The following is a 72,089-nucleotide window of genomic DNA, read 5'->3' on the forward strand; positions in this document are numbered from 1 at the left end:
TAATTCCAATAATTTGAAAGGGCCGAAAATTCCAAATAAAATGGTTAGAACAAAATGCATGATCCCATTTAATTAATTTCCCACATTGGAAAATATAGTACATTATTCCACATAACTCACAATAATTAAAACTCACATCGTTAACTCAAACACATAGAAATTAAATTCCTTGAATGAAATTCCAAATCGACAACCACATTAAAGAAAACAAAAGTTGAAATTTTCGGGGTGCTACACAGCTCATAGCAACATAGAGAAGAATCAACGTCCTGATCTATGTGGATCAAGCTTTATCCCTTGCTGGTGTGAGCCAGGGGGACTGCTGAAGCAAGGGAACGCATAGATGGGCGGGGCTTCTCAGGTTTTTCTTAAGAATTTTAGTGTAAATTTTGTAAATAAACTTTTTATTTTTTTTTTCTGTTTACCACAGTTGGAGAACACCGAGTCCAGGAGGCGAACAAAGAAAGATGAAGGAGTGGAGCCAACCACTGTCCAAGACGAATCACTTCCCACTTCACTAATCGATTCGGGTGCCAACTGTGAGGAAAATGAGGACATCACCTTCGTGAGTCCGCATGAATCAATAGCCACCACAGACAAGGAGGAAGTCCAGAAGGAACCCACCATGGTTTGTGACCAGGGAGCTGATATGGAGATAAGCTCACTATATGCCCACTTAGTGGACGAACGAACATTTGCCATATCTACCACTCTGGGAGAGGAAGCGGTGAATGTGAACCCAGAAGTACTTGCCATCTTACCCACCTTTTTGGTAGCTGGTGTTTAGAGTTCAATTGAATTTCTTCGTGAGTTCGACAAAATTTGCAGAGTGCAGAAAAAGGCCAAAGGGGTCAAGTGAGGAGGATTTCAAGCTGAGAACTATTCCACTCTCTTTGAAAGGCGAAGTAGATGCTTGGTTTAGAGGATTGGAATCCAATAGCATCAGCACATGATCAGATTTCAAAGGGGAATTCCTGAACCAATTCTTCCCAGCAACAAAAACAAATGCACTAAGAAGGGAAATCAGAGAAGCTACTCAAGGGTGTGGTGAAGGCCTGAAAAAATATTGGCACAGATACAGAGGTCTTCTGGATGCATGCCCTAAACACAATCTGCAGGAAGTGGAGGTCTATTCAAGGTTCTATGATGGGATGAACACGAAGAGTAAGGACTTAGTGAACTCATCAAGCGGGGGAAATTTCTACAAACTCAGGTTGAGTAAGACCAAGATTGTCATGGAAAGGCTCCTAAATGCAAAAAGGGAGTACGACGATACGTTAGTCATAGCCCAACCAGAGAAAGTGAAGAGTGCTCCCACAGCAGACGATGACAATCTACTGAAGAGCTAAATTGACAAGCTAGATGAAACACTCCAGTCAGTGATTGAGTCAAGCCAACCTCAAATCTTCCCACTGAAAAAAAGTCTACCTCCGTACTTCTTGGGAACGAGATGTCACGGAACATTCCATAGGAACCAAAGAATGAGCCTCAAGAGACGGAAGGAGAAATCATCAAGCGTTGTGAGGGACTAGACACTGCGTTGTTCTGTCTCCAGACAAGAAAAGTGCATGTGCTTTGTGAAAAGGTGGAGAAATTCACAACTGCGGTGGAAGGAGAAAATGCACCGACGGAGAGACCACCTCCAGTGATTGAAAAGTCCGAGGGGTGTTGCTACGAAGAAGAAGGGCTAGAGCCGAAGAAAGGGGGAACTAAAGGGAACGCTGCAAGATTTATCTAATGGATGCAGCTACAACCATGGTCAAAATCAAAATGGAAAAGTCTCCTGACACTAGATTACGCCCCAAGGAAAAGAAGAAAATTCAGGAGACTTACAAGAATCACAAGAAAAGGCGGGGTGCAATGGAGGTGATGTGTCCCTAGGAAATCGGTGGAATGTAAGAAGGAAAGTGCGATTAGGATCGCCAAATGATGATTTTTCCTATGACAGGTTGTAAATCTCTGAACTGATCAAGTTGGGAAGGAGTTCATCCCCAGTTGATCCAGTTAAATGCTTGGAAAGAAACGTAACTTGAGGATGGATTACTGTAAGGAGAGGAGGAAGCTGCCGGGGCAGAAAGTACTACTCCTCACGTCTTGGTGGACATCGAAGCAAGATGAAGACATTTTCAGCTCCGCCAATCCACCACAGAGGAATCACAAAGTTTGAAGGGAGTATCTTAATCTGTAACTTAGTCTTACTTCTTCACTTTGAAAAGTTTAGAAAAAATATATATAATTGGAAGTATGTGAAGCGGGAGAAACCCCACTAAGTATACCTAGCCTGATCAAGTAAATAAGTGTTCGTTGAAAATTCTTGGAGATCTACTTACTCAACCAATACTCATTAGGAGCAAGGCACTTGATCGAGTAGATTTCAAGAATCACCACGACTAGGGAAAAAATCCCAAACAAAGTCTTATTTTCAGAAAATAAATAAAAAAATAACATGTTTTAAGAAAAAATTTGGACGTATCTGGAAGGAGTTCTATTTTAATGATAAATCTTTAATTCTCGAAAGAGAATCTCCGACTAGTACTCCACAAAATATCTTATTTTGTTTATTTTACTTTTGGGTCATAAATTAGCTAAATAAGTAAGAGGGAGGAAATGGATGAGTAAATTTGCCTTTAACCGAGAGGAGTATAATGCGGAATTGTAACTTTAAAATTTTAACTTTCAAATTTGAACTTTGGCGCAGGAAGGCGAACAGGCGCTGATGTCATAAGCGACCGTTCCTTCTCCCGTCTTTTACTCTAATTTCTGCGCACCTCCCGTCAATTCTCTCACATCCCTTCAGTTTCCACAACTTCTCCACCAAGAATCGAAAGTCCCCTCTTTCAATTCTCAGGCAATGTAACATCCCAAAAATGACTCTAAACGAATTCATTATTCAGGTTAAGAAATTGACGACTCAGAGCTTTGACAAATAAATCAATATTGGAAATAATGATAGTTGATAAAATACAGTTGATCATTTTTATAAGGATAAAGGGTGATGAGAATTACGTATTAAAAATAATATATGAGTTATATTATAAATATGATAAGGTTTGTGTTAAAACTGTCGATATCGAATTATCGGTGGTTGATTTGATAACTAAAAAGGCTCAAATGATTTATGATGATGATAAAAGTTAGTATTATTAATTTAACTATTCGAAGTATAATGTGGGTAGGAGCAAGAAGAAAATGTGAATTAATTTCTGTTTAGTACATAACTATAGAAGAGCATGTTGGTCTTTCCATGTCAATTAAACTATTTCTTCCTATTTCTTTGGTAGGGAACGAATTATTTTCTTTAACATATGGGTTCATGTGAATGCAAAATTGAGAAGAATGATAAAGAAAATTCTAGAGAAAAAATATAACAAATGGCTTAATATAAAGGGGCCAAGTGGCTAAACAATCTCCATGTAATAAAATAATTAATGAATACTATTATAAATATCAAAAAAATACATTCTTCTTTCTCAATTTCTTTGGAAGACAAACGGTTCATCAAGAGAGGAAAAGAACCGTGAAGGTCACAATGAAGCTCTACCTCGATTTTTCGTCATTTCATTGATTCGAATGCGTAAACCTTTATAAACATTGTAAGTGCTATCTAACTATACTATTTTTATTCCTTCATTGAGTAAATAAGGTGTTGTAAATTCTGAAAAATTGGCTGTCCATTTGGTACTTGAGTGGGATGTGGATTTATGTTCGATTAATTAACGATTACGTAACATTGGGATGTCGTTGATTATAGTTTGAGCTTTGATTTGAATGGATTGAACCTTCATCTATGAAGTCTCATAGAGGGTAAAACCCTAAGTTAGGAATGTTGGGATTTTATTTTTGGTTTGTTAGAAATGGTTTGGGAATGTGATATGAACATGTATTTTTTTCATTAGTTTGAAAGGGATTAAGTCCTCTGCTTTTCTGTCCCATGTTTCGATTTCTTTAGCATATTTAGAACAGTAAAATCCTTGATTTACTAATATTAAAACTAACTCAAATGGGTCTGAGAGGTTTCCTGAATTTTATGGAAAATTTAGGAGTTCATTTTCTACATGTATAAATTTTTTGACAAATGTTGACAGAAACTGCTCAATTTTGGTAGTCTCTGGTAAAAGGAGAATATCTCTCAAACCATTAGGAATTTTTGAGTGAATCTTGTTTCATTGTAAAATAGACTTCATGGGGTATTTAAAAATGTTATATTAAGCCTCTAAATCCTTTTTAATGGATATATAACATTAATGAGAAATCAGTCCAGTGCAATTGTTATATAAGAAGTTAAATAATGAATCAATGAATTACTATACATCTGGGATATTAAATAAGGTTAAAGGAAAGGGTTTAGCTTATAGTAGTATTATTTTTCTATAAATTAATGTGGATTGCATGTGATTAGTAAGTAAAGCGAGAGGTTTCTCGGCGATAGCCGAAATGGAAGAAAAAGGGATCCGGAGTGACTGGAACATTAAGATGGAAAAGGGGCTTATGCTCATAAGCCTGTAAGGTAGCATGCCCAGGACTTAAATAGCCTAATTCTCTTATGTGCTTTAATGTGATTTTTATATGACATATAGCTTGGTAAATTATGATTAATTATGTGATAAAAGACTTATGAGGTAAAATATGAAAGTAAGATGAATTATTGAATGATTTGGCAATGAAGTATGAAAAAGGAAGAATATGATTGTGACTGTAAAGATGGTGAGATGCATACAAATAAGATTTACACGTAAAGTATGTCTGATCGATCTGTGATGACGTCTGATCTGTCTGTACGGATGTGTTATGTTGGAAATCGTTGATAATAAAGTATACTTGTATGTGCTTATGCCCCATGCTTGAGTGTATTCTGTGGGTACAATTGGCATGCCATAGGACAGCAGCGCTGCATTATGTGTGATCACTTGTCTTTTGGATAACCGAAGCGAGGATCGTCTGTTATCTGATGGGCTCCTATCTGATCTGTCTGATATGCACCCTTATGGGTGGTCTGATCATCTGACCGATATGCACCCTCATGGGTGATCTGATTAACTGTCTGCACACTAAATGGATGGTCTGTGCGGAGTTCTCTGAAGGACAAAATCCGCATCTGTGTCTGATTATCTGATTCTGATTCTGATTCTGATATGGTCCGTGTACCCTAGTCTGTCACTAAGCACATTAATGGGCCATATGTGAAAGTTATGTGAAAGTGTCGATCAAAATATTCGTGATGATATATGTGACAATACGTGTATGATAATATATAAGTTATAATATGAGATTAGGTGAAACATCTGTTATATTATACGTGAAAATGGATTATGTTACATGGTTCTGTTGAATTTTGATATAAATATTGAGAATCAGAGACTTGCAGACATAGTTTATGACATATGGGAATTCTTGTATTATTATACCCTTCTGATGACATAGTTGGAAATTTGAAGTTGTAAATGAAGATTTGTCTACTGGTACAGGTATGTTGATACGTGTAATGACGTCTGTGATTTGTCTATGTTAATTTGTGGATATCATGTGAAATATTTGATGCTTCATATGAATATTAATGTGTCACGACCGCACTTCCTAAGGATAGAAAGTACGGTGGGTTACGACTAATGGGGGAATTAAGAGGCGGGGAAGAAGGGGAAACAATCAAGGGCGACATGTAGATCAAAAGGTGACACTTTATTATCAACTTATAGTCTGAAATCACGAAGTAACATAGTTTGTATGAAAAATAGTTCAACAGATTAAGGAAACATAAGAGTTTTAAAACTTGGCATAACGGGAGCATTTGAGAGTTTGCTACTACTATGTATGAAGACACAATAGCATCCGGAACACTTATATGGTCTCTGTCCAATGCTCAACATCCTCTGCCGCCCGTCCCCGCTCAACCTGCAGGTAGGGAAAACACATGCAGGGGCTGAATATTTGATGCACTCAGTGAACTCATGCCCGAAATTTATTTTATCGATAAAATAAATGTCAAGCCATCATTGAGTGAGACTCGGGTTTTACTTAGAAGAAAAAAAAATACCGAGAAACACATAAATCGTTTCTGTAAATAAAATAGTATCCGCGCAGACAATGTCATCATCACCCTCCATTGTATACCATATCTGAACCATCAGGTGAAACGAGAATGTGGCCACAAACTCGATCACTGGACCGGCCGACCCAAGGGACGACTCGCGATCCCCATCAGTGCACTAGCCTAAGTAGGGCTTGCACCCTAGTTAGACCCGAATTCGTTAACCATCAAAGTGTAGTAGAACATTATTCTAGTAGACAATCAGATAGGCAATTCAAAACATAAATTATGGCATGACATAATATTTAAACCACCCTTATCTCACCATAAACATATCATTTGCAAATAAAGAGTTAAGTAATAAAGCCCACCACATCAAAAGCTTAGAATTTCCTTAAACAACTTCTCGATCCAACTTTAGCGGGCGTGCAAACCACCTTTTCGAAAAATAAATAAGGTATACATCAATCTCAGTAACGAAGACATTTAGAAGGCATGCACTCTAATTAAAGTCTTTTATCTCGTTTTCTCGGTTTTAATGCATTTTCGATTATTCGGCGGCCGCTTACACCAATACTTCCTCCGTTGGCTCCTCGTATTTTTTCCCACGTTGTCGGAACAAATTTCCAAAAATTATTTAAGCGCTTAATTAAATTATCGCAACTATTTCTCTTCGCAATTATTTTCGCACTTGGGATAAAATTATTCACCTTTCGAAATATTCTGGGATTTAATTAATTTTTCCCACGATTAAATTAATTATTTGCCCAACGTAATTATCGAACAACCCATCTTATTTCTCCATTTTAAAAGATGAGCCCAACTTAAATAAATCATCCAATCAATTTATTAAGCCCAAATTTTCTTAGAGCAAAGGCCCAATTTCAAATCAAAGCCCAATTTCTTTTTTTTTTAACTCCCCATACCCCCACGCCTATATCTCTCTCTTCTTCTTCCCATTTTCTTCTTTCTCTTTTCTTCCCCTAATTCTCTCTCTCTCGACGAAATGCAGTCGACGAAAAAAATAGAAGCGCCCTCTCAAATTCCTTCGTCTCTCTCCCGTCGTTGTTGTCCGTTGGCCGCTTGAACCGTCGCCGCTGCTGCTGTCGGAAAAATCGCTACGCCGCAGTCCTATCGCCGTCTTCTGTCTCACTCAACCCGCACCAGCACGTCAACTTCCGTTCGCCACCAACGTCGCCGCCGCTGTGTCGACGCCGCTACCGTCGTTGGCAGCCGCTGAACTGACGCCGGCCTCTGCGTCGTCACTGCTGCTGTTCCTCGGCGGAAGGATGCTGCTGCTGCTGCCGGTTCGTCCAGCTCGCCGCTGTGAGGCTGCTGCCATCGTCGCCGGGAGACGCCGCCGTCGGTCAGCCTACAAATCCTCCGATTCGACCCAAATCAACTCCGAACAGCCCCGAACTCCACCCGAACAACCCCAAAACCAATTCGAACTACCTCGATTAGCCCCGTTTCCCATTAAAGGTAAAATCTTGATTTGTTTAGATCCGATTGATGTTATTGTTTAAGTTGTTTGTGTGGGAGGTTGATGTAGGAAATATGTTATGAGCTACATGCAAAAAAATTTCATGCTTTGAAGATGGGTAGAGATTATACCTCAATGAATTGAACTTGGTTGTGGAGAAAACAAAGAATGACAACAACTTCTTCTTCCTCTTCCTCTCTCGGCTCTCTCTCCCTCTCTCTCTTTGTTCTTGTTGTAAAGTGTATTGTGAGGAGTTATGCATTAAATGTGTGACTTTGGGATGCGTATTGAATGAGGGAGGTGGAAGGTGGAAGAGTTGAAAGGTGAAGGGTCTCCATGGTGGAAGGAATCGGCGCAAGGGAAGGAGAAGTAAGGAGGAGAAAAAGATTTTGGCTTGCACCAACACATTTTTGGAATTGAATTGGGCTCAAAGTCATCTCCCACAACTTTAATTAAATTGTTTGGGGTCATTTAGTTGCATGGCCAAAATTTTTATAATTATTTATTTGTTGGACTTTTTTTTCGATGGTTATAGCCCCAAGCCATGTTTATAAAAACATTTGGACTCCAATTTTATTTGAGAAGCCCAAGTGTTTATATTTATTTTTGTTCGTTTTCTTTCATTTAGACAAATTATTATTTGCCTCGTAGTAGTTTGGTGTTGTTCCAAGTACTATAAAATCCATCTCATTTAATCCCGCCAAGCATAGCAACATCAACATCATTACTTCAACGGAACTTTCGAGCACGTCTCCTAGAAAACTCCATCAATTAATTAAAAGGGACGTCTCATCCTTGATTTATCAATTTTAAAAATAACTCGAATGAGTCTGAGAGGTTTCCTGAATTTTATGGAAAATTTAGGAGTTCATTTTCTACATGTATAAATTTTTGACAAATGTTGCCAGAAACTGCTCAATTTTGGTAGTCTCTGGTAAAAGGAGAATATCTCTCAAAACCATTAGGAATTTTTGAGTGAATCTTGTTTCATTGTAAAATAGACTTCATGGGGTATTTAAAAATGTTATATTAAGCCTCTAAATCCTTTTTAATGGATATAGAACATTAATGAGAAATCAGTCTAGTGCAATTGTTATATAAGAAGTTAAATAATGAATCAATGAATTACTATACATCTGGGATATTAAATAAGGTTAAAGGAAAGAGTTTAGCCTATAGTAGTATTCGTTTTCTATAAATTAATGTGGATTGCATGTGATTAGTAAGTAAAGCGAGAGATTTCTCGGCGATAGCCGAAATGGAAGAAAAAGGGATTCGGAAAAGGGGCTTATGCTCATAAGCCTGTCAGGTAGCATGCTCAGCACTTAAATGGCCTAATTCTCTTATGTGCTTTAATGTGATTATTATGTGACATATTCCTTGTTAAATTATGATTAATTATGTGATAAAAGACTTATGAAGTAAAATATGAAAGTAAAATGAATTATTGAATGATTTGGTAATGAAGTATGAAAAAGGAAGAATATGATTGTGACTGTAAAGATGGTGAGATGTATACAAATAAGATTTACATGTAAAATATGTCTATCGATCTGTGATGACGTCTGATCTGTCTGTACGAATGTGTTATGTTGGAAATCGTTGATAATAAAGTATACTTGTCTGTGCTTATGCCCCGTGCTTGAGTGTATTCTGTGGGTACAATTGGCATGCCATAGGACAGCAGCGCTGCATTATCTGTGATCACTCATCTTCTAGATAACCGAAGCGAGGATCGTCTGTTATCTGATGGGCCCCTATCTGATCTGTCTGATATGCACCCTCATGGGTGGTCTGATCATCTGTCTGATATGCACCCTCATGGGTGGTCTGATCATCTGTCCGATATGCACCCTTATGGGTGATCTGATTACCTGTCTGCACCCTAAATGGGTGGTCTGCGCAGAGTCCTCTCAAGGACAAAATCCGCGTCTGTATCTGATTATCTGATTCTGATTCTGATATGTTCCGTGTACCCTAGTCTGTTACTAAGCACATTAAGGGGCCATATGTGAAAGTTATGTGAAAGTGTCGATCAAAATATTCGTGATGATATATGTGACAATACGTGTATAATAATATATAAGTTATAATATGAGATTAGGTGAAACATCTGTTATATTATACGTGAAAATGGATTATGTTACATGGTTCTGTTGAATTTTAATATAAATATTGAGAATCAGAGACTTGTAGACATAGTTTATGACATATGGGAATTCTTGTATTATTATACCCTTATGATGACATAGCTGGAAATTTGAAGTTGTAAATGAAGATTTGTCTGGTGGTACATGTATGTTGATACATGTAATGACGTCTGTGATTTGTCTTTGTTAATGTGTGGATATCATGTTAAATATTTGATGCTTCATATGAATATTAATGACTGTTGATATGTTCTGGGATTGACATTGCCTACTGGTTGGATTCCGGGCATGTGTTCGTTATAGAGGAGATGCTGCCCAATTTATGTTAGAAATTAATAAGACAATAATAATATGATATATGTGGCAATGATTGGTAAATAAAATAATAAGAATTTTAAGTTGTATGAATATTGCTTGTAGAGAATTTTAAGTTGCAATACTTTATAGTACCGGAATTGTGACATCGCCTACTCGGCCGGCGGACGATCTGGTGGGGGGTGTTACAAGTTTGGTATCAGAGCCTAGGTTTAGGCGTTCCTAGGCTCTTGGTGGGTTGTAGTGTGTTTAGTAACATGCCACACAGGGTGTCGAGTCGTATTCGATATCAGTGACCTGATGAAGTGGCTGCAGTATGTCAGTATAGAAGTTTGTCAAACGAGTTTTTGATAAAGTATAAAGTCTAAACTTTACCAAAGTACGGGACAAGAATTCTCGTATGACCGAGAAAATAGTTATATGGGACTGGCCACTCCACATAACTCAAATCTCGGTAGTGTCATTGTTGGACAAGAAAATTTATGATGTCAAGTGAAATAAGTTTAGAAAGGTCGATAAGAAATGTGCTCTAATAAAAAGAAAGTAACGAGCTCATAGGCATTGTGGGAAAACATGATGTCAGCTAAAAGGTTATAAAGTGTAAAATGATAAGTAAGTAACTTATATGCTAATTATGATTTGAGAACTGATTTTGATATATGTTGAACATGATGGTGATGTGGATAATAAATGAATATGGTCATATAAGTTTTGTGCCCTTGCTTATGTGTTAACATCGGGTCCAGAAATTATTTATGATATATGATACATAGTGTCATTGGTGGAACTGTTATATGATATATGGTGTGATGGGGGGATTTGATTGACCCCATGCGGGTGCATTTTGCGTTGTACGTATACCTGTGTTTATCATTAAGCACACTTAGGCAAATAAGTGAAAATATGTGATAATGTCCATTATAATATATTTGATGATGTGTATATGATAATGTGTATTAGCCTACAGATAACATGTGTTGGTTATGGATAAGAATGGGATATATCCTTTGTATTTGATTTTGATAAATCGTATGGATATATGATGTTAAGTTTTATACGACGAAAGCGGGCTATCTGAATGTGAACATGTGAATTGATTGATACCTGATATGGATGAGTATGTGTGCTCTAAATGAGCTATGCGTACTTGAAGATGAAGGGTATGAATATGTGATGTGATATGAGTAGGATATGTATGTCCTGAACGGGGCACTTGTGTGCTCGAGATCCGTAACATCCCAAATTTTTGTGACTCTTTTTATAGATTTAAATGAAATTTCGATTATGAAACTTTTGTTTCTATGTGATTAAGTGAATTGCGTGAAATAATTGTCGTGAGTGATGTGGAACGAAGTGCTTGGTATTTTATATTTTCCAATGTGGGGAATAATTAATAGGATCATGCATGCATATTTTCTCGAGTCAATTCATTGGAATTTTCGGCCCTTTCTAATTATTGAAATAGAATTTCATTTCTTGGATTTAATTAATTGTTTTGGGATATTTATCCGCATTAAATCCAAACCAAATGATCCCTAAATTGTACTACATGAAATTCGAACTCTAGCCTATTATCCTTGGGAGTTTCGAAAATCCCCTATTTAAAATAGGAGGATGAATTATTTTTCTTTGATTTAATTGGTGCCTTGTGGCTCCTTTCTTTTGAATCAAATTCAATTAAATCATGCCACATTTTATTTCTTCACCAAAAATAAATAGAGAGTTGAAATATTTCCTTGGCTATTTAAGCCTAATAATTTTCGGCTCCTTCACTAAATTTTGGAGGATAATTTATTTGTTTCCTATTTTGTGGAATCTCTTTTATTCAATTAAATATCATCCTAATACATATGTCTAATTAATTGGGGATGTGAATATTTCCTTTTTGCTCTCATCCATATCACACGCCCATTATGCTTTTATTTTCCTTGTGGAAATTAATTTATTTGTTACCTATTTTATGGGAGTCTTTTCTTATAAAAAAATTCTAAATTTAAATCCTATTCCCATTTAATTGAGGATTTAAATATGGTTATCATTCCTTGCTAATTAAATCATCAAATTTTGAAATTAATCTCCTCTAAATACACGCCTACCTTGTGTTCTAATTGTGGGACTTTTTATTTATTCCCCCACAATTTATTTATTTTTATTTGGGTGTAAATTAAACCTAATACATAAAACAAACTAAACCCCAACCCTAGCCACTATTTTCACACGCCTCCCTCTCCCTCATTCTCTCCCACACGCCTCTCTCCTCTCCCACTCTTTCTCTCCAAAAATCCTCCATTCCATCATTGTTGTTGATCCGTTGAAGTTTATTTTCAAGAGTCTCCGGCGAATCGCTTCGTTCATTGTTTCTACCGATTCATTTTTGTCAAAGAAGGTATATTTGCTCACTTTTCCTCATTCTTTTCGTTTGAACCATGTTCTTAAATCCTACATGCATGTAGTGGGTGTAGGAATCATAGACAAGGGTGATTGTGTATACGTGAGCTCGAGGAACGAGAGTTGCCATAAGTTGGATTGTGATTTGTTAAGAGGACGAGGTGGGCTTTCTTTTTCAAACCTCTTTATTTTCCGAAAATACTATGTGGTGTTATAAGGGTGGTTTAACTGTTATGTCATGCCAAAATGTTTTTGTTTATGAGATTGTTGCCTGATGCCTAGTTCGTCTGAGCTTGCTCCGTTAGGCTATATGGTTGTGATGTGAAACGAATTCGGGTCTGAGTAGGGCCGCAAACCCTATCAGGCTGTGTACACTGGTGGGATCGTGAGTCGTCCTTGCTAGCCGGCCGGTCTCGTGGGCGAATAGTGTGGCCACACTTTTGTCGCACTGCGGATTGATGTTGTGATTGATGGATTGTTGAAAATGGGGAGATTATTTGACTGGCCAGTTTACGAAATGTTTTTGTGTTCTCGTGGTAATTTCTTAATTTCATATAAAAACTCGAGATCACTGGTATGGATGCCATAACTATATAAAATGTTTTCGGCATGAGCCCATTGAGTACAACAAGTACTCAGCCCTGCAATTTCTTTTAAAATTTTGCAGGTTGAGCAGGATGTTGCGAAGAATGTTGAGCTAGCCTTAGGATGCGTTGTGTCTTCATACATAGGCGTGATCCTTGACTCTCTTTAAACCTTATTTTCCGCTGCTATATTTTAAACTATGTCTCAAGACTTTAATCTTTTCGTACTGTGTTTGAACATGTATGGTTGTGTTAGGTTTTAACCAAGTAATTACGTTATCTTTTGAAAATGGTGTTTTCGTGAATTAAATTAAATGGTCTACTTTAGAAGTTAATTGGTTTTCTTTAAGTTATTTTCTCCGCTATTTCTTTTAAAAGTATTTATTATAAGCCTTTTCTAATTAATAGTAAAATTTTAACCTTAAACTTCTTTAAACTAAAATGTCTTTCTTCGTTTAAGTTAATTAGGATTTTCTTTTAAAAACGTTATCCATGCATATCGGTCACGATCGCCGCGTTTGTGGTACCCCTAGTATGGGCGGTCGTGACAGAGTGGTATCAGAGCTTTGTTCTTTCGCTCTGGTCCGCGAGTCTTCTTTCACTTTAAGTCTAAATTAGTGAACCCTTATTGACTAGAAGTGTCACGAAGGCTCAACATCCACGCATCACGCTCAACCAAGGAAAATGAGATATGTTTTAAGTTGTTGATGAAATATGAGAATGATGTATAAGATTGATGATATGATGAGGATGTTTGGGCAAAAGAATGCATGAGCATGTAATTACGTGATGATGTGATGTGATTGTCATGTTGAAATTCATGAATAAATGATGTGATGAAATAAAGAAGTTGAATGTGAGCATGGTTTGCATGATAATATAAACACGTGTATTATGTGAAAACAATATCGTGATAGTATGAATATATGGAATATGAGCATGAATTGACAATATGATTTAAGCACGTGTTGTATGTGCGAACATGATATTGGTATGGTATGAGTATGTGAGACATGAGCAAGATTGGTATGATGACCTAAGTATGTGTTAAATATGTGAAAGTGATGACGTAAGCATGTGAACATAGGAAGATGGAATGTTTTACATGAAGGATGAAGGTTGATGAGTTGTATTGAGTAAGTTGAAATTTTAGAGGAAAAAAGGGAGTAATTTAAAAATGTTGTTTCGAACATATATGTGAAGTGCATGAGTGTTTTGTTCGGAATACAAATGTGTTATCAGTTTTGAAAAATTTGCATGGTTTGATATGTAGAAAAAAAAAATAAAAAAATGGAAAAAGGATTTTGTGGTTGATGTTTTGCAATATTAATGACTAGTTGTTCTAGTGGAGTTTGATTGAGGAAAAATGTTTATGTTGTGGAAAGTTGTTGGAAATTTATTTGAAAGAAAAAAAAAAATCTTTGAACTTTAAAAGAAAACATGTTAGTTCTTTGTTTTGGGAAAATTAATTGATTAATGGAAAATGTTGTGTTTATGATTTGTTCCAAAAAAAAATTTACCTTTTCGATTGGAAAATTGAGCCATGGAAGTGTGATGTTATATATGTTATTAGGTGTGAAGTATGATGCGTTATTCTATGGAGTGTTTTATACGAGTGATGAAAGTTGATGCGAAAGTACGTTTAGTTTGAGTCAAAACTTTTACTTTAAAATTGAGATGTGGATTTTTTTTGGAAGGTGTGGAAGTGTAAAGAAATTTGGTTTCAAAAGTTTTGAATATAAATGTGAAGTCCGAAAGTGTTTTGCTATGGGATGTGAAAATGTTGTGTGTTTATCTTGAGGTATGAATGACGTAAATCGTGGCAGGTGATGATCTATGTGATGATGAATTGTGTTGTGAACTTAGAGTACCTAAAATATAAGCCTAGTTGACCGTGCGAATCGTAGTTCTAAGTTGAAAAATTAATTATTGCTTCTCTGAGCAATGAAACGTACGAGAATATGAAAGTTAAGGCAAACCCTTAAGTCAAGGTGCGAGACAAGAAGAGCTGAAGCTAAGTGATATTTTCATGCAACGACGAGCGGTCATACTCGCGATTTAAATTCGTATAGTGTGATCTTGCGTAAGTGGCAACATGATGGAGATGATCTTTATACCCTTCTAAAGAGCACGAGGATGACAACAATATCCTACGAGGATAATCATTATGACATGAAGAGAACTTAATGAAAATATGGACTCCAACTATCATTATTAGTGGCATTAACATGACGAATCTCAGCGTGGAATCCACAGTTCTTAGAGCGATGTTACCAGTCTCGGCTTGCGAAAGATGAACGAGGTGGTGCAACTCTAATAGCTATAACAAACTATTTTAATCAACAGTTCTTACTTGGATTCTAAGAAGTTATCCTTCAGAACATTTCAAATAGCCGTGAGCCCTTGTCTATTTAGCAACTTGTTTCATTCACCCTTGCAAGTGATGCATGTTATTTCTTTTCCTCCATTGAGTCTTAACTCACTTTCAATTCTTGGAAAGTGGTATTGCCTTTATAACTTGGGACAATTGAATTGATTGTAGTCTTCTTTCACTTATTATTTATACGAACAATATTTTGACTTTGTGAGCCTTTGCTATTGAACGTCATTCCTAAGGCTGCTTGCAGTCATGTCCTTCAATATAGGCACGTTTCGCAGACATGTTTTCTATGAGATATTCTTCTTTGAACTTTTGTTCAGCTTTTCATTTTGTAACCATGTCTATGTCAAGTTCTTTCTCATTGAGTGAAATTATTTTTGGTTCAGTTCCACTATATGTATTCTTTCCATAATATAACCTTTCTTTTTTTGTACAAAACGAAGTTAAGGCATACATTTTTACCTTGCCTTAACAAACTTAATCCACTTGATTTTTTTTGTTTTGTTCAAAAGCCCCTTTGACTTTGGTTGCCTTTCGGAAACCTATGAACCCATTGATGTGATTCTAACATTCTATATTATGATTTTCGTTGAACCATGAGCAGTACCGCCTTGTGACAACTGCATACAATTCTCAATCCTCATGCAACTGAACATTTTTTTTCCTCAACCCCTTAAGTCATCATCCATTGATGTGTTGACCTTTCAAATTTAGTCGAACAACTGAATTATTTTGTTTGGTAGCCTACTATGAGAACTGACATCAATTCGATTTCATCCCATATTCATGATATATCTTATGTTCTTTCAAGCTCCGTGGGGATGATCATAACCAATTGTTACAATTCGAAATCGGTTCATATCCAAGTTAAGACTGTTTGATTAAAGATTGCGTTCTTGATACATATTCTGAGTTCTTGATGCAACATTGCAAGGAGAGGAAAATTTCTTTTCGAGCCCTTGGCGACAAGCCGACTATCTTGTCTGGGATTTCTTTGAACCGACGAACCTCCATAATCCCTGCTTTGCAAGCAACTATGATGATAAGAAAAGGACCTCCGGCATATCTTGTGTACTGGAATGGAGAGGAAAAGAAGGATTTGAAAGTGGAACACGTGGCAATAGTGCGAGATTTTCCCGATGTGTTTCCCGAAGCTTTGCCAGGACCGCCACCCGACAGACAAGTGGAGTTCACTATTGACTTGGAACCAGGGTCAGCGTCAGTATCAAAGGCGCCATATCGAATGGCCCCTAAGGAGTTGGCCGAGTTGAAGATTCAGTTGCAAGAGTTGCTCTATTTGGGATTTTTTCGACCTAGTGTATCACCGTGGGGGTGCCTGTATTGTTCGTTAAGAAAAAGGATGGAACGATGAGAATATGCATCGACTATCGTGAGCTCAACAAGATGACCTTGAAGAATAAGTACCCACTGCCAAGGATTGATGACTTGTTTGATCAACTTCGAGGAGCGGGTGTATTCTCGAAAATGGATTTGAGATCAGGGTATCATCAACTGAAGGTCCGACGAGAGGATGTGCCTAAGACTGCTTTTCGCACTCGTTATGGACATTATGAATTCTTCGTGATGCCATTCGGGCTGACCAATGCCCCAGCCGTCTTCATGGACTTGATGAACCGAGTTTTCCACGAGTATCTCGACAAGTTCGTGTTAGTCTTCATCGACGATGTTTTAGTATACTCAAAGAATGAGGAGGAACATAGATGGCATTTACAAACAGTGTTGGAAACGTTGCGAAAGGAGAAGCTTTATGCCAAGTTTAGTAAGTGTGAGTTTTGGTTGACTCGAGTGAACTTTCTTGGTCATATTGTGACGGCAAATGGAATTCAAGTAGACCCAGCAAAGGTCGAGGCCGTGCAGAATTGGAAATCGCCGAAAACGCCGAGTGAAATCCGTAGTTTCTTGGGATTGGCAGGATACTATCGACGATTCATTGAAGGATTCTCCAAGATTGCGAGACCGATGACACAACTACTAAAGAAAGAAATCAAAGTGGTTTGGATGCCAGAGGGCGAGACGAGTTTCCAACTGTTGAAAGAGAAATTGACTACAGCACCAGTCCTAGCGGTACCAGAACCCGACAAGGACTTCGCCGTCTATACGGATGCGTCGAAAGTGGGACTAGGATACGTGTTAATGCAAGATGGAAAGGTAATAGCATATGTTTCCCGACAGTTGAGGCCGAATGAATTGAATTTTTCGACTCATGATTTAGAACTAGCGGCAGTGGTGCATGCACTGAAAATTTGGAGACACCATCTCTATGGAGTAAGATGCGAAATCTATACGGACCACAAGAGTCTCAAGTACTTCTTCGAGCAGAAAGAGCTAAACATGCGACAACGACGTTGGTTAGAGATTGTGAAAGACTATGACTGTGGTATTCACTATCATCCAGGCAAGGCGAACGTAGTTGCCGATGCTTTGAGTAGAAAGAACCAACCGCAATTGGCTTATGTCCTAACGCAAGAGCAAGCGTTGAATCACGAGTTCGACAAGATGAGATTGGAAATAGTGAAAGCGCCCGAGACAGTAAAAGCAAGATTGGCTACACTAGTGATTGAGCCAGATTTGAGAACCAAGCTCATAGAAGCCCAGCGACGTGATGAGAAGTTGGAAGAATTACGTGCAAAGGTGAGAGCCGAGAAGCTTGATCATTACCGTGAGGAGGCGGATAATGCTTTGACTTACGATGGGCGATTGTGTGTGCCGAGCGATGAGGCGCTAAAAGATGAGATTTTGAGTGAAGCGCACGACACGCCTTACACTGCTCACCCCGGAAGCACGAAGATGTATCAGGATTTGAAGCAACATTTTTGGTGGAATGGAATGAAAGGAGACGTAGCGTCATATGTGGAGCGATGTCTAGCATGCCAACAAGTGAAGGCCTTACACCAACGGCCATATGGGAAGTTGCAACCACTCGAAATTCCCGAATGGAAGTGGGAGCTTCTAGCTATGGATTTCGTGACGGGTTTGCCGAAGTCACAGAAGGGCAATACTGCGATTTGGGTGATCATCGATCGACTCACGAAAAGCGGGCACTTTTTACCAATTCGAATTACTTATGGCGCGGACAAGTTAGCAAAACTGTACGTGAATGAGATTGTGCGTTTGCATGGAGTGCCAAAGACTATTGTGTCCGACCGTGATACGAAGTTCACATCGAAGTTTTGGATGAGCTTGCAACGTGAATTGAGCACACAACTGAATTTCAGCACCGCTTATCACCCGCAATCGGGCGGACAGTTAGAGAGGACGATTCAAACACTTGAGGATATGCTGCGAGCCGTTGTCTTAGATCGAGGGGAAAGTTGGGAAGCTGTTCTACCGTTGGTTGAATTCGCCTACAATAATATCTACCAAGCGACGATCGATATGGCTCCGTATGAAGCCTTGTATGGCAGGAAGTGTCAATCCCCACTTTATTGGGATGAAGTTGGCGAGAGGAAGATGTTAGGACCCGACGCTATAAAGGAGATGACCGAAATTGTGCATCAAATCCGCGCAAGGATTAAGGAAGCTCAGGATAGGCATGAGTCGTATGCGGACGTGCGTCGAACGGAAATCAAATTCGACGTTGGTGACAAAGTGTTCTTGATGTTGTGATTGAGTGAAAGGCAAGCTGAAGCCGCGTTTTGTAGGACCGTACGAGATTATCGATGAAGTAGGTCCTGTAGCGTATCGATTGGCGTTACCTCCCAGCTTTGGGAACATGCACAACGTGTTCCATGTGTCGCAGTTGCGTCAGTACGTGTTCGACCCCAAGCATGTGATCCATCAAGAGGACGTGATCTTAACCCCCGACTTGAGCTACGAAGAAAGGCCCGAGGCAATCCTACATCGGAAGGTACAAGAGTTACGAAACAAATCGATAGCGTCCGTGAAGGTGTTGTGGAAGCACCATGGTCCCGAGGAAGCCACGTGGGAGTTAGAAGATAAAATGAAAGAAAAGTTTCCCGCGTTATTTATGTGAGGCGATCAAATTTCGGGATGAAACTTTTTGTTTAGAGGGGAAGGATGTAACATCCCAAATTTTTGCGACTCTTTTTATAGATTTAATTGAAATTTCGATTATGAAACTTTTGTTTCTATGTGATTAAGTGAATTACGTGAAATAATTTTTGTGAGTGATGTGGAACGATGTGCTTGGTATTTTATATTTTCCAATGTGGGGAATAATTAATAAGATCATGCATGCATATTTTCTCGAGTCAATTCATTGGAATTTTTGGCCCTTTCTAATTATTGAAATAGAATTTCATTTCTTGGATTTAATTAATTATTTTGGGATATTTATCCACATTAAATCCAAACCAAATGATCCCTAAATTGTACTACATGAAATTCGAACTCTAGCCTATTATCCTTGGGAGTTTCGAAAATCCATTATTTAAAATAGGAGGATGAATTATTTTTCTTTGATTTAATTGGTACCTTGTTGACTCCTTTCTTTTGAATTAAATCCAATTAAATCATGCCACATTTTATTTCTTCACCCAAAATAAATAGAGAGTTGAAATATTTCCTTGGCTATTTAAGCCTAATAATTTTCGGCCCCTTCACTAAATTTTGGAGGATAATTTATTTGTTTCCTATTTTGTGGAATCCCTTTTATTCAATTAAATATCATCCTAATACCTATGTCTAATTAATTGGGGATGTGAATATTTCCTTTTTGCTCTCATCCATATCACACGCCCATTATGCTTTTATTTTCCTTGTGGAAATTAATTTATTTGTTACTTATTTTATGGGAGTCTTTTCCTATAAAAAAATTCCAAATTTAAATCCTATTCCAATTTAATTGAGGATTTAAATATGGTTATCATTTCTTGCTAATTAAATCAGCAAATTTTGAAATTAATCTCCTCAAAATACACGCCTACCTTGTGTTCTAATTGTGGGACTTTTTATTTATTCCCCCACAATTTATTTATTTTTATTTGGGTGTAAACCTAATACATAAAACAAACTAAACCCCAACCCTAGCCACTATTTTCACACGCCTCCCTCTCCCTCATTCTCTCCCACACGCCTCTCTCCTCTCCCACTCTTTCTCTCCAAAAATCCTCCATTCCATCCTTGTTCTTGATCCGTTGAAGTTTATTTTCAAGAGTCTCCGGCGAATTGCTTCGTTCATTGTTTCTACCGATTCATTTTTGTCAAAGAAGGTATATTTGCTCACTTTTCCTCATTCTTTTCGTTTGAACCATGTTCTTGAATCCTACATGTATGTAGTGGGTATAGGAATCATAGATCTCAAAATTAATCGGTGGGAAAATTGAGTTTGCATGAGAACTTTGATAGTATGCGATTTGATTTGAGGTTATATGAAATTTGTTTTGAATCCTTGGTGAATGATATAAGTTTATGTGCAAACATGTTTATGAGAGTCTTATCAAGCATGATTTCGTGTTATAAGCATGAGAGTTGGTATTTGGATGATTGAGGAAGAAACCCTAATTTCGAATTTGTGAGTCTGAAATCTGTGACGTTCAAACAGTAGTTTCTGATGTGTAATTGACCTATCAAACGATCGAATTTTGGTATGTAGATTTTACTGAGTTAATTTCAAGGTGTTTTCTGCGTCTCGTGTAAATTTCAGCCCTTTTTGTCCAAAAATTAATTTTTGAAAAATGTTTGAAGTTGACTGCGCAATTCTGCCAGATATTTGTGTTCTCGCCCAGAAAGTTTCGTATTCTGTTTGACTGACTAAATGACCTCCGTTTGATGTTATTCTTGAACTATGTGAATATTTGAAATGTCTTCTGAGCCGTGTAAAAATTTCAGCCTTATTGGACATTGTATGAATTTATGGTGAATTTTCCAAATGAACTGTGCAATGCTGCCAGAATTTTTATATTCCGACCAGAGAATTGTATTAATGTTTTGACTGACCAAATGACATGATTTGAGTGTGAAACTTTACCTGAATGGATTTGAATGTGTCTACTGTGTTGTGACCAGTTATTAGCTTCATATGAGGTCGGATGAACTTTTGGTGATTTTTACAAACCAACCGCGCAGTTCTGCCAGTTTCGTTGTTATGTGAAAATATCTTTTGTACTAAGTTTTGATGAATTATATGATGCATGTGTGATTTGAGAAAAATATTATGACATGTCTTTCTTGTGTTGGTGAATGTTGGGATGGGTAAGAGAACGATAAAAGTGAACAATAGGACATGCATGATCATATAAACTTATGGAAGGCTGATTGTGTTGTCGTTGACAAGGTTGATTGTGTATACGTGAGCTCGAGGAACGAGGGTTGCCATAAGTTGGATTGTGATTTGTTAAGCGAACGAGGTGGGCTTTCTTTTTCAAACCTCTTTATTTTCCGAAAATACTATGTGGTGTTATAATGGTGGTTTAACTATTATGTCATGCCAAAATGTTTTTGTTTATGAGATTGTTGCCTGATGCCTAGTTCGTCTGAGCTTGCTCCGTTAGGCTATATGGTTGTGATGTGAAACGAATTCGGGTCTGAGTATGGCCGCAAACCCTATCAGGCTGTGTACACTGGTGGGATCGTGAGTCGTCCTTGCTAGTCGGCCGGTCTCATGGGCAAATAGTGTGGCCACACTTTCGTCGCAGTGCGGATTGATGTTGTGATTGATGGATTGTTGAAAATGGGGAGATTATTTGACTGGCCAGTCTACGAAATATTTTTGTGTTCTCGTGGTAATTTCTTAATTTCATATAAAAACTCGAGATCACTGGTATGGATGACATACCTATATAAAATGTTTTCGGCATGAGCCCATTGAGTACAACAAGTGCCCAGCCCTGCAATTTCTTTTTAAATTTTGCAGGTTGAGCAGGATGTTGCGAAGGATGTTGAGTAGCCTTAGGATGCGTTGTGTCTTCATACATAGGCGTGATCCTTGACTCTCTTTAAACCTTATTTTCCGCTGCTATATTTTAAACTATGTCTCAAGACTTTAATCTTTTCGTACTGTGTTTGAACATGTATGGTTGTGTTAGGTTTTAACCAAGTAATTACGTTATCTTTTGAAAATGGTGTTTTCGTGAATTAAATTAAATGGTCTACTTTAGAAGTTAATTGGTTTTCTTTAAGTTATTTTCTCCGCTATTTCTTTTAAAAGTATTTATTATAAGCCTTTTCTAATTAATAGTGAAATTTTAACCTTAAACTTCTTTAAACTAAAATGTCTTTCTTCGTTTAAGTTAATTAGGATTTTCTTTTAAAAACGTTATCCATGCATGTCGGTCACGATCGCCGCGTTTGTGGTACCCCTCGTATGGGCGGTCGTGACAAGATCTAGCTATATGCATGTGAAATGTGATATAATTGATGTGTGCCCGAGTGAAGGCGATAGATGGCTCATCAAGACCTATGTAGAAATTATTAGGCCATGTTTGTTACCTTGAATAAATGAGCTTAAATGTAGAGGGTTATTTAGTAATCGCTATATCTGATGATATTTAAGGATGCATAGGAATGTATGATTTATATAATGTTTTCAGATGAAGTGATATATGTAAATGCGTGCCCTAAATGGATTATACGGTGTAAAAAAATGAACTATTAGCATATAATGTGATATGATGAGAAATTCGTGCGCTACATGTGATAAAAATAAAAGAACGTGTTCGAAGTTAAGTCGTATGATATGAAATATGATATGATTGAAAGTAAAAAATTCATATGAATTATATGCTTGAAACGAACTATGAGAATGCGAAAATTTTTATGACTAATACATGACGGGATTTGAAAATAAATATGGTTGTTGACGAATGTTAACTTGTTATTTGAAATTTGTTGTGAATTATTGGTTTGATTTGATAATTTATTATTAATATTGTATCTTGTTGGTTATAGGGAAAATGAGAAATAAAGGACAGGATCTGATCTGTGTGCCCTTGAATGGGTTGTATGTGCGCTCGAGATCGAACTATCTAATGTGAATGGAAGTATGAATTCTATATGGATTATATGTGTGCTCGGAATTGGACAATAGGAAATATGATGTGATGTTAAACATATAAGATATGTGATACAAAATGTGATCAGATTAGAATGTTAACTCCGTAAGAACTGAAGGGGTTGGCAGCGGAAGCGTGCATGAAATCCGATTACATAAAATTGATCTATTTAGCAGATTATTTAGACAAATTCTATTCGCGTAATTATCACATGTATCATGCTCATTACTTGAATTAAAACATGCTTTAGCATATAAAATCCCTAAAACATGCTCACTACAGAATTAGCCAATTTACCTCGTTGATTCAATCAAGAATCGATGATGACTTGCTCCGTCTCCACGTGAAGATCTTCAGTACTCGACCTCTGATCTTCTGACTGGTGTCCCAGACTGTATACTGATATTTGTGTGGGCAAATCTCACCAGAATACTAGGACTCGAATAACGAAGACAGAACTGAGCTTACCGAGGGAGCAATTTTCAAATTCTCTCTCTTTCTAGAGGGGGACGAAAATTCTAGCAACAATAATTAATTTTTCTGTCTCCTTTATTCTCCTATTTATATTAAGTAATATATTGGGCCCAGTCAGGGATCTAAGGAAGAATTTGGACATGGCCTCACCCAATTAGCTTTTTACTAATTAAATTGAACCCACAATTTAATATAAGCTTATATTGGAATATTACAAGCAGCCACTACAGAAATAATATTGCAGTGCCTTTCCAAATCTGAAATTATAAGTATTCCGGGTTTCCTTTTATTTGTTTAATTCATTTCCCGTGCTTAAGATAGAAACATCCATTAATTAATTAATGTCTTCTATGGATTTAATTAATTAACATATTTTATTCTCCAAGAGTGGACATAGCAAGAAACTCTTATTTATCATTCATAGAGTAATTAAACTCCAACTAGCTAGGTTCCGAATAATAAAACCTCGTTTCGAGCTCCTCTTGTGGATGTTATCAAACGAGACTCTCCTCGCGCACGATTCAACATAATAGCAATCCTAGCACCACTAGACAATGATCACCACTACCCAATATACATGGATCGTTGGGTGACGAAAAAACCCGCACCTTTGGTAAGTCAAAGTAGTAGATACTCAAAATATCGTATGCTCAATGCTAATGAACATTGATTAAGAAATTAATTATCAAGACCTCGTCTTTCAGTAGATAGCATAAAGACTCAGTGCTATACCACACCAACGTCATCATATGTTAATAAGGCTTAGAAATAATCGGACTGACATTGCAACCTTTCACGATAGGTAGTCTAGGTCTCTCTGGGTTGTGAAATTCTTATTTTTCTTTGTTCAGAACTGACCGGGTACCTTCAATTGAGCGCAGCCCACAACCGGTCTACTAGAACAAAGACTTAGACTTATGCTATGTTCGCTTATACATTTTAATATGCAATTAACATCCATTAAATGTAAAACATAACAACATTATGACAAAAATAATCTGTTGCATTCATTGAAAAATAATTATTAGAGTTTTACAGTATTCAATCACTCAAAAGGTGATTTCTAGTATACAAACCCTAACTATCTCCCACTTATACTCAAAACAACTTTCGAGTATACAAAATAGTGCACACGTCAAATTTCTCCCACTTATACTGAAAGCGAGTTGAGGTCTTGAATGAGTCGAACTCCCATCCCTTCAACGTGGCCCTCGAACGGTTTTACCGCCAATGCCTTTGTAAAAGGATCTGCCAGGTTGTTCTCTGATGCAATCTTGACCACTTGTATGTCTCCTCTCTGCACTATATCCCTTATGATATGATACTTCCGCTCTATGTGTTTGTTCGCTTTGTGAGCTCTTGGTTCCTTTGAATTTGCCACAGCACCAGAATTGTCACAATAAACCGTGATGTTCTTGGGCAGATTCGCAACCACACCTAAATCCATAAGGAAGTTCTTGAACCATACTGCCTCTTTTGCAGCCTGCGAAGCGGCCACATACTCGGCTTCCATGGTCGAGTCCGCGATGCATTTCTGCTTCACACTCTTCCAAATTACGGCTCCATCTCCTAAGGTGAACACATATCCTGAAGTAGATTTTCTCGAGTCCTGATCAGCTTGAAAGTCTGAGTCAGAATATCCCAAAGGACAGAGCTCGACTGCATTGTAAACTAGAGCATAGTCCTTAGTCCGTTTAAGGTACTTGAGTATGTTCTTTACGGCAGTCCAATGTCCTTGGCCCGGATTCGACTGATATCTTGCCACCATGCCAACAGCAAAGCAAATATCAGGCCTCGAACAAAGCATAGCATACATGAGACTTCCAACTGCCGAAGCATATGGAATCCTTCTCATTGCTTGTATCTCAGACGGCGTTTTGGGGCACATCTCTTGAGATAGATGGATGCCATGTCTAAAAGGTAAGAAACCTTTCTTGGTGTCCTGCATGCTAAAGCGACTAAGTAATGTTTCGATGTAAGGTTCTTGAGATAAGCACAACATCTTCTTTTCTCGATTCCTAAGAACCTTGATCCCGAGGATGTGTCCCTCGTCTCCCATATCCTTCAACTCGAACTGGTTTGACAACCATGTTCGTACTGATGACAACATCTTTTTATTGTTTCCAATTAGAAGAATGTCATCTACATATAAAACTAAGAACACTACATTCCTCTTTTCAACCTTCTTGTATACACAGCTTTCACTTGGGAATTTTTCGAATCCAAACTTGCGAACAGTTTGATCGAAACACTGGTTCCATGATCTAGATGATTGCTTAAGGCCATAAATGGCCTTCTTAAGCTTCCAAACCATGTGTTCCTTGCCCTTTATGGCATAACCTTCGGGTTGTTCCATGTAGATGGTCTCCTCAAGACTGCCATTTTGAAACGCAGTCTTAACGTCCATCTGCCATACATCCCAATCCATATAAGCTGCTATAGACGATAGTATCCGGATCGATTTGAGCATGGCCACTGGGGAGAAAGTCTCGTCGTAATCGACACCTTCCTTTTGGGTATACCCCTTAGCCACTAGTCTTGCCTTGAAGACTTTAACTCGTCCATCGGGTCCACGTTTACATTTATATATCCACTTGCTCCCAATGGCAGTACAACCTTTGGGTAGGACGGACAAATCGTAGACGTCTTTGTATATCATATATTGTAGTTCCGAATCCATTGCTTTCACCCATTCGCAATGATCGACATCTGCCCGTGCTTCCGCAAAGTTCCAGGGATATAATACATTGCTGTCTGAGGAGTGATCCATAGATTCCCCCAAACCAATGTATCTTTCGGGCTCATGTGAGACCCTCCCACGGCGGCGCGACACTACAATTCTTGGAATAGAAGTTGAAGTTTCTGGAATTGTTTGTACACTTGGTACTCATTCTTGGTTAATGGAATTTGTGACAGAAGTTAGCTCATCAAGAGCCACTTCACTGTTGGGTTTATGATTCATTACATAGTCTTCCTCTAAGAATGTGGCGTGAGTGCTCACAATAACTTTCTTATCTCGGAGACTAAAGAATTCATAAGCTTTCGTTCCTCTGGGGTACCCTATAAACAAACATACCTCCGTCCTTGATCCTAGCTTTGTTGGATCATTTTCCATTACATGAGCTGGGCAACCCCAAATCTTGAGATGTGCTAGATTGGGCTTGCGCTCAGTCCACAACTCATAACGAGTAGTAGGTACGGATTTTGATGGTAAATTGTCTAAAATATGGCTTGCAGAAAGCAAGGCATGTCCCCAAAACGAAGTAGGTAGCCGTGCATAACGCATCATCGATCGGACCATGTTCAATAAGGTCTTGTTCCTTCTTTCAGCCACGCCGTTCTGCTGGGGCGTGCCCGGCGCAGTCAGTTGGGATTCAATTCCCGACTCCGACAAGTAGTCTAAAAACTCAGCACTGAGGTACTCGCCTCCACGATCAGATTGTAGGCTTTTGATACTCTTACCATGATACTTCTTCACAAGAGTCTTAAAGTCCTTGAACTTTTCAAAAGACTCTGACTTGTGGCGCATCAAATAGACGTATCCAATTTTTGAGAAGTCATCAATAAATGTGATGAAGTATCGAAAACCACCTCTTGCCTCAGTAGACATTGGACCACATACATCGGAATGAACGAGCTCAAGTACTTCCTTGGCCCTAGTGCCCTTAGCCTGAAAAGGCCTCTTGGTCATCTTGCCTTCTAAGCATGACTCACACTTATGAAAAGGTTCCTCCTCCAGATCTTTAATAAGATCTTATTGGACAAGAGAATTGATCATCCTTTCATTGGCATGACCAAGTCTAAGGTGCCATAAGTACGTTTCGTTCATTGAACTTGAAGGTTCCTTTCGTTTCTTTGAAATTTTCCATGTTGTATTGAGTTCTGATTTGCGATTATTAAACTGTGTAGATGTGATTGTGTACAGATTGTTTTCCATGATACCACGACAGATATAAGAACCATCTTTCTTAATAGCGCAATTGTCATTAAAAGAAATCGAATATCCATCCAAAACTAATTTAAAAACTGAAATTAAATTTCTTCTAAAAGAAGGTATCAACAAAACATTCTTCAAAATAAAAAATCTATCACTACTAAACGCAAATAAATGTCTCCTACTGCTACGGCCGCCACTTTTGTAGCGTCGCCCAGCTGGACCTTGATCTCACGATCACGTAGCCGTCTTGTCACCTGCATTAAGTCAGGATCAAACCAAATATGATCAGTGGCTCCAGTGTCAATAACCCAAGTGCAAGTACACTTCGAAGCCAAATATGACTTGACTACTAAAGCTTGGCGCATACCTCTAGCCTTGCCCTTTTTAGGACAATCTGGCTTCCAATGCCCCTTCTCTCCACACTTGAAACACTTCCCCGTGAGCTTCTTGTTTGCCCTCTTCTTCTTCTTTCCCTTAGCTATCTTGGCCGGTCCTGAGTTCGGTGCCTGCCTTTTTCCCACGCTAGGCTTGAAGCCAGAGGAACGGGGCGCCGAATTCATCATGGCCGCCTTAGCCTGGACCATAAGGTCCTCTGCCGACTAAAGTTCAGTCAACAGCTCTGTCAAGGTGTAGTTCATTTTGTTCATCTTGAAGTTGAGCTTGAACTGCTGGAAGCTAGGGGGAAGACTTTGAAGGATAATAGTCACCTGGGACTCGGGATCGATCGTCCCTCCCAAGACCTCAATTTGGTTGAGGTGGCCCATCATCTCGAGGACATGGTCCCTCGCAGACGAGCCTTCCTTCATAGTCTTCGACATGATACTCCGAAAGGCTTGAGACTTAGCCATTCGATTCTGAGTACCAAAAAGATTCTTGAGATTCTACATGATCTCGGCGGCAGTTTTCATGGCTGAATGCTGATGCTTGAGTACTGATGACATAGATGCCAACATATAGCACTTAGCCATCTCATTCGCCTTATGACACCGTTTGTGTGCATCTCTGACTCCTGCCGCAGCGTTAGCTGGTGGCACTGGAGGTCGGGGGGTTGTGAGTACAAAGATGTACTCATCTGCTGTGAGAAAGATGTCCAAAGTTTGTTTCCATTCTAAGTAATTTTGGCCATCGAGTTGTTTTCTTTAAGTATTGCAGAAAGAGGATTGAACGACATATTGACGATTTGATTTGCACTGCAATACAGAATATTTACCATTTGTCATAAACTTATGTAAGAAGTTTGATTAGATTAACCATAAAACTTTTCAAAATCTTACAACAGTAAAATTAAAATTTTGTATCCTCCAGAGGAAGTTAATACGCATTAAAATCTTACAATTTTTATTGGTCACAATACCGACGAATAGTCCAGAGACCACAGAGTGGCATGACCGTCTAATGTTGCCTAAGCAAGACCACCTCTTTAGCATTACAGAGTCTCATTTCTACAACACACTCTCATAACAATGCTTATGTGCTGCTAACAAGATCAAACTATCCCATAAATCTTGTGTGAACTTCTGAATCTCGCAGTTTCTTAGGATTATTGTCCCCACAGAGCATGTGGCGATAATATTGGAAAGCACATCCTAGTTCATACTATTTATATTTGAGAAGTCTGCCTTATGAACTCGCTGTTTCCTAGGATTATTGTCCCCACAGTGCAGGTGGCGATAATATTGGAAACAGCTTCATAAATTGCAGACCAATTGGTGGAGATCATATACAAACGTTGAGTTCGTAATTACAGCTTAGATATTTTGGGTTATGATTTTTATTCAATTATCCTAACCCTTGAGGCAGATTAAGGTTTAATTAAATTCTGTTGGTATTTAATATGCTGGATAATTGAATCCTTTAATTGTCTTCTTCCATTAAGAAAATAATGTTCCAGTATTTAATTCGTATTCATGTCTACTATAAGATATCTAAAATAATTAAATTATTTAATTCTTAATAAGACATGAAAAATTAAATTCAAATTATTTCCGTATTTAAGATTAGGAAGAGAAGATTTATTATTTAATGTATTCATACATATCTATCCTAGTTAGGGTATTCATACATATCTATCCTAATTAGGATTCTAGATATATAACTATTAGGAAACTGTTAAATTATTCTCATCCATATCATCTAGAAATAAAATAATATTATTTATTTCCATAGATATAGATAATAATAAAAATATTCCTAAAATCTAGATAAATATTAAGAAACTATTAAATTATTCTCATCCATATCATCTAGGAATAAAATAAAATAATTTATTTCCATAGATATAGATAATAATAAAAATATTCCTAAAATCTAGGTAAATCTTCCAAAAGGATTTTATTTCCATTAAATAATAATATTTTAATGATATCTTTTAATTAAAAATTAAATAATCATTAAAATAATCTTTCATCGTTATCTCATCGTACGAGGTTCGCACGATCGATGAACGATGAAAATCCGACGAGTTCTTCGTCGGACCACGACGCACAAAGCATCTCGGCCACCAGCGCATGTGGCGCGCCAGCGTCTCGGCCAGCGTGTCGTCAGGTGTCGCATCCTCTCGGCTAGGAGCCTGCACGTCGGTGCCGCTCCTCTCGGCCAGGTGCGCCCCGCCCGTCACGGCGCGTTGATCCGTTGGGTGTCGACGCTTCTCGGCCAGGCATGCACGCGGAGGCGCGCGCCTCTCGGCCAGCGTCTCGACGCCCGTCTCGGCCATCCGAGCCGTCGGGGTGGCGCGAGCTCTCGGCGAGCGGCGCGCACGGTGGCGCGCCCGCTCTCGGCCAACTCCGACCACCCTTCCTTCCTCCTAGGGTTCCAGCTCTCGGCGCCTGGTGTCTCGGTGGTTCTCGGACGAACCACCACTCCGTGCCAGCCTTCACGTCGGCCTTGGTGCGGGGGCCGCCTGGACTTTGCGGTCTCGGCCAACGTCGCGCTCGAGCCCACGCTCGACTCCCACTCAATCGACAACCCTATTTCATGATCGCGCGTGGTGCAATCCGTCTCGGCGCGAGCGAGTAATTCAAGTTCTTTGATTCGATAGTTCTTGAGTTCATCATGCATAATAAATTAAACAAAACACCAAGAACATGCTTCGCAATCAAATAATACATGCATACATGAATTTCGCCAAATATAAATCCAAATTATCATAGCCAAAGACTGGCTCTGATACCAATTGAAGGGGTTGGCAGCGGAAGCGTGCATAAAATTCGATCACATAAAATTGATCTTTTTAGCAGATTATTTAGACAAATTCTATTCCCGTAATTATCACATGTATCATGCTCATAACTTGAATTAAAACATGCTTTAGCATATAAAATCCCTAAAACATGCTCACTACGGAATTAGCCAATTTACCTCATTGATTCAATCAAGAATCGATGATGACTTGCTCCGTCTCCACGTGAAGATGTTTAGTACTCGACCTCTGATCTTCTGACTGATGTTCCGGACTGTATACTGATATATGTGTGGGCAAATCTCACCAGAATACTAGGACTCGAATAACGAAAACAGAACTGAGCTCACGGAGGGAGCAATTTTCGAATTCTCTCTCTTTTAGAGGGGGACGAAAATTCTAGCAACAATAATTAATTTTTCTGTCTCCTTTATTCTCCTATTTATATTAAGTCACATATTAAGCTCAGTCAGGGATCTAAGGATGAATTTGGACATGGCCTCACCCAATTAGCTTTTTACTAATTAAATTGAACCCACAATTTAATATAAGCTTATATTGGAATATTACAAGCAGCCACTACAGAAGTAATATTGCACTGCCTTTCCAAATCCGAAAATACAAGTATTCCGGGTTTTCTTTTATTTGTTTAATTCATTTCCCACGCTTAAGATAGAAATATCCATTAATTAATTAATGTCTGCTATGGACTTAATTAATTAACATATTTTATTCTCCAATAGTGGACTTAGCAAGAAACTCTTATTTATTATTCATAGAGTAATTAAACTCCAACTAGCTAGGTTCCGAATAATAAAACCGCATTTCGAGCTCCTCTTGTGGATGTTATCAAACGAGACTCACCTCGCGCACGATTCAACATAATAGCAATCCTAGCACTGCTAGACAATGATCACCACTACCCAATATACCTGGATCGTTGGGTGATGAAAAAACCCGCACCTTTGGTAAGTCAAAGTAGTAGATACTCAATATCTTATGCTCAATGCTAATGTACATTGATTAAGAAATTAATTATCAAGACCTCTTCTTTCAGTAGATAGCATAAAGACTCGTCTTGCTATTAGATCCATTCAGTGCTATACTACACCAACGTCATCATATTTCAATAAGGTTTAGAAATAATCTGACTGACATTGCAACCTTTCACGATAGGTAGTCTAGGTCTATCTGGGTTGTGAAATTCTTATTTTTCTTTGTTCAGAACTGACCGCGTACCTTAAATTGAGCGCAACCCACAACCGGTCTACTAGAACAAAGACTTAGACTTATGTTATGTTCTCTTATACATTTAAATATGCAATAAACATCCATTAAATGTAAATCATAACAACATTATGACAAAAATAATCTGTTGCATTAATTGGAAAATAATTATTAGAGTTTTACAGTATTCAATCACTCGAAAGGTGATTTCTAGTATACAAACCCTAACAAGAACTATGTGTGCGCTCGAGACAATCTAAGCGAATATGGAAATTTAAATGATGATTTAGAAATGAAATGGAAAATGAAAATGGGTGCTCTAAGTGAACTATAATATATATGAAATGATATGTCTAAAAATGTGAGTTTTAAATGAAATAAATATATGAGTTCGAAATTGAGCGATATGAGAAAAAATGGTACTATGCTTGTAAGTATGCAATCCAGTGTATTATATGTGTGTTTAAAAGAATGTAAAATGTATTGATGACCAATATATGATGGAATTCGAAAATGAATGTGGTACTTGACATTTATGCTAACTGTGTTGATTATTTGGGAGATATTAGAATTTTTATGTGAATGATTGTTGAAAAAAGAGCTATGGATTTCACGTTGGAACGTATGCAAAATTCTGTCAGATAATTAAATGTAAAGAAGTATGCAATATAATTTGATAAGTATGCTTATGTGTATTATTGAATCTGTGACATGATGGAACCAATAATCTTAATATGATATATTTGGGTGAAATATGAACTTATGTGGCATTATATGTGGAAGTTGGATTATGTGATTATAAGTACGATTTTGTGACAAGTTAAAAAGCATGACGTGATAAATAACAAATAAAAGATAATAATGATATTATTATATAATTGTAAAATGTGGTTGTGTTAAGATGTGATTACGTGATTTTGTATGTCATTCTGTGTTTTGTTGTGGGAATAAGGGTACACGATGTAGACGAGGATATAGGCTGCTGTCACGACCGCATTTTCTAAGGATAGAAAATACGGTTGATCGCGACTAAGGGAGGGTTAAAGAAGCGGGGAAAGAAATAAGGGGAAAAATAAAATCAGGCATTGGTTGCGATACATGACTAATCAAGTGCTGATACATAGAAGAAAAGATACTCGATCATGAAAACTCGAGTAATTGTTTGTAAAGAAATTTCAAAATATCAGAGTTTTGAACAAAATAGACTTGAGTCTTTTAATATGCACAACGGAAACAAATGAACGCGGTTCCATGTATGAAAACATGAACCTCCGAGAGTCAAAATCTGACTGAATTAAATGTCTTGTCTCAATAGCACTTCCTCCACCACTTCGCTGCTCAACCTGCACATTTAAAAATATATGCAGGGCTGAGTACGGGGTACTCAGTGAACACATTGCCGAAAATTATACATATATAAAAAAAAATTATTTGTCATCATGCCATAGCAGTAACACGCGGGGTTTTTCTTAAAGGCCCGAGCTTACTAAGTTCATTTTCATAAAGTTCATCTGATCAGACTAAGTTCATCCTTGTAATCCGCCATATCTGATAATTCATAGTGTGTCGGGAAGGTGGCCACCTTCCACGATCACATTGACCGGCCAACCCTTACGATGACACACGGTCCATTCCTTTGTGTACACTAACTCGAATAGGATTTTCGGCCCTATTGAAGTCCGAATTCATTTCATTCCTTTTTTTTTGGCATTGCCAAAACAGATAGGCATCATAAAACAAATAATTTATGGCACGATAACATTTGCAAAAAAAGTAAGTGCGATTTTATCAAACAGAAAAAAAAATCATTTCATATACGCTTGATAATTTTATCCACACTTAATGTGTTGGATATAAAGCCCACCTCGATGCTTACAAAAAATATCCTTTGCAAGCTCGGTTTCGAAAATCAACTCCTTGAACACGCCCTTGTTGAAAGAGGGTATTAATTCAATTAGTTTTATGAATATATATACGTTGCATGACATGACATGATCCTACATGAGAAAATGCATCCTATGTTCGAGGTTCGGTCAAGATAGTTCTATTCCATCAAAACTTATTGCTCTTAACTTTAAAAGTAAATAAACATAAAATTATCATTTGGTTACTCCCAAAAATAAAATAGTTTACGAACAAAAATAAATCATTAAATCTAACATATCAAATATTTCCTTAGAACTTATTTAAAAAAATTATATAAAAAGGCCCAAGCATATTTCAATAAGATACTAATTCGAAAGGATCCAATAATTTCTCTCGTCTTCTTTAAATTGGTCCATAACAAGGAAAAAGAACCCTCACTTAATAAAATAATTTACTTCAACACAAAAAATTAAAAGTAAAACCATACAAAACAAAATAATAAAACAAAATGAGTGCGCCTCCTTCCTCAACTCTCACTCTCCCTCTCTCTCGGTTCTCAACTCTCTCTTCTACCAAAAACCCAGTTCACTTCCTATCTTTCTCTCTCTCTCTCTCGGCAGTCGGTGTGCAACCTCCGTCACGCCGTCCGCCATCACCAACGTCGCCGCTGTCCTAAAAATCAGGTACGTTTTCTTTACTTCACATACCACTTCATACTTTAACACACGTTTGAACCCACACACACAAACTAATATTCTCTTTCATTCTTGGTCAAAAACTTGAGTCGGGGTGCCGTCAGCTTGCCGGCGTGCTCGAGATCAGCCGCCGTCGACACAACGGCTGTAGGGCAGTGGCGGCAGGGGTTTGGCGTGAAAGGCTGCCACCGTGTGACAGCAGTAGCAGCAGCGTGTGTGCGTGTATGGCTGCCGAGAGGGCAGCAAGGTGTGCGTGGCTGCCGCAGACAGCAGCAGCGGCACCGTTCGGGCAGCCCGGTGTTCTCCTAAGTTCACTAAAAGCTAAGTTCTACTATCTCGAGCTCAACGTTATTTCCATGGTTATCAAAATTCATAGATCTTGATTGCTTAAAAATTGTATATATGAAATCATGGTTCTTGGCTCTTTGCTTAAGGAAGTTTGTTCAAGAAATTTTGTTTATAAGCATGAATGTTTTTCCTACGTTCACGGCATACAAGAAGATGGTATTTGGCATTTGAAAATTCTAAGTGTTCATGTTTGAATGTGGTATGAAAATGGCTATGTAGCAAAATAGTTATTAGGAGGAATTACCTTGAGGAGAGGAGGAGAAGAAGGATAGTGAGTAGGAAATTGAACTCCTCTTCTTCAAACACTTATATGCATCCTCATTTTGATAAAATTTTGGTTAGAGAAATTTTGTGAAGGAACAAAAAGTAGAGGATGATATGGTGTGGTATTTATAGGGAAGAAAGGTGCATGGTTTACATGGTTAAAACTTGATTCATATGTGGAGGTATAATGTCCAAAAGTTATGAACTTTTTGCCATAAGCGACAAGTTGGCTAATCAATCATTCACAATACCATAAATGACAAGAATATTACATCTTGTCGCTTAAAAAGACGTGAGCCGTCGTTTGGAAAGCGTGAGCCATCGTTAGGAAAGCGTGAGCCGTCGATTGGAAAACGTGTTTGATGTGATGTGATTTCGTCGATCGTCTCGTCTTGATTTAACATGCTTCTTATCCTTTCGTGTAGGTATCGGGAGTGCAAAAAGTGGTAATCGAGCAAGACCTGGAGGACAGAAGACGGCTGTCTCGGGGCTGCCCGGCACTCGGCATGGCTGTCCGGCGCGAGTCCGTCCTGGCACGACTCTTGTGATGTCCGAAATCGTGTTCTTATTCTAATCTAGCATCGAACTCGTTGTAAAAATGCTTTTGGACTTTTGTTGGATGTATCAGACATTAAAACTTTGATTATGGGTCTTGATTCTTTTATTGTACATATATATATATATATATTTTTTATATACTTGGCTGACGTTAGAAACAACAACGACACTCTATCGTACACAACCATCTATCGTAGTTCGAAAATAATTACGCAAAAAGTCACTTATGTGTGTATAATTACGCCAACATTATTGTTTCTAATAATATCGTTTTAGCGGGTCGTTACATACTATCCCCCTTAAAAGAAATTTCATCCCGAAATTTAGGAAGTACTTAGACAAAAAGCTCGGGATATTTCTCTTTCATTTTCTCTTCTAGCTCCCATGTTGCTTCTTTATGTCCGTGGTTTTTCCACAAAACCTTCACTGTAGTAATCTACTTGTTCCGAAGCTGCTGCACCTTTCGATCTAATATTTCTACCGGCTTTTCTTTGTAACTCAGGTCAGGTTCTAGAGCGATTTCTTCGTGACGAATCACATGTTTTGGGTCGAACACGTACCTCCGAAGTTGGGAGACGTGGAATACATTGTATACGTTCCCAAAGTTGGGTGGTAATGCCAAGCGATATGCTACTGGGCCCACTTCCTCCAGAATTTCATAGGGTCCAATAAATCATGGTTTTAGCGTACCTTTAAGTCCAAATCTGGTTTCAAAAGCCTACTTCGCAAGCGCCCCAACCACAGTTTCATCATGGATCATCAGGTAGGGATCCTATATAATGAAAAAATTAGTGCTATGTTGGATTCAGGGGCCAATGGGGGATTCTTCAGGAAGAGTGGACCGGATGCCATGGCGGTGATAGAGGAGTTCGCCACCAACAGCAGAGGGTGGTCGAAAGAGAGGCACAACTCAAAGAGAGTAGCGGCCATATAGGAGGTCGAAGAGAGCTCTTTTGCTAAGGAATTGGCCGAAGTTAGAGTTCGGGTTGACCAAATGGACACATCTAGGAGAGAGTATCTGGCCCCACCAACCTTCATCATAGCGGTCACCAAACCCGATGCTCCTCCCACTCCTATGGAAGACATCAACTATGTACAGCAAGGAGGCGGTCCCAATAGGGGTTACAACAACAATTATCGCCCTAACTAGGGGGGCGGTAATTTCAATAATTATAATGGGAACTGTTGAAGCCACGGGATATTGATTGTTGCTGCTGCTAAGTAAAAGTAAACTCTTAGGTCCAGAGAGCACAGGGTCTAGGAGATCATGAACTCTCAGAACTCAGTTGTTGTCACAGTAATCCCGCTTCAAAACCTCAACCCTCTATACTATTAGCTGGTATAGGGAATTCGGGATCGAATCTACGATGATGGAAGGGTTTCGAATGCATTAAAAGAACTTGGGAGGGTTTGGCTGCTGCCACGCAACAAGAGGGTTGAGTTTTACTACTAGACCTGAGAAATTAAAACTAATCTATTCTATCTACTAGATCCAGAGAACTGAAGGTGCTTCAAATGTAATTACAATCATGATTTGAAACTGAAAATTAACTTTAAATCATTCACCAAATTTCCTGGGTCAAGCAACATAAGTTTCCTAAAACAGTTAGACAACAGAGCATAAGAAAAAAGTAATAGAACAGATTTCCCTAAATAATTACCGACATAAAAAGCTGCAACTAACAAACTAAAGCTGATCTGATTCTAACTACCGATTATCTTCATCTTCTTCATCAAACAAACATGAACTAGAACGAAACTGAGCATACTTTAAATCGAACATTAAACGAGACGATTAAGCTAAACTTCACCAGATCTAATCTACCAGGTCAAGCAAATCAACAATAACAGAAAATTCCATGCAGATCCAAAAGTACGCACTTAGATTTAAACATTAAAGGGGAAATCTACACTAGATCCATCATATTCGACACCAACATAACCAGATCTACAACTTCCAACTCCCGATTCAACTCCGAATCAAGCCAACAACCACAAATCAACTCAGATCTCTCCGATCTCAACTTTAAACGAACATTCAATTGCGAAAAGCATCCAAATCAGTAAAGTAAACACAAAACATCACAAATCTGAGTGAAAGTGAGAAATGGAACTAGATTAACCATAAAAACGTCGAAGTTAGTCACAAAACAGTCGCCGAGAGAAAGTACGTGCGGAAAAAGCAAATGATAGTTTCTTCGCCTTATCAGGATGGTGTTACACTTCCAACAGAACAAACACACCACGCTACACTACCCCGAATCGCCCATGAAACCAAATGCGTGAGCTAAGTGAGTGAAGATGAAGAGTGAGCCGAAAACGGCTAAGGAATTTTCTAACTAAAAAGAGAGCTCCTTCTTCAATATTTTTCCTCGTATTTATAGGCGTGGCTCCAATCCCTAAGGCAACGGTCTTTGTGATTTTACGTTTGTGCCCCTGAGGATTTCGCTCATTTTCTTCACTTTTTTTTGCTCCTTTTTCCTCTGCCCTGGTAATTGATACTCGTTCCTGGGTCTGGCAGATAATTCACGCATTTGGACTTATAATTATATGTTAGCGCCATGGAAAACACAAAATTTAGCTCCAAAATAGATGCATAAAACGAGCTTTATCAAACTGCTCACACTTAAACCATACTTGTCCTCAAGTATGAAAGACAAGAAAAAAAGAAATAAGGCAAGTTTCAATGCATGCTCCCCATTTAATCGACCTAAAAAAAGAAAAACACTCATACTCCTAGACTTAGACCAAGAAACAGAAAACACAAGACAAAGAAAAGAAACACATAAGAGGATAAACTGGTATTTTTCCTAGCAGTCATCCCCACAAGTTTAAGGTCAATTCAAGCGTTTACAGCCTAAGATTCTTCCATCTCCCTTCTTCTATCTAGTTAAGCTGTCAGTAGGTCAAGATAGCCTTAAATTTTACCTCGTGTTGGATTCACTCGATCACTCATTCCTCACCAGGGATGTTAGGATCGTTCACTCTTCATTTTGCCATACCACTGATGCCTTAAGATTGATGCCACATAATAGTTCCTTAAGGTCTTTCACTAGTTGTAATGGGGCTAGGGTATTACAGTGTATACTGGTGAGAATCCTAAGGGACCTAAGTTCAGAAATATAATCAAAAACATGACGCGGACATGTGAACTTAGGGACAGAACTTGGTAACAACCTCCCATGTATGATATCTTTTTTCCCAACATATTGGAGATGTTCCTTGGCTATTTAGCCTTATTTTCTTACTCTATCTGCCCCTTTCATTCATAACCCCCTTTTTTTCCTTGGGTCAGGTAATAAATATTTCTGCCCATTTTATTTTCTAATTCTCTCTCTTTCTTTTTCTCTGGCCTGATAGTATATATATCTATTTCTTTTCTACCCATATTCTAACAACTTTTTCTCTTGGGTCAAGTTACAACTTTCCTTGCCCGTTTATTATTATTATTATTATTATTATTATTATTATTCTAACTTTTTCATAATTTCTCTTGTTTCTCAATCTATCTTCTACCCCTACCATCGAGCTACTCCATCCCTGCCCCCTTGTTCACATGGCATGAAGGCTAAAGGTTCCAATAAATGGATACAATTTAGTATAAGCCCAAAAGAGTTCACTAAGGGGCGCCTTTCCAATGAGGCATGTTCAACAAGTTCAAAAGAATTAAGCTCAAAATGATTATTCCTATTGCCTTTAGTCCTCACTATCTGTGTCACTTTTCCCTTAGCATCAATGGCAGCCACTCTATTTTTTATGTGTTTAGTAGAAAGTGTTCTACTCTAGGCTTATAACTCACCTTTTAAAGAGGGCTTCACAATAAGCTTAAATTTATGCATTTTCTATCGTTCTCACTTCTTCCAATTGACTTAGATTTATTAAGGAAAAAGGGTTTCACAAATTGGCATGTATTTTCTCTTCAATTACTCTCCCTAAGGGGCTTTAGCTATTTATTATACCAGTTATGCATAAATAGAAAAAAAAACTTCTACTGACTCTTAGACCTAACAGAGTATGTACATGACACTAACTGCACTAACTGCTCGCCCCCCTCCCACTTCATTTATGTTTGTCCCCAAGCAATCTTTATGAAGTGAAAAGCAAGGCAGTTAGTGGGAACACAAACCAGAAAAGCAAAAACAACAAACTCAAACTTCTCACACTTGGACCAAGCATTGGGCCAAGCCATGGCTAAGTGGGAAGAGAGACTCAAGAACACAGAAAACAAAACATGTCAGGCATATAAACTTCTCACACTTAGGCCAAGCCATGGCCTAAGTGGGAGAAGGCATATAACAAATAACAACCTAGCATGCATGCTAAAGAAAACTAAATACTAAAACAAAAACAAAACAGAAAATAAAATTTACTTGGTTACTGGGGGTAGTGGATCAATTCTGACCCTGGTCCCCACGGGGACCAGGCTTCCGGGCTATTCCTCTGGGCGGTAGTGTTGGTGCATCCTTCCTGCGTCTCTGTACAGGTGGGCCGGCTGGGTGAACAGGTACTTGTTTAACAGGTGTAGCAATGGGCGGCTGTGCTGAGGGGATTCGTTGTTCGACCACGTCTATCATCCTCAACATTACATTGATGGCTTGGGTTATTTTACTTGTTTGAGCCTCTATCATCCACCTTTGTGAATCAACAGCCTCGCCTAGCTTGACCATCATTGCTTCCATCCAATTCTTCCTGTCATCATCGGTTTCCTTAGCCGTCGATGCCTCTTCTTCTTGTTACGACTGTACAGCACCACTTCCTGCCCTCCGCCCTCGTAAAATTGGACCTCACCATCCTTAAGTATGGTGAGTCCTTTGTTAAAGAAGAAAGGGAGATCAAAACTCCCTGAGGTGTCGCACATGGGCAGGTTGGTGACTGAATCAACGATCTTCCTCACTATGTTTCTTTTTAGGAACGCTCCAAGCAAGTTGCATGTAAAGAGGTGGTGAGTCCGAACCATGTGGCAAGCATGGCTATCCAATAGCCCAGATGGACCTTAACTCCATTAACCATACACCACATGAAGTAAAGCTCTGGCGTGGTGAGAGTGGCCCCAACTTGCCCCAAGAGATTGTTTCGGATGTAAACTTGAGCCAATCGGAGGATGGAATCAATGATGTGTGCTCCTTTAGAGTAGCTAGTCATAAATTTCCCCCCTCTTTTGTCAGCCACCATCCTCCAGGCTTCATCTACGTTGAACCCCTTAGTCTATTTAGGTGGGCCAATGGCTCTCTCGTTCCATGCATCATTCTCGTCCTCATCAAGTGTCAAAAGGCCCAACCGCTGGGACCTTTCCCTGATACTTAATAGAAATTCCTGATTGAACAGCCAGAAAGAAATCGAATTTGTATCCGGGTCTATTGTGGATTTGAATGTGAAGATTGTGAAAAATTCTCTGGCTAGAGTAACCGGAACCTCTTTGGTACAATGGTTCAGGAGCCATTGAAACCCAATCTGCTCGAAGTAAGTGGTAAACTTCTTATCCACACCTAGATCCTTTAAATCCTCGAGACACAACTTCCTTCCCGCTTTGGTCACCTTCCCGTTAAACTCTCGCCCTGCGCACGCTGCACTCTGTTTGGGGTCCTCAAATTTGGTCATTTCGTACAACAACTTCTTGGTTACCAGAACTTCTATCTTTTCGAACGTCCCCTCTTCTTCCTGGGGGTTCTCTATTTCTACGTCGTCCTCATCATCAGACCATGATACCTCTGGATCAGATAGCTGGTCCAAAGGGACTACAATTGTTTCTGGAACGGCTTCCTGGACTCTCAGATTTGCTTGTGTTTGGTGGGGTTTCTTAGGAGTGGGTTCAGCTTCTTGTTTCCCCTTCCGTTTCCTTTCTGAAGCATAGTGTTCGTCCAAAGCCTCTTCCGTAAGAACCTCTCTGCACATGGGAAGGCCCTCCTTTGTCCCCTCTATATCACTCGACTCCAACTCTCTTTCTGCAGATGTATCTTCCGAGCGCTTGAGTTGCCGCAACTGCCTTCTCACCACTGTCTCATCCGTTGGGGCATCCTTGTCATCTGAGATTACATCATCGAGTACAATGATTTCTGCTTCTATCATCGTTTCCTCTTTCTCATTAATATCAGCTCCTTCCACATCGACTAGCGACTCTGCTTCATCAGGGTTCTCCAACATTCTCTCCAATAATTCGTGTAACTCATCAATTTGAAAATCTTCTTCTATTCCCAATCCGTTCCCTTCAATTCTTTAACCTAAGACTGCTCTGACCACGTAATCACTGACGTCACACATTACCTCAAAGAGGTAATTGCAGTTTGGAGCTTTGATAATAGGGGCTGATACAAGCATTTCTTTCAGAAGTTGGAAGGCCCCTTGACATGCCTCCTCAAAGTTGAAGTCTATGTTATTCTTAAGGAGTTGGGTCAGTGGCTGTGCGATCTTTGCAAAGTCTTTGATAAACCTTCGGTAGAATCCAGCATGGCCTACAAATCCCCTGATTTCCTTCTGATTTGTAGGGTACGGAAGCCTTGAGATTACGTCTACCTTCACCTTATCCACCTGAATGCCCTTTTCCGAGACAATGTGTCCCAGAACAATTCCCTCCTGCACCATAAAGTGGCACTTCTCAAAATTCAGCACCAAATTTTTCTCTCTGCACCTTTGTAATACCAGATCCAAGTTGGCGAGGCAGGTCTCGAAGGAGTTCCCATAGACCGTGAAATCATCCATAAAAATTTCGATACATTCCTCCAATAGGTCTGAGAAAATACTCATCATGCACCTCTGAAAAGTGCCTGGCGCATTACATAAACCAACGGGCATCCTTCTATATGCATACATCCCAAATGGGCACGTGAAGGTCATCTTTTCCTGATCTTCCGGATTGACGTAAATCTGGAAGTATCCACTGAATCCGTCCAGAAAACAGAAAAACTTCTTGCCTGCTAACCCTTCCAACATTTGGTCTATAAATGGCAACGGAAAATGGTCCTTCCGTGTGGCCTCATTCAGTTTCCGGTAATTGACGCACATCTGCCAACCGGTTACTAATCTTGCGGGTACCAACTCATTTTTCTCATTTGTAACCACTTGGATTCTCGACTTCTTCGGTACTATATGAACTGGGCTTACCCACTTACTGTCGGGAATGGAGTATATGATACCCAATGACAGCAGCTTGAGTACTTCCTTCAAGACTTCTTCTCTCATGTTCGGGTTCAACTTTCTCTGTGGGTCTCGGTGGGGTTTCGCTCCTTCCTCCAAACGAATATGGGGCATGCAGAGGTCAGGACTATTCCCACCAGGTCTGACAGAGTCCATCCTATGGCCTTCTTGTTCCTCCTGAGGACTTCCAGTAATTCTGCTTCTTGCTCCCTGGTTAGGTTGCTGTTAACGATCACCGGGAACATCTCGTTCTCCTCCATATAAGCATACCTTAGGCGTGGAGGCAATGTCTTCAGTTCCTTCTTTGTTGAACTTGTCTCCTGAGGTAATGGATTCTTCTTCGCCTGCTTGGTGATTAATACTTCATGTCCAGGAAAATTTTCCACGTTTGCTGCGTAGGCTGATCCTTTAGACCTGGCAGATTCAGGACCTTTGCCGAATTCCAGAATTGCTTCTGCTAACTCTTCATCTGTCATTCCTAGTGTGTTTATTGCCTCGCACCAATTTGCCACCTCCTTGTCAATGGAGTGACTCAACTCCGAATTTTCCACATGTTCCTGCATCAATTCTGTCTCAAGAAATTCTTGGACCAGGGGGTTAATTACATCTACAACATGCATATTTTCTATATCCAGTGGCTTTTTCATGGCCACGTCAATGTTAAAAGTAAATTTCTCTCCATGATAATCTAAGCAAATAGTTCCATCAAAAACATCAATGATTGCCCTAGCGGTGCGTAAAAATGGTCTTCCTAAAAGCACTCCGCTAGACTCAGCAGACTGGTACTCACTCATCTTAATAACATGGAAATCAGCGGGGTATAGAAAATCATGCACCTTGACTATTACATTCTCTAACACGCCCTCGGGACTGATGCACAACCTATCAGCTAATTGAATTACCACTTTCATATCAACCATTCTTACTCCTTCCAGTTTCTTATACAGGGAAAGCGGTAAAACATTTATTGATGCACCTAGGTCGCACATAGCATGCTCGACTTTAATGTTTCCAATTGAAATGGGGAGAGTGAACATTCCTGGGTCAGTACACTTGGAGGGTATTCTTCTCTTCTGAATCACTGCCGACACGATTTCTCCAATCACTATTTTGCCCCTGGGTTTGGTCTTACCAGCGATAAACTCCTTGATAAACTTGCTGAAGATGGGCAGCTTTAGAGCTTGGAGAAATGGCAGGTTAATTTCCAACTTCCTGAAAATTTCCATGAAGTCCGATGGATCCTCCTTTTTCTTCTTGAGTTCCCCTATGTAGGGAAAGGGTTTCACTTGCTTTGCGTTGTTGCTACCGTCTCCCTTGGAAGATTCTCCAGCCTCTCTTCTGATTTCTTCTATCTCGACCTCAACTCCTGGGCCTGAGAAGTGGTGGTCAGCTTCTTGGGGTACTGGTTTTTCACCGTTTTGCTCTGGTCATAATCATCTATTCTGACCTCCCCTGTTTCAACTTCCCTCATTTCGGTTTCCTTTTCCAGTGGAGTTGGAGTAGACCCTTTATCTTTCTTCATACTTGGACCATCATATTCCCGTCCAGATCTTAGGGTGATCTTGCTGATGTTCGCCCTATCTGGTGGTTTCACCGTGGCAGGGATACTTCCTTCGTTCCCGCGCATCTCACTCAAAGAAGTCGCGATCTAGAAGAGCTACTTCTCTAACATGTCCATAGCTGCCTTCTGCTCAGTTTGCACATCTTGAAGCTTATGCACCACGTCAATGTTGGACTGCATGTTGTTCTGAATGTGCTGCTGCGAGTTCACCAAATCGTTCACCATGTCGTCAACACTTTTCGATTGTCTGGAGCTCTGCTGGCTGGTATTTAGCCCTTGAGAATGGTTCGGGCCGTGTCCCTGATTCGAACGGAAGTTTCCTCGTCCTCCAGAATTGTTGTTGTACTGATGGCTCGGCCCTTGATATCCTTGGTTTCCTTGGTAGTTGGGCAGGGAGCTTTGGTTATTGCTTTGGTAGTTCCTCTGGTGTGGTGGCACGTAGGAGTTGGCTGGGTTGTTCTGATTCCTATTTACCCAATTAGATTGGTTGCCTTGCTGCCGACTGCCGCAATTGTTCCCCACTTGATTTCTGGCCACTCAGTTCGGTTGTCGCTCCTGAGGGTTTGAATAGTTGGAGTTCTGTTGTTGGGGTGGCAGGTTTGGGTCATTGTCGGACCATCTGAAGTTTGGGTGATCCCTCTGCTTGCCTGGATTCCAACTTCCATTCGGGTTCCAGCTTCCCAGTGTATTCGCCTGAGCTTGAATTTCTCAATCGTCTTGTTGACCATAGCATGGGTATCCCTCCTCTGGACGTGGTATTTGCTTGATCTTCTCGGCTGGGTCTGGTGAATTATTCTTCCCTAAGGCGATCATAATTGCCTTCTCCAGCTTATCCATCCTAGCGTCCATCCAATCTTCACTTTGCACGCTCACTGCTTCCACACTCGCCTTCTTAAGAATGGCGCGAGGGGAGTCATACGCCTTCTTAGCATCGATCAGCCTTCCTACGATCTCTCTGGCTTCACTCACTCGTTTCTTTGTGAAATTCCCCCGCTCGAAGAGTTTAGTAAATCCTTGGATTTTAGATTCGCCCCTTCATAGAAAATGTTGTAGACCTCTGATTCGCACATCCGATTGTTGGGACATGAATCGAGCAGTCCTTTAAACCTCGACCAGTATTGGCTCAAGGACTCATCATAGTCCTATCTGTTTGCCAGAATCTCCTTCTTGATGGCATTGGTCTTGTTCGATGGAAATAAATAATCTAAGAATAGTAGCGTGAAGTCTGCCCATGAGCTGATGGAATTGGTAGGTAACCTCAGTAGCAATGTGTTGGCCTCCCCCTTCAGCGCAAATGGGAGAGCTCGCAACCTATAATCCTCTTATGTCGAGTTTGGGGGCCTCTTCTGGATACTGCAGATCTTACAGAACTCGTGTAGAAACTCATGAGGGCATTCTATCTTTCGGCCGTAGAAGTGTGGCATTACGGCCCACACATTAGTCTTGATATCGATCAATCTTTGGGTTGGGGTAATCACTATGGCTTGAGCTGGCTAGCCGTTCAGATGGGCGTTCAGTGAGCCGATCTCGGGATCGTTGTCTGGGTCAACCGCCATTTTAACGGCTCCTTCTTCTTCTGAGCCTGCAGTCGACTCAACTTCGTCCTTGATTGGTGGGGCTAGGTCGTCGTCACTTTCCGAACTCAACTGGACCGGATCTTCTGTTGTCAACCCAGATCGGTTAGTAATAGGGGAGACAGTTTTCTTGATCTGCCAACTAGCTTGAGCGTCTCTCCAACCAAATGAGCTATTCCAGTGTCTAGACCTTGTGCCTCTGCTCATAAACTGAAAAGAAAGGGAAAAAAACAACAAATTAAAACTATATACACCAAAATCCCTAAATGCAAACATTAATAACACCATCCATCCCCGGCAATGCCGCCATTTGAAGCCACAGGAGATTGATTGTTGTTATTGCTAAGTAAAAGTAAACTCTTAGGACCAGAGGATTCACTAGAGCACAGGGTCTAGGAGATTATGAACTCTTAGAATTCAGTCGTTGTCACATCAATCCCGCTTCAAAACCTCAACCCTCTATACTATTTGCTAGTATAGGGAAGTCGGGATCGAATCCACGAGGACAGAAGGGTTTCGAATGCATTAAGAGAACTTGGGAGGGTTTGGCTGCTGCCACGCAACAAGAGGGTTGAGTTTTACTACTAGACCTGGGAAATTAAAACTAATCTATTCTATCTACTGGATCCAAAGAACTGAAGGTGCTTGAAATGTAATTACAATCATGATTTGAAACTGAAAATTAACTTTAAAACATTCACCAAATTTCCTGGGTCAAGCAACATAAGTTTCATAAAACAGCTAGACAACAGAGCATAAGAAAAAAGTAACAGAACAGATTTCCCTAAATAACTACCGACATAAAAAGCTGCAATTAACAAACTAAAGCAGATCTGATTCTAACTACCGATTATCTTCATCTTCTTCATCAAACAAACATGAACTAGAACGAAACAGAGCATACTTCAAATCGAACATTAAACAAGGCGATTAAGCTAAACATTACCAGATCTAATCTATCAAGTCAAGCAAATCAACAATAACAGAAAATTCTATGCAGATCCAAAAGTACGTACTTAGATTTATACATTGAAGTGGAAATCTACACTAGATCCATCAGATTCGACACCAACAAAACCATATCTACAACTTCCAACTCCCGATTCAACTCCGAATCAAGCCAACAACCACAAATCAACTCAGATCTCTCCGATCTCAACTTCAAACGAACATTCAATTGCGAAAAGCATCCAAATCAGTAAAGTAAACAAAGAACATCACAAATCAGAGTGAAAGTGAGATATGGAACTAGATTAACCATAAAAATGTCTAAGTTAGTCACAAAACAATCGCCGAACTTCCTTGCCGGAAGTTCGATGAGAGAAAGTACGTGTGGAAAAAGTAAGTGATAGTTTCTTCACCCTTATCAGGACGGTGTTACACTTCTAACAGAACAAACACACCACGCTACACTACCCCGAATTGCCCATGAAACCAAATGCGTGAGCTAAATGAGTGAAGATGAAGAGTGAGCCGAAAACAGCTAAGGAATTTTCTAACTAAAAAGAGAGCTCCTTCTTCAATATTTTTCCTCGTATTTATAGGCATGGCTCCAATCGTTATGGCAATGGTCTTTGCAATTTGACGTTTGTGCCCCTGAGGATTTCGCTCATTTTCTTCACTTTTTTTGCTCCTTTTTCCTCTGTCCTGGTAATTGATACTCGTTCCTGGGTCTGGCAAATAATTCACGCATCTGGACTTACAATTATACGTTAGCACCATGGAAAACACAGAATTTAGATCCAAAATAGATGCATGAAACGAGCCTTATCAACCGTCCTCATCCTAACCTTTCTTATTCTAACAATAATTTCTTGCAACCCCCCATATGATTTAATGTTAGCAAAGGTGGAGTAGTTGAGCCTAATAAAAAGGAAGAGAAGTATGACCAAGGAATCATGAAAATTTTGGAAGTGCTAGTGTAAGATAGGAAGACCAATGGCACCAAGATTGGGATCGTTGAGGCAAGGTTGAACAATCTCGAGCAAGGGATAAACATAATCGCCACTGCCGTCTCGAACATTAAGACTCAAATAGACCATAAGAAGATTGAGCAAGACAAGGCAAAGGCAGCAGCACGAGTGGCGGACATAAACAAGAAGTGGGTCGCCAAGGAGAAGAAGGATGAAGGCAGCACATCCGGAAAGAAATCTGGGGACTGCTCGATGCCCAGTGGACCGCTGCAGACACCGCAGCGGCCCACCACTGAAGAGGCAAAGGCGCCCGCCAATAAGGAGCTCGTGCAGCACAACGGGATTGTACTCCCTTTCCAGCCGAAGAAGAAGTTCAAGCTTGAAGAGCAGTTCAAACATTTTTTTAATATGTTTTGTAAGGTCCATAATAATATCCCTCTCGTTGAATCATTGCAGGAGATACCTAGGTACACGAAGCTACTAAGGGAGGCCGTGATGAGAAAGAAGAAACCCACCAAAGCCGACCTTAAGTTGCCGCATCATTGCAACGAGTCATTCAACGGGAGAGGGTCGTGAAACAAAGGGACCCCGGTCAATTCATCATTAGGTGCTCAATTGGAGAAGGAAAAGTGGACAAGGCTCTTTTTGACTTGGGAGCTAGCATCAACATCATGCCACTAAAGTACTATGAAACGGTTTGTTTGAAATTTTCATTCCGAATTTCAAACTTTCATTGTCCAATTCTCTCCTACTCAAGGTATGAATCCTACACTTAATTTCTGAGCTTTGTTTGAATTTTTCCATGGATTTTGTTCATTCTTGATGAATTGTTCAGTTGAAAAGCGTGTTCTATTATGGGGGATGGGTGTGATGATGTTTCTACTTGTTTTCCACAATTAAAGTTTGCATAGGGCGGTCAATTGTTGGTTGTTGTTGGTAAATTCCCTCTTGTTCATAGTTGTTTATATGTTACAATCATGTTCATAGGATTGTGAGGCTATTATTATTTCCATGAATTGCAATACATGTGTAGTCATAGAGATTGTTGAATTGTGTTGATAATGTTGATACGTCTCTGCATGGGGGACGAATTCACGTTAGGGGATGGATTTTTAGTGTTCTAAATTGTTGGTTTTGTTTTACATGATCACATGCTACAATTTAGGATGCTTATATGATAAAAACTTGCACATATTTATTGATTTGTGATGTATGCTTAGTTGAGTGTAAGTTTGGGGGAACCCTTGTTTGCTTGTCTATTATTTGGTACTCTTTTAGAGTTTGAACTTTCTTTTGTAAGACAATGACAACAAGAGGAAAGCCCGAGAATGCGAAGAGCTACGGAGTTAGCCTTCTTACCGATGACCACAAGGCGATGTGGAAGAGAGTCTCGGCAAGAGACACGGTGCCCTCACGGTACCCCCACGAGCTTCCCTTCAGTACTTTGGGGATTTTGGATGACTTTTGGGTGTTATGCAACGTCGGGGAGGGTAACGGCTTGATTCACATGTTCCAAGGGATATGATCTTCTTATAGGAGACTCACTCTCGAGTTTCTTAACACACTCAAGGTGCACAAGAACCACCATACCCGCAACCCCAAGAGGATCGACTTTTTCCTCGGCAACCGCAACCACACTTTCTCCATGGAGGATCTTTGCGAGGTGTTCCGTTGCTACGACCTCAACCCCGATTAAGAAGTGGAGTATGAATATTCTGATGATTGGGGTGCAATGACAACCGAAGGTGACGATCATGAGCCGGGTTATGCCAAGTCCTCATCCATCCGCGAGCCCGTCTTGAGATACCTCCACCGAGCTATGACCAATTAATGTTCGCTAGAGTCAATGGTGGAAGTATCTCCCAAACTAAGCTTCATATTATGTGGTGTCTTCTCACCAAAAGGGGGTTCAACTATGAGATCCTCTTCACTCTCGATGTAGATCGGATTGCCAAGAAGGACGGGAGCACTATTTGTTGCCGCGGTTTGATCACGGCGATTGCTGAACATATTGGCAAATATACCGAAGGCTTCGCGGAGGATATGGGGGAGCGTTTTATAACTTATGAGGTGCTATTCTCGGTTGGGCTAATGAAGACCGATTCTAGCGGTCAAGCATTCTTCATGCAAGTAGATCGGGATAACTTTTCCGTTCCCATTCTTCACTTGACCAAGGTCGACACGTGGGACAATCAAGCCATGTGGAAGCTCGACACCGCCGCCCACCGTCGAGCCATCGAAGCCAACCCCATCAATGGGGAGTTTAGAAGGAGGAATATTCTTTCTCGCATCCCTGCCTTCGACCCTGAAGATGACTCTGCTTTCGACGCCATCGAAAACTACCAAGAGGAGGCGGAGAATTCTCAAGCTCAAGGGAGTGGGGAGCCGCCACCGCTACAACAAGAAGAAAAATAAGAGAAGGAAGTTGAAGCCCACCGCCGCCGCACTAGAGCTGTAACACCCGGACTTTTTATAGTACTTGGAACAACACCAAGCTACTACGAGACAATTAATATATTGTCTAAACGAAAGGAAACGAACAAAAATAAGAACTTAGGCCGATCCAAATAAATATAAAGAAAGTCCAATGTTTTATTTTACAATTTGGCTTTGGGCTTGATTTATTTACAACAAAATAAATCATTTTGGGCCTATGAACTTCAACAAATAAATAAAATGTGGGAGATAGATTTAGAGCCCAAATCTTTCCAAGAATGTGGGAGCAAGCCCAACTCTTCTTTTTTCTTTCCTTTCTTTCATTCTCCCTCTTCTCGGCCGATCCTCTACATGGTGACCCTTCAAATATTTCTTTCACCTTCCATCTTCCTCATTCAATTCTGCAAGAAATTCAAGGGTCACACAAAATTCAATTTATGTTCATTCACCTTTCCCTACTCTTCCACTTCAACTTTTTCAAGCAAAGAAAAAAAAAATCACAGATAGAGGCAGAGCCGAGAGTTTGAGGAAAGCTAATGCCCTGTTTTGCTTCAATCTCATAACAAGCCAAGAAATCGAAAGATCCAAATCCAAGGAGCTCTCTCTTCCGGACCGTTGCACCACTTTCCTCCAACGGTTGAGGTAAATCTCCTCCCCAACACCAAGTTCTCACTTTTCCCATTTTAGCATACGAATTGCATGATCTGTTGATTCTCAATTGAACTAAAACAATAGCCCAAATTCAGTTAGAACCCAACCTATGTAATGCAAGAACTGAACTTAAGAAAAACGAAATCGGTTAAAGAACTCAACTTTTGGATAAATCGGGGCTTTTTCGGGCTTGTGCGGGGCTGTTCGGGTCGGCGGCGGGGACGCCCTTGGGCTGTCCGACTACCGACGGCTCGCTGAGGACGTCGGCGGTGGCTGGTGAAGCCGGCTGGAGCAGAGGAGCTCGATGGCGACAGCAGCGTCGCGTCTTCCCGGCGGCTCCCGGCGAGACAGCAGCACCCTCTTCCGGCGGACTGGCGGCTGCGGCTAGGAGCTGAAGGCAACCAACGACTTCGGCGGAATTGGAAGAGAGAAAAAGAGAGAGAGCCGACGGGATTTGGGGAAGAAAAGAGAAAGGAAAGAGAAGGGAATGGGGAGAGAAGAAGAGATAGGCGTGTAGATGGGGAGTGAATTTTTGGGCCTCTCCTTTTGTTTTTGTTGAAAATGGGCCTTGTAAATTAAAATGGGATGTTTGGTTAGTTGAGCTCCAATTAATTTTGTTGGGCTTCAAATCTTAATTGGAAGTATAAGTGAGGGCCAAATTAACTAAATCCTTGGGCCGATAATTTAATCGTGGCGAATTATGTAATGATTTCCGGAACGTTTTAAAGAATGAATAATTTTATCCTAAGTATGAAATTATACCTCTTCAACGGTAATTGATTGCGATAATTAAAGTATGCGCGTAAATAATTTTTTTAGAAATTATTTTCGACGTCACGGAAGATACGAGGAGTCAACGAAGGAAAGAACGAGCGTAAGCGGCCGACCGGCGTCGCACGCGACGCCTTGGGCGGCCGCCGAATAATCGAACATGCACGAAAATCGAGAAAGAGAATTTAAAGGATATTAATTAGAGTGCATGCATTCTAATTATCGTCGTTACAGAGGTTTGATATGAATTTTATGTGTTTTCCGAAAAGGTGGTTCGCACGCACGCTAAAAGTCGGAACGAGGAATTTTACGGAAATCCTAAGCTTTTGAGGTGGGCTTATTACTTAAACTCTTTTATTTGAAATGATATGTTTATGGTGAAATAAGGGTGGTTTTAAGTATTATGTCATGCCGTATGTTATATTTTGAATTGCCTATCTGATTGTCTACTAGGATAATGTCCTACTAGACTTTGATGGTTAACGAATTCGGGTCTGACTAGGGAGTGAGTCCCTACTCAGACTAGTGCACTGATGGGGATCGTGAGCCGTCCTTTGTGGTCGACCGGTCCAGTGATCGAGTTTGTGGCCACATTCTCGTTTCACATGATGGTTCAGATATGGTACATGAATGGGGATGATAATGATATTTGTCTGCAGACAACTTTTTATGGAATGGTTTTAGTGATTCTCGGCCTTTTAAAGTAAAACCCGAGTTTCACTCAATGATGGCTTGACATAACTTAAATGATGAATGTATTTTGGGCATGAGTTCACTGAGTGCATTAAAGTACTCAGCCCCTGCATATGTTTTCCCTATGTGCAGGTTGAGCGGTGACGAGCGCAGTGGGTGTTGAGCATAAAAGTGAAGAATGTCTATCAAATGTCTAGAATATGGTGTGTCTTCATACATAGCATTATTCTACTCTCGAAATGCTTCCGCTGAATATTGTTTCTTTTGAGTTGTGTATTGTTGAGATATTTTCATTGTGAGTTGTTGATCGTTGAGATACTCTGATTTTAGTCGAGCTATTCTAATTTGTTTCGAGCTATGGTCAAGTTGTGTTGTTTTCCCCTTTCTTCCCCGCTTCTTTAATCCTCCCCTAGTCGCGATCAACCGTGTTTTCTATCCTTAGAAAATGCGGGCGTGACAAGAGCCAACCGCCGTCGCGGAAGGCCTAATGTCAATGAGGAGTTTCAAGCCAACACCTCCTCCCAATTAGGAGTTATGTTTTCCTATATGAAAAGTATGTCCAACACTTGGGACAATAGATGGGCGGAGCAACAACAAGAAAACGCCTTCAATCGCCAAGGATGGATGGCACAGGGTGATTGGCGGACGGCGGAACAAGACTTTTAGGAGCTTCAAAGGCTAGAAGATGTTCATCAACGTCAACAAATCGTCGAGCTCCAAAGAATGGCAGCCGAGGCTCGCGATGAGCGCCAAACCATGAGTAGCGACATCACCTATCTCATTGGCGCCTTCGACGACCTCAATGCTCGCTTCCCTCCTCCTCAAGAATGAAGAAGTCAAGCTCATGACTTTAAATGAGCACTTGTATCTTTAGTTGTTTCTGTTTTGAGACAATTTTTAAGTTTGAACATCTTTTGAAGTAGTTTTTAGTTTAGTTTTTGTTATTGGAATTTTTCCGCAGGTACTAGACTCTTCCCAGCGACCGCTGGCGCTTGTGCAGCGGCGTGCTAGGAATGCACAGAAAGTCACTGGACTCCGGCTAGTGACCGCTGGCACTTGCACAGGGGCCCACTGGCTGCTCACTGGACGGTTCTGACCCTTTCCCAGCAACCGCTGAAGACGTCCAGCGGTCCGCTGGCCATTCACCGCTCTCCATCACCGAATTTTTCAATTTTTTTCCAATTTTCGCCCATCCAACCTCTATGCGAAAAATTTCAAGGTATCTTTTACAGCTTTCCTTAGTTTACTCACGTCCCTACCGACTCTACAAACTTATTTTACGCTTTGTTGTAAATAAGTTTGGGGGGATGAAGTGGTGGACCGTGAGCTTGGTTTTTGTTTTTGTTTTTGAAAATTCCCGAAGGTGAATCCTTGTCATGAACTTAGCACGAAGAACTTAGAAACACGCATGCTTAAGGACACATTAGACCGAGTTGCCTATGATATAAAGTTCTTTCATCTTTGATTAAGTATGGCTTGATGTTTTGATTTGATGGTTTGGTAAAAAGGTGTATAATTAGTGAATTGCTTGTTCGCCTTGAATCATGCTTTTACCTTGTGAGATTTGAGCCTTAATTTCTTTCATGTGTGATTTATCTATATTCATGTATATGTTTCTAGAACATGCTCCTAGTCTGCCTAAGGTTACATTGTGTTTAAGTTGATTTAGGATGATGTTAGGCCATCTTTTCAAACCTACTTTTATATCCAAAATTTTGACCCTTTTCGAAAATTAATCTTTTATCCCTTTGGAGCAAATTTTGAGCCTTTAAACCTATTCTTTGGAAGTCAAATCAATGGGGACAATTCCTTGGGTTAGTATAGTTATTTTTATCTTTTGTAAAGGAATTGGAGAGATTAGGGTAAATTATGTAAAAATAGAAAAGTAGTGTGCGTAATGTTATAAAAGTGCATGTTGTAAAATAGAAAAAAAAATCAAAAATGTGCTTGATCTAAAAAGAATGCCTATGTTATGAAAAAGAAAAAAAGGAAGAAAGGTTGTGGAGAAAATAAAGAAAGTCAAAGGTTTGGGAATGTGAGTTGAAGGAGAATAAATGTCAAAGGTGTCTTGGGTTTATAAGAAAAGTGGAGTTTATTTTACTTTACTTGAGATTTTTATCTCTAGCCACTCTTTAGCCAAATATTCCTCACCTACCAAAGAGCCTACATTACAACGAAAAATAAAGACCTTTCGGACTTCTGGTGCTTAATCACATCTAGTAGAGAAGGGATTAGACTTTAAGCAAGCCTATGGTAAACTTTGCATGATGCATAATTTGAGTGCTTATACACATTACCTTATACACTTTGAGAGTGAGAGAACACTTCCCATCTTTGGAAGTTTGCCACATGTGAGTGCATGAATTCAAGGTGTTCCACGAGTTAGTAATGAAAGTGCACTAATAAGCCTTGCTTGATTTGATTGTGTTAATACATGCTTGATCTATCTTTTCCATACTTTGAGGCAATTATGATGTCTAGTCCTTGTGCATTCCGTGCGTCTTTTCTTGTGTCTTCAATGTTTTGTTCGGATTTGGGGGAATTGATACGCTCGGATTTTGCACAGTTTTAAGGCCATCTTTTTGTTCGTTTTTAATGTCAAAGTTGCATTGCATGTCCATTATTTGCATATTTTATCTACTTTGGTATTTTGACATGTTTTGTGAGAAATGTGCATATTTTAGCCTAAAAAGGGAGTCAAAACGCAAAGTTGGAAGCCTGGAGCTGTTCTGCATGTCCAATTAGGTTTTTAATAATTAAATGGAACCCACAATATAATACAAGCTTATATTGGAATATTACGAGCAGCCTCTACAGAAGTAATATTGCACTGCCCATCCAAATTCGAAAATGATAAGGAATTGTCCCCATTGATTTGTCTTCCAAATAAAAGGCTTAAAGGCTCAAACTTAGCTCCAAAGGGATAATGAATTTTTTTTTAAAGGGTCAAAAAAATTGGATATAAAAGTAGGTACGAAAAGATGGCCTAACATCCTCCTAAATCAACTTAAACACTATGTAAACTTAGGAAGACTAGGAGCAAGTTCTAGAAACATATACATGACTGCAGATAAATCACACATGAAAGAAATTAAGGCTCAAATCTCACAAGGTATAAGCATGATTCAAGGCGAACAAGCAATTCACTAATTATGTACCTTTTTACTGAACCATCAAATCAAAACGTCAAGTCATACTTAATCAAAGATTAAAGAACTTTATACCGTAGGCTACTTGGTCTAATGTGTCCCTAAGCACGCATGTCTCTAAGTTCTTCTTGTTAAGTTCATGACAAAGATTCAACTTCGGGAATTTTCAAAAACAAAAACAAAACCTAAGCTCACGGTCCACCACTTCATCCCCCCAAACTTATTTACAATAAAGTGTAAAATAAATTTTTAGAGTCGGTAGGGACGTGAGTAAACTAAGGAAAGCAGTAAAGATTCCTTGAAATTTTTCGCGTAGAGGTTGGAATGGCGAAATTTTGAAAAAAATCAAAAAAATTTGCGGCTGGAGTGCGGTGAATGGCCAACGAGCTGCTGGAAGTCTTCAGCGGTCGCTGTGTTAGAGTCAGAACCGTTCCAGTGAGCAGCCAGCGGTCATTGGGAAGAGTCCAGTTCCTGCGGAAAAATTCCAATAACAAAAACTAAACTAAAAACTACTTCAAAAGGATGTTCAAACTTAAAAATAAAAATCATCTTAAAACAAAAACAACTAATGATACAAGTGCTCATTTAAAGTCATGAGCTTGACTTCTTCATTCTTGAGGACGAGGGAAGCGAGCATTGAGGTCGTCGAAGGCGCCGATGAGATAGGTGATATAGCTACTCATGGTCTGGCGCTCGTCGCGAGCCTCGGCGGCCATTCTTTGGAGCTCAGCGAGTTGTTGACAATGATGAACATCCTCTAGCCTTTGTTGCTCCCAAAAGTCTTGTTCCGCCGTCCGCCAGTAACCTTGTGCCGTCCATCCTTGGCGGTTGAAGGCGTTTTTTGTTGTTGCTCCGCCCATCGAGTGTCACGAGTGTTGGACATGTTTTGCATGTATGAGAACATATCTCCTAATTGGGCGGAGGTGTTGGCTTGAAACTCCTCATTGACATTAGGCCTTCCGTGACGGCGGTTGGCTTCAACTTCCTCCTCTTCTTCTTCTTCTTCTTCTTCATGTTGTGGCGGTGGCGGCGGCGGCGCTCCACTCCCTTGAGCTTGAGAATTCTCCGCCACCTCTTGATAGTTTTCGATGGCGTCAAAGGCGGAGTCATCTTCGGAGTCGAAGGCGGGGATGCGAGAAGGAATGTTCCTCCTCCTAAACTCCCCATTGATGGGGTTGGATTATATGGCTCGTCGATGGGCGGCGGTGTCGAGCTTCCACATGTCAACCTTGGTCAAGTGAGGAATTGGAATGGGAAAGTGATCCAGATCCACTTGCATGAAGAATGTTTGACCGCTAGAATCGGTCTTCATTAGCCCAACCGAGAAGAGCACTCATAAGTGATAAACTTTTCCCCCATATCCTCGGCGAAGCCTTCGGTCGATATGCCAATATGTTCGGCAATCTCCGTGATCAATCTGCCGTAACAAATAGTGCTCCTGTCCTTCTTGGCAATTCGGTCTACATAGAGAGTGAAGAGGATCCCATAGTTGAACCCCTATTTGGTGAGAAGGCACCACATAATATGAAGCTCGGTTTGGGAGACACTTCCACCATCGACTCTAGCGAATATCAATTGCGTCATAGCTCGGTGGAGGTATCTCAAGACGGGGTTGCGGATGGATGAGGACTTGGCATAGCCCAGCTCATGATCGTCACCTTCAGTTGTCATCGCAACCCAAACATTGGAATATTCATACTCCACTTCTTCATCGGGGTTGAGGTCATAGCAATGTAACACCTCGCAAAGATCCCCCATGGAGAAAGTGTGGTTGCGGTTGTCGAGGTAAAAGTCGATCCTCTCGGGGTTGCGGGTACGGCAGTTCTTGTGCACCTTGAGTGTCCTAAGAAACTCGAGAGTGGGTCTCCTATAAGAGGGTCATCTCCCTTGGAACAAGTGAATCAAGCTGTTACCCTCCCCGAAGTTGCATTACGCCCAAAAGTCCTCCAAAATCCCCAAAGTACCAAAGGGAAGCACATGGGGGTACCGTGAGGGAACCATGTCTCTAGCCGAGACTCTTTTCCACATTACCTTATGATCATCCGTAGGAAGGCTAACTCTGTAGCTCTTCTCATTCTCGGGCTTTCCTCGTGATGTCATTGTCCTACAAAGAAAATTCACACTCTAAAAAGAGCACCAAATAATAGACAAACAAACAAGGGTTCCTCCAAACTTGCACTCAACTAAGCATATATCACAAATCGTCAAACATGTGCAAGCTTGTAACAAATAAGCATCCTAAATGGTATCATGTGATTATGTAAGTCAAAACCAACAATTTAGGACAACTTGAATCCATCCCCCAATGTGAATTTATTCCCGATGCAAAGACGTAACAATATAATCAACACAATTCAACAATCTCTATGACTATGCATGTATTGCAATTCATGAAAGTAATAATAGCATCACAATGCTATGAACATGATTGCAACATATAAACAACTATGAAAAAGAGGGAATTCACCAACAACAACCAACAATTCACCACCCTATGCAAACTTTAACCGTGGAAAACAAGTAGAAACATCATCACACTTATCCCCCATAATAGAACATGCTTTTCAACCGAAAAATTCAACAAGAACGAACAAAATCCATGGAAGAATTCAAACAAAACTAAAAAATTAATTGTAGCATTTATACCTTGTGTTGAAGAGAATTGGACGATGAAAGCTTGAAATTCGGAATGGAATGAGAGAAAGAGAGTGTGGGTGTGTGAATTTGGTGATGTTGTGTAGTTGGGGTCATGTACTAGGGAGAATTGGAGAAGATGGTGGAAAGAAGAAGAGAAAACTCACCTTATACAGGCGAAATCGTGTCTCTGACCTCTCCGTGGCGACCGCTGCGCGTGTTCTGAAAATGGCGCATCTCCAACGGGCCATTGCGGCCCGCATAGCTACCGCTACAGCCTGCCCTGGCCCGAACTGCTCCTACACACTAAACACTTTGTGGCGACCGCTGTGGATTATGCAGCGGTTGCTACGATTAATTTTTTTTATGTGCACATAAAATGCACGAAAATTAAAAGAAAAATAGAAAACGAAAAAATAAAGAAATAAAGGGAAAAACAAATTGGGTTGCCTCCCAACACGCGCCTTTGTTTTGAGTCGTTGGCTCGACTTTAACTGGCCCAACTAAGTGGGTGGATCAACGACCCTAGTGTTGAAGACCGCAAACTGGGTCATTTTGTTACCGATTTTTCTCCACCACTTGTATTTCCCGTTTGAGGTCTTGATCACGAAGACTCTGGGGTCAACTGGAACTTGAGGCTTCTTCTTGGCCTTCTTCTTCTTGGTCTTCTCCTGTAAATGAGGTTTAGCTTGGTTAGGCGTACTCTTTTTAGGAGATTGGGGAAGAGTATGAACAATAAATATAGAAGGGTTAAAAAAATCCTCCCCTTTAAATGGCTTATAAGGCTTAGACGTGTCGGTCATCATGACCGCCCTGCATTCGCACTCCATTCTTGCTTGTTGCGCCTCTTCATACTTAAGCATTTCGCTCTCAATCTTGTAGGTGGAGCGACTGTAGTTGTCACTGATTGTGATCTCGCTTCTACCTACATCAATAAGAGCTTTGCATGTGGCTGGAAAATCTCTGCCTAAGATTAGATGTACATTTGTATCTACTTTCATGTCAAGGATAATTAAGTCGGTAGGGAAAATGAAATCGTCTACCTTTACCAACGCATCCTCAATCATGCCCACTGTCTTGATTGTCGAGTTATCGGCCAACCTTATGATTACATCCGACGTTTTGAGAGGTACGATGTTGATCATTTCATAGTACTTTAGTGGCATGATTTTGATGCTATCTCCCAAGTCACAAAGAGCTTGTCCACTTTTCCTTCTCCAATTGAGTACCTAATGATGAATTGACCGGGGTCCCTTAGCTTCAATGCCCTCTCCCGTTGAATGATCTCGATGCAATGATGCGGCAACTTAAGGTCGGTTTTGGTGGGTTTCTTCTTTCACATCACGGCCTCCCTCAGAATCTTCGCGTACCTAGGTATCTCTTGCAACGATTCAACGAGAGGGATATTAGTATGGAGCTTACATAACATATTTAAAAAGTGCTTGAACTGCTCTTCAAGCTTGAACTTCTTCTACCACTGGAAATGGAGTACAATCCCGTTGTGCCGTACAAGCTCCTTCTTGGCGGGCGCCTCTGCCTCTTCAGTGGCGGGCCGCTGTGGTGGTCTGCTAGGCGTCGGGCAGATTCCAGACTATGCCCCAATAGCGGCCCGCTGCAAGGTGTGCATCAGTCTGCTGGGCATTAAGCAGTCCCTAGATTTTGTACCGGAGGTGCTGCCTTCGTTCTTCTTCTGCTTGGTAACCCACTTGTTGTTTATGTCCGCCACTCGTGTTGCTGCCTTTCCCTTGTCTTCCTTAATCTTCTTGTGGACATGGTCCATTTGAGTTTTTATGTTCGAGACGACAGTGGCGATAGTGTTTATTCCTTGCTCGAGATTGTTCAAACTTGCTTCAACGACCCCAATCTTGGTGTCATTGATCTTTCTATCTTGCACTAGCACTTTAAAAATCTTCATGATTCATTGGTCATACTTCTCCTCCTTCTTAATAGGCTCAACTACTCCACCTTTGATAACATTAGATCCTACGGGAGGTTGGAAGAAATTATTGTTAGAGTAAGAAAGGTTAGGATGAGGACGGTTCCCATTATAATTATTGAAATTACCACCCCCTGTTTAGGGCGATAATTGTTGTTGTAACCCTTATTGGGACCGCCTACTTGTTGCACATAGTTGATGTCTTCCATAGGAGCGGGAGGAGCGTCGGGTTTGGTGACCGTAATGACGAAGGTTGGTGGAGCCGGGTCCTCTCTTCTAGACGTGTCCATTTGGTCAACCCGAACTCTAAGCTCAGCCAATTACTTAGCAAACGAACTCTCTTCGGCCTCCTCTATGGCCGCTACCCTTCTTAAGTTATGCCTCTCTTTTGACCACCCTCTGTTGTTGGTGGAGAACTCCTCTATTGCCGCCATGGCACCCGGTCCGTTCTTCCCTAAGAATCCCCATTGACCCTTGAATCCAACATAGCATAAATTTTTTCATTAAATCCATTATCAAGGATTCGTACCTGATGGTCCACAGTGGAACCGTAGTTGGGGCACTTGCGGAGTAGGCCATTGAAACGAGAGACCGCCTCATAGAGGGGCTCGTCATGTACATGCATGAACTGGAAGATCTCACTCTTGAGCTTCAATATTGTGCCTGGCGGGTAGTACTTGTCGAGGAAGGCAGCTACTATATCCTTTCACGTGGAGACTTGCTCTGTGGGCAGACACTCAAACCATTCTTTAGCATAATCGATTAGGAAGAAAGGAAAGAGTCTTACCCTATTGGCGGCGTCGTCGACACCATTCAACTTGAACGTGTTGGCAATCTCCACGAACTTCGAGAGATGGTGGTTGGCATCTTCTGTGGCCCTACCTGCCAAAGGAAACTGCTCAACCCTTTGAATAAGGGGCATTCGCAGCTCAAAATTGTTAGCATCAATGCGAGGGCCTTCGGGAAAAGTGAACATATTCCCGTGATTAAACATGTGCATCATGGGAAACCGAAAGATTTGGAGATTTTTAAAAACAAAGAACTTTAGAAAGCAAATAAACAACTAATTGTGAATAAATAACGGAGATAAAAGTATAGAGATAAGGGAATTCCAAGGATGTCCTTCACAATTATGGCTATACAAATTCTAACTACAACACCCTAGCACGGTTGTTACTTTGATAGACCGAGTCACCTAGGTTATGCTCATGCGATGCAAACGTTGATTACAAACATTAGGGTTGTCAATCCTAAATACGTAACTTCTAAAAGCTCCTAAGACCCTTAAAAAATCCTCACTCTCAATTAACAGTGTCGTTTTAAAGGAATCTAATTGTAGTGTCTATTAAGTGGATCTAACTCGCCAATCTCCTCTCACGATTATGTAGCAAGTTATATTAAATCATCACTGAATGTGTCACTCAAACTTGAAGTATTATGGAACAATTTAAGGAAGAAACAAAGTAATAACAATCGGATGTTAAATAGAAATAGGAATTGTATAAACCAATAAAAGTTACTAACACATCCCTAGAATTCAAACAAAACTCAGAAATTTAGTGTAGGATTTATACCTTGTGTTGAAGAGAATTGGACGATGAAAGATTGAAATTCGGAATGGAATGAGAGAAAGAGAGTGTGGGTGTGTGAATTTGGTGATGTTGTGTAGTTGGGGTCGTGTGCTAGGGAGAATTGGAGAAGATGGTGGAAAGAAGGAGAGAAAACTCACCTTATATAGGCGAAATCGTGTCTCTGACCTCTCCGTGGTGACCGCTGCGTGTGTTCTAAAAACGGCGCATCACCAATGGGCCGTACAGCTACCACTACAGCCTGCCCTGGCCCGAACTGCTCCTACACACTAAACACTTTGTGGCGACCGCTGTGGATTATGCAGCGGTTGCTACGATTAATTTTTTTATGTGCACATAAAATGCACAAAAATTAAAAGAAAAATAGAAAACGAAAAAATAAAGAAATAAAGGGAAAAATAAATTGGGTTGCCTCCCAACACGCGCCTTTGTTTCGAATCGTTGGCTCGACTTGAACTGGCCTAACTAAGTGGGTGGATCAACGACCCTAGTGCTGAAGACCGCAAACTGGGTCATTTTGTTACCGATTTTTCTCCACCACTTGTATTTCCCGTTCGAGGTCTTGATCACGAAGACTCCGGGGTCGACTGGAACTTGAGGCTTCTTCTTGGCCTTCTTCTTCTTCTAGGTCTTCTCTTGTAAATGAGGTTTAGCTAGGTTAGGCGTACTCTTTTTAGGAGATTGGGGAAGAGTATGAACAATAAATATAGAAGGGTTACAAAAATCCTCCCCTTTAAATGGCTTATAAGGCTTAGACGTGTCGGTCATCATGACCGCCCTGCATTCGCGCTCCATTCTTGCTTGTTGCACCTCTTTATACTTAAGCATTTCGCTCTCAATCTTGTAGGTGGAGCGACTATAGTTGTCACTGATTGTGATCTCGCTTCTACCTACATCAATAAGAGCTTTGCATGTGGCTGGAAAATCTCTGCCTAAGATTAGATGTACATTTGTATCTACTTTCATGTCAAGGATAATTAAGTCGGTAGGGAAAATGAAATCGTCTACCTTTACCAACGCATCCTCAATCATGCCCACTGTCTTGATTGTCTAGTTGTCGGCCAACCTTATGATTACATCCGACGTTTTGAGAGGTACGATGTTGATCATTTCATAGTACTTTAGTGGCATGATTTTGATGCTAGCTCCCAAGTCACAAAGAGCCTTGTCCATTTTTCCTTCTCCAATTGAGTACCTAATGATGAATTGACCGGGGTCCCTTTGCTTCAAGGCCCTCTCCCGTTGAATGATCTCGCTGCAATGATGTGGCAACTTAAGGTCGGCTTTGGTGGGTTTCTTCTTTCACATCACGGCCTCCCTCAGTAGCTTCGCGTACCTAGGTATCTCTTGCAACGATTCAACGAGAGGGATATTAGTATTGACCTTACAAAACATATTTAAAAAGTGCTTGAACTGCTCTTCAAGCTTGAACTTCTTCTTCGGCTGGAAATGGAGTACAATCCCGTTGTGCCGCACGAGCTCCTTCTTGGCGGGCGCCTCTGCCTCTTCAGTGGCGGGCCGCTGCGGTTTCTGCGGTGGTCCGCTAGGCGTCGGGCAGATTCCAGACTATGCCCCAGTAGCGGCCCGCTGCAAGGTGTGCAGCGGTCCGCTGGGCATCAAGCAGTCCCCAGATTTTGTTCCGGAGGTGCTGCCTTCGTCCTTCTTCTGCTTGGTGACCCACTTTTTGCATATGTCCGCCACTCGTGTTGCTGCCTTTCCCTTGTCTTCCTCAATCTTCTTGTGGACATGGTCCATTTGAGTTTTTATGTTCGAGACGACAGTGGCGATATTGTTTATTCCTTGCTCGAGATTGTTCAAACTTGCTTCAATGACCCCAATCTTGGTGTCATTGATCTTTCTATCTTGCACTAGCACTTCCAAAATCTTCATGATTCATTGGTCATACTTCTCATCCTTCTTGATAGGCTCAACTACTCCACCTTTGCTAACATTAAATCCTGCGGGAGGTTGGAAGAAATTATTGTTAGAGTAAGAAATGTTAGGATGAGGACGGTTCCCATTATAATTATTGAAATTACCGCCCCGTGTTTAGGGCGATAATTGTTGTTGTAACCCCTATTGGGACCGCCTGCTTGTTGCACATAGTTGATGTCTTCCATAGGAGAGGGAGGAGCGTCGGGTTTGGTGACTGTAATGACGGAGGTTGGTGGAGTCGGGTCCTCTCTTCTAGACGTGTCCATTTGGTCAACCAGAACTCTAAGCTCGGCCAATTACTTAGCAAAGGAACTATCTTCGGACTCCTCTATGGCCGCTACCCTTCTTAAGTTATGCCTCTCTTTCGACCACCCTCTGTTGTTGGTGGAGAACTCATCTATTACCGCCATGGCACCCGGTCCGTTCTTCCTTAAGAATCCCCCATTGACCCCTGAATCCAACATAGCATAAATTTTTTCATTAAATCCATTATAGAGGATTCGTACCTGATGGTCCACAGTGGAACCGTGGTTGGGGCACTTGCGGAGTAGGCCATTGAAACGAGAGACCGTCTCGTAGAGGGGCTCGTCATGTACTTGCATGAACTGGAAGATCTCACTCTTGAGCTTCAATATTGTGCCTGGCGGGTAGTACTTGTCGAGGAAGGCAACTACTATATCCTTCCACGTTGAGACTTGCTCTGTGGGCAGACACTCAAACCATTCTTTAGCAGAATCAATTAGGAAGAAAGGAAAGAGTCTTACCCTAATGGCATCGTCGTCGACACCATTCAACTTGAACGTGTTGGCAATCTCCACGAACTTCGAGAGGTGGTGGTTGGCATCTTCTGTGGCCCTACCTGCAAAAGGAAACTGCTCAACCCTTTGAATAAGGGGCATTCACAGCTCAAAATCGTTAGCATCAATGCGAGGGCCTTCGGGAAAAGTGAACATATTCCCGTGATTAAACATGTGCATCACTGGAAACCGTAAGATTTAGAGATTTTTAAAAGCAACGAACTTTAGAAAGCAAATAAACAACTAATTGCGAATAAATAACGGAGATAAAAGTATAGAGATAAGGGGATTCCAGGGATGTGCTTTCACAATTATGGTTATACAAATTCTAACTACAACACCCTAGCACAATTCTTACTTTGATAGAACGAGTCACCTAGTTTATGCCCATGCGATGCAAACGTTGATTACAAACATTAGGGTTGTCAATCCTAAATACGTAACTCCTAGAAGCTCCTAAGACCATTATAAAGTCCTCATTCTCAATTAACAGTGTTGTTTTAAAGGAAGCTGATTGTAGTGTCTATTAAGTGGATCTAACTCGCCAACCTCCTCTCACGATTATGTAGCAAGTTATATTAAATCATCACCGAATGTGTCACTCAAACGTGAAGTATTATGGAACAACTTAAGGAAGAAACAAAGTAATAACAAATGGATGTTAAATAGAAATAGGAATTGTATAAACTAATAAAAGTTACTAACACATCCCTAGAATCCTATGAATTTAGTTACACATGATAGAATAAGCTAAAAACATAGATTGAAAGGAAGACAATGAAAGCATAAGAACTAAAGCAATAAAACCCAAAGGTTGAATCCTTGTAGCCTTGATGAAGCTTTGGGGGCTATTTATAGGGGAGAAATCGCCCCTTCTCATATAAGGAAAAGGGTTCCAAAATATGGTAAATCTTGGAGAGAAAGTAGGGCAAATTCTGCTCGCCGCTGCACCTTGGTAAATCGCCCCTTTTTAGGCTCAAATATGCACATTTCTCAGAAAACATGTCAAAATACCAAAGTCGATAAAATATGCAAATAATGGACATGTAATGCAACTTTGACATTAAAAACGGACCAAAAGATGGCCTTAAAACCGTGCAAAATCCGAGCGTATCAATCGCGCGCCTGGTGAGTCTGGTTTGATAATGTCCTCGATAGGAGCTCGAAGCAAGGTTTTATTACTGGGAACCTGGCTAGTTGGAATTTATTTATTCCATGAATAATAAATAAGCGTTTCTTGCTAAGTCCACTCTTGGAATGAAAAGATGTTAGTTAATTAAGTTTATAGTAGACATTAATTAATTAATGGACATTTATATCTTAAGCACGGGAAATAAACAATAAACAAAACGGAAACCCGAATTACTTGTAATTTCGGATTTGGATGGGCAGGACAATATTATTTCTGTAGTGGTTGCTAATAATATTCCAATATAAGTTTGTATAAAATTGTGGGTTCAATTTAATTAGTAAAAAGCTAATTGGGCGAGGCCATATCCAAAACCTTCCATATGTCCCTGACTGGACCCAATATGTAACTTAATATAAATAGGAGAATAAAGGAGACAGAAAACACAATAAATTTTAATTGATATTTTCGTCCCCCTCTCTGAAAAGAAGAAGACGATTTTTCAGCTCTCCTCCGTGAGAATTTTATGTCTTTTTTATTCGAGTCCTAGTATTTTGATAAGATCGACCCACACTGATTTCAGAATAAAGCTAGGGAACCAGTCAGAAGATCCATGGTCTAGTATTGAAGATCACCACGTGGAGAAGGCGCAAGCAATCAACGATTCTTTTGGAGAATCAAATCGGTAACTCTAAACTGCAGTATTCATGTTTAGGATTTATTTTCTTTAAGCATGAATTATTTGCGTTCCAGCATGTAATTATCTGTTCAACATGTGAATTGATTAATCCCATAAAGAGTCAATAAGATCCTTATCTGATTTATTTGTTTTGTACAAGTGTTCTGCTGTGCAAGGGGCACAAAATCCCAATACAAGCATCATGTGGACTCGAGAGTAATTAATGGTTGGGCTCTCTATTAGCTCAGTGCAGGCAACAATTTCTTCAAAACAAACAACTGAATGTAACTGAAATAGGCTGTATCATGGAGTGAAATCGTAAATTAGAGGTTTTTGTGCACAACCAGCGAGTGCTTGGTACATCTGACAAGTGCATTTTGGGACCGAAAGTACAATAGAGTCGACACAAATAACCCACAATTTCAGCTCACAACGACTAATAAATAACAATTTAGAGAGCAGTTCAAATGTAGGCGTTCCCCATCGAGGCAGAGCACAACTAAACAAACACTCAACAAACGCCCAAAAAAATCTAACCTTTGGGAAATGAACAAACAGATGCGTGTTTGCGGGATATAACGAAAGCGTTCGCCAAGTGATTAGAACCACCCTCAACGACACCTACAATTAACCAAGGTCCCTCTATTAGCCAAACAAAGAAATCTAACAGTGTTCCCAGAGCTCTCGAACAAAAAATCTGCTTCTAATCGAGCGTTGTAACCCACACAACACCGAAAATTGAGTTAGAAGAAAAATTCTATTGTAATGTCACGAATCAGTGAAACGTGGTCTGCGTCGACCACCAACACTCACCTCATAGGGAAAAGATCGATTACCGCCGAGGGATTACGTGATGGAGAGAAAAGGTGAAGTGATATTGGGGAAGATTAAAAAATAAGGAGGGTATAATTGTAATCTTGTGTGCAATTCTGGATGTTAATTATACTCCGAGAATTTAAAACCACCTTAACAACACGATTTGAATTTGGACAATTCACAAAGGAACAGTGCGGGTCTGCTTGTTTTCTAGGGATGTGCAGAATTGTATCCCATAAAGTGAAAATCAGAATTGGAGCAGAAAAAGGCCCATTTCTGGGTTTATCCGAGATGGAGAATGCCTTCTAAATGACCTATTTATGGGATAGAGAGAATATCTTTTTCGTCCGTCCCATAGAAATATGCAATATATCATTTTTCATTCGTCCCATAGAATAGTTCATATCTATTTATGAAAACAAAATTTCTCATCTATTATTTTATTACTTATGGACCCACCATACACTACACAATTTCAACTACTTTTTCATCCTAATGACCTGGGATATAGAGTGTCTTTTTATTTTTTTATTTTTTTATTTTTTTATTTTTTTATGTATATGGGGATACATAGTATTGCACAAATGAACATCTTAGTTTTTATTACAATTTAAAACAAAATAATAAACTAATTACTGATACTTTTGTGTATATACTTTAGTTTTAATAAGGAAAAAAATTGAAAAACGTAAATTGAACAACATCAATAGTTTCTCTATCTACATTCCCTCTTCCGATTCACAGAGAGAGAGAGATTCCATCATCTGCCATTAACGGCAAAATCTAGAGAGACAAAGAGAGGGAGGGAGATGTCAGGATAATCGATTACTTGCTTTGCTGTGATGATTTAGTTTATGAATTGCCCTCACATTTATGCCAATTCATATGTTCGTTTATTTGCTTAATCTATAGATAGACACGGAAATCGGGAAAGCAATCGGGAACCCTAGGGCTAGTGGGATTGGGCAGGATTTTGTTGGATAATTTCAATGCTTATGAGTTCAAAGCTGGAAGGAAAATCGAGATCGTTGAATCGCCCCGGTGGCGGATCTGATGGTGGAAAGAGTTTTATTGATTTCGAAGAATTGTTTGGACCTTGTTCCTTTGAAGAATATTTGGATTGATTGCTGGTGGTTGTGTGTGGGGCAATTGGTTGAATTTTGGAAGGTTAGAAGGGGGGAATAGGAAGCTAGTGGTGGAGAGGGCCGGCGGTGCAGGAATATGCAGCTGCACTTCTCACCTAGCATGAGAAGTATAACGATATCGTCTAGCAACGGTGGAGGAAATGGAAATGGAAGTGGAGATTTGATGAAGATCAAGGTCGCAGCTCGCCACATTTCGTATCGCACGCTGTTCCACAGCATTCTTATTCTTGCGTTTTTGTTGCCATTTGTGTTCATTCTAACAGCTCTTGTCACCCTTGAAGGTGTCAACAAGTGTTCCTCAATTGGTACGTTGTGAGATTGTCCTACTTCCTTGGTTCATCAGTTAATATCATGATTTAATTATTCATTTTGTTTACTTTAGATATTTATGCAATGGCATCTATGTGCTTTTAGCTACTAAAGTTGTGTGGATTGACGTGAGACCTGAATTATTACTCTCTTCTTTATGGTAGGTACTTTATGATTGTTGTGTGAAACAAGATATATTATAGCAATGCATTTGTTCAAGCATTCTGCCTGTATATGTTGTTCTTGTTCAATTATATTTTTGCTATGGCTGCTTGTATAGACCATTTTCTTTCTACATTAGATTTAGAAAATATCAACACCATCTACTAAAAATATATTTTCCATCCACTATTGCAAGTAGTCCCTTTATGCTTTTCTACAAATTTGATCTAGAGATAATTTGGTAGTCTTTTTTTTTTAGATAATTTGGTAGTCTTTAGCAACCTGGTCTTCTCTACAAATTTATCTAGAGTGTGTGTGCCTTTGTTTACTTTTTGAAGATTAGCCTAGATAAATAAAAATAGTTCAGCTTAGTCCCTTGTTTAATTTGAAGGATTGGAGTTTCGGATTATCCTTAGACCCATCACCATGACACCTCTTATTGCTAATTTTGCTTGATTCTTATCCCATTGAAAATGTGGGTTTGGAAATCCTAGTATTGAGCATAAAACTAGTCAACCCTCTATCTTATCAATCTTGAAAAGTAAACACCCCCTAGATGCTTAATGAAGAACCATGATGGATTAGCCCCATGTTGGATAAAATCTCGCATGACCCTACTTAAAGTCATTTATATATAGCCCAACATGCAGATAATTCTGTCAAGACTGTTCTTCCTTTCCTTTTGTGATTTTGGACAGATGTCATTGATTTCATTTAGGCATTTTAATGTGAAGCTGTGATTTTTTATTTTTTTCCAAAATCCTACATATGTGCTCTCAAAATTATTTTTTTATTTCTTTCAGATTGTTTAGGACGTCGGTTAGGACCAAAGCTTCTCGGTAGATCCAATGAGTCTGGGGTAAAATTATTTTATAATTTGTATATTCATATCATTATTTTATCATGCAATTATCTAGATGATGGCTTGTATCCATCATCAGTCATAAAAGATAAGCTAAAGTTTTGTCATTGTTATAATGATGACAGAGGGTGGTGAATGACATTGTTAAGATTTTGAATCAAGTAAACTCTGAGAAAGTCCCTGACACTTTGAAGATCCCAGAGACTTATAGTCAGCTCCTTTCTGAAATGAAAAACAGCAAGTATAGTTCAAAGGACTTTGCCCTGATTCTGAAAGGAATGGTATGCATTTGCGCGTCTCATTTTTTTCACAGTTTCGTACTATTTGTGGTTAGCAAATAATTTATGGTGAAGTTTTTTCCTAAATCAATTTACATGTTCTACTTTTACCATGTGTTTTATTCATGAGATGTTAACCTGTGCTCCAATATCAGCTTTAGTTCTTTGGATTTTCCCAAGTGATTTTGGTTTCAAACTTTTTGTTTAAAATAAATAAACTGTCTTTTCTACTTACAGGTGGAGAGATCTGAAATAGAAATAAGGCAGTCCAGGTTTGCCGAGCTTATGAATAAGCATTTTGCAGCTAGTGCCATCCCCAAGAGCATTCATTGCCTTTCGTTGAGGCTGACTGATGAGTATTCTTCCAATGCTCATGCACGCAGGCAATTACCTGCTCCTGAGTTACTTCCTTTGCTCTCTGACAACTCCTATCATCACTTTGTGTTATCTACAGACAACATTCTTGCTGCTGCAGTTGTTGTCACATCTGTTGTGCAGACTTCGGCAAACCCTGAAAAGATAGTTTTCCATGTCATAACTGACAAGAAAACCTATGCTGGCATGCATTCATGGTTTGCCCTACATCCTTTGCCTCCTGCTATAGTTGAAGTAAAAGGCGTGCATCACTTTGATTGGCTGACACGAGAGAATGTTCCGGTTCTTGAAGCTGTGGAAAATCACTATGGTATTAGGAATTACTACCATGGGAATCACATTGCCCGGGCCAATCTTAGTGATACGACCCCACAAACATTTGCCTCCAAATTACAGGCTAGAAGTCCAAAGTATATCTCATTGCTTAACCATCTCCGTATATATCTCCCAGAGGTAATTGTTTGCTATTAAACATATAGATTGTCCATATTGTATGGTTTATGATCATATTTTATTTGTTTTAATATGGGGATGTCATACCCAAATATATGCTAGTGGACTAGTTTATACTCCCTCCGTCCCATCTAAGTTGAGTCATATTCCTCTTTGGGATGTCCAAACTAAGTTGAGTCGTTTCCTTTTTTTAACAAAAAACAAAACATCCAATCACTCTTACTTTATTCCATCATCTACTTTCCTCTCTCTTTATCTTTCTTACTTTATTCATCCCTCCTACTTGTCAACACAATTTCTTAATCTCTGTGCCCAAAAGGTTTTGTCTCAACTTAGTTGGGACGGAGGGAGTACATGTTTTCATGTCAGCACATATCTTCTTATGTGTCTAAATATATGTGATCCTGGGAGATACATTAGAACCGCAAAACCCTAAATTGGCCAAGGTGAGGTTAAAACTTCATCCTTTTTTAGACAATTGTGACGATTAATCTCGTTCCCTTGCTTGAAAGTTTACATTATGATCTCTTCAGTTGATGCCTATTTCATTTTAAATAGTTTTTTTTTTGCTATTTCATTTTAAATAGTTGAATCTTCTTTTGCTTATGTTTTAATCAAATTCAGATGAAAAGTGTATTGTCATTGTTCTCTTTATCTTGACCGTTCAAGTTCTTAATTCGTAGAATCATATTATATAATGAGATAGTTTGATGGATCCATACTTTAGTAGATGCCATGTCAAATAGTTGGAAAATGACATTTGTTTTGCCTAAATGACCATGCATTTTTCTGGGACGTCAGAGATGAGCCTTTGTTTCTCACTTTGACGGTTTATATCTTTATAGTATGGATAAGATTTGAAAGTTGGTTTCAACAATCTTTCTGAAGAATATTTTCTTTTCTTTCTGAAAAGATCTTTAAATTAACAAATAGAATGATTTTTATATGTTTTTCAGCTATTCCCAAACCTTGATAAAGTGGTGTTCCTGGATGATGATGTTGTAATTCAACGTGATCTGTCTCCTCTCTGGGAAATTGACCTTTATGGAAAAGTTAACGGAGCTGTTGAAACTTGCAAAGGTGATGAGTGGGTTATGTCAAAACGAGTCAGGAACTATTTCAACTTTTCTCATCCACTTATAGCAAAGAACTTGAATCCGGATGACTGTGCATGGGCATATGGAATGAATATTTTTGACTTGCATCAATGGAGAAAGACAAATATTAGAGATACTTATCACTCCTGGCTTAAAGAGGTACACTAAA

The 72,089-nt window shown here is 39.8% G+C and overlaps 1 protein-coding gene and 1 long non-coding RNA gene across 2 annotated transcripts in view; both read left to right on the forward strand.

Moving 5' to 3' along the window:
- The first annotated feature begins 3,455 nt into the window (after nucleotides 1–3,455).
- Nucleotides 3,456–5,503, forward strand: LOC121755852. Its single transcript, XR_006040875.1, has 2 exons — nucleotides 3,456–3,593; nucleotides 4,400–5,503. It is a non-coding gene; the product is annotated as an uncharacterized LOC121755852 (long non-coding RNA).
- Nucleotides 5,504–67,941: 62,438 nt separating this feature from the next.
- Nucleotides 67,942–72,089, forward strand: part of LOC121754148 (probable galacturonosyltransferase 14) — a 5,935-nt gene continuing 1,787 nt past the window's right edge. Inside the window, exons 1-5 of the mRNA XM_042149496.1 lie at nucleotides 67,942–68,689; nucleotides 69,659–69,714; nucleotides 69,843–69,998; nucleotides 70,233–70,823; nucleotides 71,780–72,079. Coding sequence (XP_042005430.1) covers nucleotides 68,461–68,689; nucleotides 69,659–69,714; nucleotides 69,843–69,998; nucleotides 70,233–70,823; nucleotides 71,780–72,079 — 1,332 coding nt within the window. The 5' untranslated portion in view covers nucleotides 67,942–68,460. The remainder of the gene's footprint in view (nucleotides 68,690–69,658; nucleotides 69,715–69,842; nucleotides 69,999–70,232; nucleotides 70,824–71,779; nucleotides 72,080–72,089) is intronic.

Source organism: Salvia splendens, chromosome 11 (genome assembly GCF_004379255.2).
Source record: "Salvia splendens isolate huo1 chromosome 11, SspV2, whole genome shotgun sequence".
Lineage (NCBI taxonomy): Eukaryota > Viridiplantae > Streptophyta > Magnoliopsida > Lamiales > Lamiaceae > Salvia > Salvia splendens.